General features: G+C 39.5%; 1 long non-coding RNA gene across 1 annotated transcript; it reads right to left on the bottom strand.

Moving 5' to 3' along the window:
* Positions 1-12966: 12966 nt before the first annotated feature.
* Positions 12967-26461, bottom strand: LOC107574952 (uncharacterized). Its single transcript, XR_001607767.1, has 3 exons — positions 26367-26461; positions 24708-24709; positions 12967-12978 (listed from the first exon to the last, which is right to left on the bottom strand). It is a non-coding gene; the product is annotated as an uncharacterized lncRNA (long non-coding RNA).
* Positions 26462-60113: the final 33652 nt, after the last annotated feature.

Here is a 60113-nt window from a genome sequence, read left to right as displayed (position 1 = left end):
TCCTTCAGGGAACGAGGGTTACACAAGTAACCTAGACGTTATATTAATTAACTACATGTACCGTACTTACTATAAGGTTAGGATGAGGGTTTGGCTTAGGGTTAGTTGCATGTAATTATGCATAATTTATTGTTATTATAATAGTGAGTACATGTAACATATGTAACAAGGACACCTTAAAATAAAGTGTTACCCAGCTTTACCTTTGGTCTTCCCTTAAAAGCCAGCAAAACCTTTGCTGATGACTCACTCTCCTTAAGCACAGTAATTTTTCTAAATGACTGTTTTCTAGCCAAAGTTTTAAGCTGATACGTACATCTTATGAAAAAAAAAAGTAAATTTTCCCAGTCACACCTTATTCATTTTTAAAGCTAACACCGTCTGAGCCCAGAGGATTCAGAGAAATAGAAACATGTATCCTCTGACTGCAGCAGAATCATTGGCCTACATTCAAGCTGCTGTGCAATTAACTACATGTACCGTACTTACTATAAGGTTAGGATGAGGGTTTGGCTTAGGGTTAGTTGCATGTAATTATGCATAATTTATTGTTATTATAATAGTGAGTACATGTAACATATGTAACAAGGACACCTTAAAATAAAGTGTTACCCAGCTTTACCTTTGGTCTTCCCTTAAAAGCCAGCAAAACCTTTGCTGATGACTCACTCTCCTTAAGCACAGTAATTTTTCTAAATGACTCTTTTCTAGCCAAAGTTTTAAGCTGATACGTACATCTTATGAAAAAAAAAAGTAAATTTTCCCAGTCACACCTTATTCATTTTTAAAGCTAACACCGTCTGAGCCCAGAGGATTCAGAGAAATAGAAACATGTATCCTCTGACTGCAGCAGAATCATTGGCCTACATTCAAGCTGCTGTGTTACTAATGGGCTTAATTGCTGTCCTCTGTGGCCCTGAGACGAGGCCTCAGTTTGAGTTATAACTCAAGGGATTTCAAGACCAAGACAAAGGTCTGGTATATCCAACCCAGCAGGTCTCGAGAGGCTACGCATGCTGCCCAATGGAGATATCCCTCCACGCTGGAGTATTACTGGCATGCCCTGAAGACACTGGGCCATGGTCCTAATTGAAGTTATCCGTGGCCCTTCATTACCCACTCTTTATGTAATCAATTATTTATAGGTCAAGTCATTGGTTGAAGTGGGCAGCCTGCAGATAACAGAAAGGCTATGCTTTCAGCTGTTTGGCTGTGTTTTAATGTGACATATGAGAAGGAAAGGGATGTGAGGAATATGGTCCATTCCAGAGGGGGCATTTAAGGTGCCAGAAAATCGATAAGTTGTTTTATATCCAATTTCACTCACAAAAGAAAAAGAAGAAGGAAAAGAAGTCTTCTTCAGAGCTCATTACCATCCTCAGCTGGAGCTAAATTTGTTTTTGCACTTACTTTAGTTTAATTGGTTTTTCTATGAGATGCTATGTCACCCACTTCTATTGGCATCGTTTTTTTCTTTCTTGACTTGTTTTGTCAGTTTTATTTTAAACCGTCTCTATTTGTGTGGCTGAAAATGAGTGTCGCTTTTATGGAACCGACGAGGCATTTCTACGTTTAATCGATAGCGCCTGGCAGTGACATGCAATGCTGTTCCTGAATCTAAAGACGTTTACACGTTACACGTTTAGTGTATACATTTAGTAAGCATCACCCACAAGGAAAGCATTTTCTTTCGCCAAACTCAAGTTTTGATACTTTTTGAGTGAAAGCTGGTTGATTGAGACATCCATCAGCATCCGAAAGCCTGTCAGTACAGCACATAAATGAAACATGACAGCCCAGAAACGGCTCTCTCTTACGGCCTCTCAGGTATCATAAAGGAAACGAACGGAACAGAGGACGAGATCTTGCAGATGTTGCTGATTGTTGTTAGTATCATTTATTTGATAAACTTTTTGGTAATAGCTATTTGTGAGCTTGATTTGAATTGTGCTACTTGTGAGCTTTTCTCTGTCAAGCAGTAGAAGAATTCCTCCATCTGCCTGGTATTTTTGCAAATATTTTTGTTTTGTCATTCAGTAACTATCAAAGTGAACTTTTTTCCATTGCTGTTCTATTGCAGAAGTTCAGTAGTCAGTGTGAAATGTCTTTAGAAAATTTCAGATATGGCAAATGGAGAGGAAACTCTACATTCACTAAAATGGATTTTTTGTTATACAGGATCTTGCATAAAAACAGTGGTGAAAATATTCTTATAATAGAAATTAGAATAGAAATGCTTGTCAAGGCCGCTACAGATTTCTACAAGTCTATCAGCCTGGTGAAGTTGGTTTCTTGGCTGATTTTAGAGGAGTTTTGAGCACCTTTTAGCAGGCCAGGCCAGTCCAGTCCAGGCTGGTATCCATCCATCCATTTTCCACCCCTTATCCGGGATCAGGTCACGGTGGCAGCAGGCTGAGTAAGGAAACCCATACATCATTTTCCCTTGCCACCTCCTCCAGCTCATCCTGGGGGATGACAAGGCATTCCCAGGCCAATCGAGAGATACAACCCCTCCAGTGTGTCCTGGGTCTGCCCCCAGGGCTCTTCCCGGTTGGACATGCCTGAAATGCCTCCATTGGAAGGCGTCCGGGAGATGCCATTTGTACCCACAATCTTTTTCTTTCAGTCATCACACCGAAAGAGAAGATCATGGTAGATCAACTTAAAAGTTTCCAAGTCACCCCCCACCCCATAAGAGTTATAAACATACATAATATTTAAAAATGTGCGTTGAATATAAGTAAACATCATGTAAATCAAAAACATACAGTACAATAAAACATTTGTGAATCCTTTGAAAATATGTGGGTTTTTGCATAAATTACCCATAAGTCACAATTATAGACAAAGACAATGTGACTCAGCTATTAACACAAATAGCTGTACTTTCAACATCTAATTGAAGACAATGGGTGTTCATCGACAGGGAGCGCTGGAAAAAGTAAGTGAACCTCTGTGTTATAACGCCTCCAAAAGCTTTTAAGTGTCAATTAAGGAGATGGATTTGAAAGGTATGCAAAGCCTGGTGACTGACAAATATGTTCTTCTCAAGAACGATCGGTTAGAAAAGACATTATCAAGATATTTTCAATGGATTCAAAAAATAGACTTGCCACTGTACATACTTTTATATAGATGCTAGTGTACATAGTCCAGGCCACTTACAATACTGTACATTAACCTCAATAATGGTGACAGTCAAGAAACATCATCTACATTTACTTCATAAAACAACAACAACACACAGTAATATACGTCTGTAAAATTAACTGCATCATTTACACATGCTGGGAGCTCAAGAATCAGCAACACTGATCAGTAAAAAACGGTGCACAGAAAACTTTAAGCTAGTTGTGGCATCTGGAGGAGTGTTGTTGGTCTAATGTATTTTTATACAGACTGAAAATAATCAATATTTCTTAGTTTAATAAAGTGGTATCTTTGTCATGAAACCAGTAGTCTTACTCTAGACAGCAGGATATTGGCTAGTTTCTGAAACTGACACAACACCTCAATGTCTTTGGGTTTGTGGTAAATCCAATGTTGATGTGATCTCAGAAGGATGAGATGTTTTGTGGGTGGCGTAGTGATTGGAGATTAAAGGACTTGGGGATCTAGAGAAACAATCCTGTACAGCATCCAAATACCAAGGCTGAAAAAACAAAACCAAAAAACAAGAGTGACATAGTTTAGTTGGAGAAAAGTGGCATGAAATTGATGTGAATTTGTATGTGTGCACATCATCAAGCATCTTCTACCCTTTCATCATGAGATCATTTTGCAGGATTTGCTTGAGCTTTTATGAACTGATCTTGATAGTCTAACCAGCAAAAATCCAGAAGCTATAGCCTGATGACTCATTCCCTTATCACAAGGTCACTGCCAACCCAGAACCACTGGATATTCAGTGGATATTGGAGAGTCCCTTGTCTGGTGTGGATAATTCTGTGTTTCAGTGTTTTCTGAGGGGAGGGAAATCAAATCATCAGTAATTCCTAACTCTGTATCCAAGGAACCCAAGTTTGTTCCAAAGAAATTATAATATGATATTCTGCTCCGGAGTTTCCAAGTGACCAGGACAAATTAGTCATCCATCACTGGCTGCTGCAGGATCAGAATGCACTATGAGAAAGACACATTACCATGGAGACTAAAGCAGAGGAAATTAGAGGCCACGATCCAACTCATCCCAGCTAACCTGAGTGTTTTTGAGTTATGCACTAAAGATTTTGGTGCATTTATGTGCTATGAAATGTAACGATTGCATAATTAGTTAATTGGCAGCAAAACTTGGTGTTCATTTTCACACTTCTGCTGTTGTCACACAAATATTTTGACCTAGCCATTGTTAATGTGAACATCTAAAACAAATAGAGATATGAATAAATCCCAGTGACAGTGTGTTGGAGAGGTTCACAGCTGCAGAGCTTTGTGTGGGAAGTCAGGGCTTTATGTGTCACTGGCAGAATACCTGAACAGCTGCATTGGCAGTGAAAGCAGTGAGCACTCTTGCTTCCATTTCTCGCCTCTCCTGTTTTCCGTGGTAAGCTGAAGTTCGCCAACTTCTGTTTCCTCCACTGGGCAAAGCAGTTTCAGCTTACAGTATATTTGGAGTGGAACAGGCTGTGTTTTATTTCATTATTTTGTTCCATTTTTGTCCTTCTCAGAATATTGATTGTTCTTTTTTTATGTCTCAGATACAATCATTTGGCCATACATGATTTACATTCTCACAGACGGTGTTCGAGATTGACATCTGTATTTACTGACAGATACAGTATGACACTCAAATGTATCTTTTTTTCTGAAGCCAAGGTTCAAGAGTGTATGTCCTGCTGTGATACACTTACTGTAAATATTTCATGAGCAGAAGACTGTTAGATCTATTAGAACTGACTCAGCAGACAGTAGCATGTTGTCTTCGGGTGGCTGGAAAGGCATTTTTGCCAAAGCTGAAAAACCACCTACAACACAGATGGCGTGGTGATATAATGAGAGAAATATTTGGATATAATCACTTGGCCTTGCCATCTGAGATGTTTTATACTATACAATACATCTGAACATAGTATATTGGGGACAAATTCAGAAACACATGTTGCTGAATGACTATCTACTGAATCATCTCTCTAACAATACTGCAGCCTTCCTTCTGAAGTCTGAAGTTGTCGATGCAGCCACTAGGGGGAAATCTGAGTCTAGGTGGAGTGATCTGAGTGGACAGCATTTCCCCAGCATGACATCATATGACTTGTCAAGCCCCCTGCAGTGGTTGCAGATATCCGCTTCTCATTTATATAAGTGTTTCTAGAATACTGTATACTTTAGTCTCTAGGGCTGTATCAGTACCCGAATTTAGATTTCAGTATAATGCCAACACCCTGGTTCTGGGTGTAGGCTGCATGTTGAATATGCATGATAAATTGGCATAACCTTTACTAAAGCAGCAATTTAAAAACAGTATATGCATGTACATGACAGTACAGTCATCAAATTAGCAACCATGTAACAAATGATCATTAAGAGGCATGTTTCGGGCATTCTGTCCAATTGTGTCTTACAAATAAATTCTAAAAATATTCCTGAATGTAAACATCACTTATGCAAACTGAGCAAAAAACATAACAACTTGTAATAAGCTTTGTTGACTTAAATGGGCCTATATGTAAATATGCACCACAGGCTAATTAGAAAAACATGCATGTGGCATTTTTGCTAAATATTATGTTGTTTCTTGCATGGTTTGCAACACTTTCAAAGTGCAATGCCCAGCTGAACAGATGAACGTGAATCTGGCAATGTTTAATTACTTTGGTTGTTAGCAAAATATTAAAGGGGCGGTTCAGTGTTTTTTTTCTAGGCTTGATTGTGTTTATGGGGTGCAGTCTAACATGTGTTAATGCTTAGTTTTTTTTAAAACGCATTATTTTTCCCATAATTTACCTTTATTCCACACCGCTCTGTCCTTTCTCTAAGAAATGCACTGATCATTTCCTTATTTTATGAAGCCCCTCCCTCAGAAATAGGCTTTGGGCTCTGATTGGTTAGCTAGCCCAGTGTGTTGTGATTGGCTAAACCGCCTCTAGTGCGTGTCTAATCGTCCGGCCCCTCACCTCAGCGGCATGTGCTCCTGTTGTATTGTAAACAATGGCGTTGATAATATCGCTCATCAGTTTGAGCCCGATTGAGAAGCAGAGGATATTATTGAAGAGGATTGTGCAGAAACCTGTGCAAGCACTGCTTTTAATGGTAGGCCTATGTTTTTTTGTTTGTTGTCATCTCATACTTTTAGATACGCTGTTATTTGTAAATGCTACTGCTTATGTTAGCTTTTAATATACGGTTTGATCCTGATTAAAGCTTTAATACAGAACGGCAACTGCACGCGTGTCCATGTTTAACGCTTCTCATAGCTATGTGAAAATAAGTGTATAATTGTAACAGTTCATTGCTGGAGCTGAGCTGAATGAGAGAGAGAGAGAGAGATGCAGAGCATGTGCAGAGCAGGGGGACGTGTGGAACAGTATTAAGAACCGCTGCTTTAGAACATTGATTTTGAATCCATTAGAATCGTTAGAAGACAGAATTGCGATTCATATATGAATAGATTCTTACGTGCACCTCTAGTTTTCTCTTCCTCTTCTCTAAAGCAGCGCGACATGGCCTCACCCCCTTTGCTGCCTTTTCCCGAGGGCGGGGTTTGTCTGGGTTTGTGATTTCACGATCCTGGGAAGTAACTCGTTGTAGTCCCTACCTGCCGTTTTTGTAGGCATTAAACTGCCAGCATTTTAAAAGACGATATCTCCGTTTGCATTGAAGTTTCAGCTTCGTAACTTTGCAGGTATTGTTTATGCTCAAACAGCAACATTACACACTAACTAACGTTAAAAAAGAGAAATCGCAATGAACCACCCCTTTAAGTTCAGCAAAATCGTATGATGTTTCTTGCACGCTTTGCAACACCTTCAAAGTGAAATGTCTCGTTTTATCCAAAACAGATGAACATGAATCTGGCAACACTTTATTACATTAGTTGTTGTATGTATCATGACAGTTCAGAAATGAAATGTCTGGAGGTGAGTGATGCTAAAAGGCTAAAAAACGTTCTATCATGTGAAAATATGTACCACTTACACTAAACCTAACCAATAACTAAAGCAAAAATTAGATAAAAACAAAAATTGCTGACGCAATCAAGCCATTTTAGATTGCTTCTACAAGTGTTGAAGCAAAAGGAAATCTGTCAGCCCTCGAATGACTCTGGAAGTCTTTTTGTAGACACTTTTGTAATTGAGAGATTCTCTGTGCAATCTCTGTTTGATCTGGTTTTAGCAGGATGAGTAGCCTATTATACTTTACAGCTACACTGTTCATACCTCACTGGGAAATCAATGAAATTGAAATTTCTGCCATGACCAAAAGTGTACATGCTGTCTCTCTTTTGTTTTATTTCCTCCTCCCTTTTCCTTTGGCATTCTAGGAAGATATATCTAGCAGATTTACTTCTTGAAAATTGGTTTCTCAGGCCACATACCACTGAGGAAAAAAATAGCCATGAATTCCTCCTCAAAACCAGATACAAGAATACATTTGGGTTGGCTGATTCTTTTGAATACAAGTCACTCAGGCGTCTGAACCGGAGTCATTGTACTGAATCAGGGGAGGACAGCTCTCATACAGGTATAAGTTGCGTTTCACAGGCTGCTCTCCTCCATGACTGTCACAGTGTATCGCTGCACCTCATTCCCAGCATCCCTCTGCTCTAATAAGTCAATGGTTGGGAGGGATCCTGTCAAGGAGTCATCAAATCAGACCACACAGAGAGGGGGAGAAAGCCAGAATCAAAATAAACACAATTTTCTGCTCTTCAGGGATTGGATTAAATGATTCTCTCTATCGCTCAAAAGAGGGTCTTTATAAAATCCCATCCTTGTGTTGGGTGTCAGTGTCACGGTGTGAGGTGGGGAATGAATAGACTGTCAGTGTGTATGTGGAGAGTGAAAGACTGGAGGAGGGGAGACCTGCCAGCGCTGGGAGAAAACACAAAGCCCAGCTGTCCTCGGAGAACAGCAGCAGGTGAGAATGATGATGCAGGCTTTGGGCTGTTTGTGATGCCATGTGACTGTGAATATGGGAGGAGGTGTGATAGAGGAGTGATCACGACAGTGAGAGAAAGAGAGAGATGTTAAGTACTCTCATTAACACACTTCTTTATATGTGTCATTGCCCATTCAAAGATTTTGGTAACACTTTACAATAAGGTCCTCTTAGTAATCGCTACTTAATACATTACAGGGTTAGTTCACCCAGTGGCGTACCGCACATCTTAGAGGCCCCTCTGCAAAGAACGAGATGGGGCCCCACCCACCAGCAGTGATGTCATGTATGAACATTTATTGTGCACCTGCTGCAATTATACTACTGAGTCCGTCTCTGTCATACGCGGAAACCGTTCCGGTGGATGACGTAGGACGTAGGTGTCGCACGCGCGCCTCTGAGAATTGCTCGTGAGTTTGTTTACAGGAGCAAAGGAAGCAAAGATTCCTTACTTTAGCAAAGGAAAACCAGTTTCCTCTTGGCTTATATCGAAATCCTCCAACATTTTTCTTTACAAATCCTCGGTTTGTACTTCTAATTCATGACTGGCGTTTTGTTTTGTTCTCTCTCCGTGTTCGTCACTAATCACGCTATGCATACGTCCAACGTCATCCGCCGGAATGGCTTCCGTGTACCACAGTTAGCTGAAGTGAGAGAGAAGTGTTTATTACATTTGAAATGTGGATATTTTTCTTACAAAAACGCATGAGCCGCTTTTCCAATGTCGGGCCAGTGCGAACCAGTGCTTTAAACGGGCCGGGCGGGGCTAATAGCCTCGGACCTGTAGCACCGTGCCCAAAATCACGATGCGTTTCCACTGTCGAGCCAGAAGCTCCGCTGCGTTTCACTAAAACCTGCCCTTTACATGCTTCTCAGGAACAATGTCATGCTACCCCATCATTTCACCAACAAAGAGAAGATTTATCAGAAAACGAATCAGAAAGTCACTGGAACTAGCACGATCACAAAACATGATAAAAGCGGCCGTTTGTTTGTATGTTTTGTTAAAGATTTAAATCCAAAAGCATTTTACAATAATAGTGATACATTGATCATAGTGAATTAATTTATAAGGATTGAAAATTAGTCACACAGGAATAAAGCGGTATGAACCGTTGTTTCAAAAAAGAAAGGGGACACAGCCTACTTATTCAGTCGAGTTTGTTTCTGTTTATTTGTAGTCACAGTATACATCACATTTAGAAAGAATTATAATTTCTATATTTTTTCCACCACAAATACGACCTGAGTAGCAGAGTGAGAGCTCCCGAAAAGTTATGATATTTTTATGACGTACACAAGACTTATGACACAAGACTTATGACAGATAAAATATGTTACTAAATAAATACACGATTGTGATACAGAATGAGAAGCTGACATCTGATTTCTTCAAGCGGTCGTATTGACCATGTTTACTATGGTAACGTTAATGGCTAGCGTGCATAGTCTTTTTCAACGCTTATAAATTCCTATTTCTGCCTTGTATGGTGATCATAATCCACACTGGATCTCAAACAGAAGTTTCATACATTTGCTGCTGTCTGAAAGTGAGTTTTGAGCTCAACTTATTTTAAAAGTCTTTGATGCTGGTGTTATCTGTTAACTTTATGAAATAATCCGCGGCGCTGTCGCTCTCCAGACATGGAGAAACTCCGCCTTTGTTCATACATAGCCACTCCTCTAGCCCCAGTTGGCCCGCTTTGGCCCAAGGTTTTCGTCGGGCCAAAAAACCCGGGCCTTTGGTCCCGAGGAAGCACCGACGAGGCACGATCAAGCCCCGGAAATGACAGTGGAAACGTGACTGGCCCTGGCACGCACTAGCACGCACGCTTTTGGCCCAACAGTGGAAACGCAGCTATGGATTCACTACAGGAGGTCTTATGGATGCACACACTTTATTTGACGTCTTTTGGACTGTTGAACAAAAACACCCGCCCACTGCAATGATAACGCTTTGAATAGCCAGGACAACTTTTAATATAACTCCGATTGGCTTAGTCTAAAAGAAGTCATATACACCTAGGATGCCTCGAGGGTGAGTCAATCACAGGCTAATTTTCAATTTTGGGTGAACTAACCTTTTAACTAACAGCAAGTGTGTTTACTTGGAGCATTGTATTCTGATTACAATTGGTTTAAAAGTCCAATTTGAATGAAAATGCTCAATGTAAACACCTAATTTGGAATAAAAATGTCCAAACCAACTGAAATTTCAACTTTTCTAATCCATTCAGTAAACACTTGATCGGATTGAAAACTGAAACTGGATAATTTTGTGCATATGCAATGATGTAGAAATAGCGTAATGACATATGACGCATGGAACAGGCTGATGTTGTTGTTGAATATAATACAAGATTGTCGTGTCAATCTAAAATTCTCTTTCCAATCATCTTCTGTGAAGTGATGCACAACACTTTAGATGCTTGTGCTTGTGGTAACACTTTAGATTATGGAACACATATTCACCATTAACTAAGAGATTTCCCTCAATAATTTCCTAATTTGCTGCTTATTGATAGTAAGTAAGGTAGTTGTGTAGCAGTTATATTTAGGTATTTGCTAGAGTTAAGGGTAATATTTTGCCCTTTGCAAAGACCCACCCTCCTTAGTTAACTGTTGCTACGTCTGCTATTAGCCATGATGCTAGCAGCACGTTCTCATGCAGTGAAAAATACATTGCGGAGCAAAGAGGAAACTGACAACATGCTGACAGACAAGACAGAGCAGGTTACTCTTGGTATAAAACAAAGTCTCAGCGTTCAAATTTTAAGAAATTATTTTTTAAGAAGTTTTGTGGCTCTTTAACGTGTTGTGGCAGATCTCTGTAGCGCCTCAGTTCAAGTGGCATGTGAACCGATCATCTCTTTCTCTTTACTAGCACGAAATAAACATGAATGAATCTTCAGAAGGTATCTTGTTTCAACCCCAGAAAGATGTCAATACACATCGTTTTTCAAGTTCAAGTCCACCAGTGTTAATCTACTCTTTTGTCTGGTTTGTTTGTTGGACAAAATGGCAGATTCTATGTTATGATTGGTCAGACTGCCTGTCAATCAAACTCCTGGCAAAGGGTCACTATTAAGTAGCATGCATATTACTAGCATATTGGCTGTTCATTAGTATTTACGTATAAAGCACATATTAATGTCTTATTCAGCATGACCATATTTTAGATCCCTTACACCTACTCCAATTTAACAACTACCTTAACTACTAATATTGAACAAATTAGGAGTTTATTGAGGCAAAATTCATATTTATTCATTAGTTAATAATAAAAATTGGAACTTAAAAAAATAGTGACCGGTTAAAGGATTTATATTATGGTCTTACAGAATAGTAATACACATGCCAATGAGCAACTAGTTAATAGTGAGTAGTGTTTTCTAATCTATAGCATTACCGTGAATTACCTTGTTAAACTAATCTTATTTAAAAGTATTGTAATTTTATGCTAACAAATATTAATAACTGGAACCTCATTGTAAAGTGTTTTATTTTAGTAAAGTGTAAGTAAAGTGTAAATTTTGCGTGAGTATAAGTAGGCAGCAGATGCAGCGCATATTCAGGTTTTCGCTGAGGAGCCGAGCCGGTGACCCGGCCGATCAGCGGTGGTACAGGAGCTGTGGCGACGGGACGTGACGTCTCCGTTCCCTCCTTCAGGGAACGATGGTTACCATACGTAACCGAGACGTTCCCTTTCAGTCGGTCACTCTCGACGTCACGCCGGATGACCGACGAAATTGGGATCCTACCAAAGACCCACAGCTACTGCCCCTTCCAGTGTTCTGTGGAAGCCAATTGCGCCCCTACGATTCAACGAGTGAAGGCCTGGCGCCGGACGCTCCGCCACGTCTGGCTGCCGAGGGGACTGAGGAACTCAACATGGTCTACTATATGGACTCTCTGGAGTGGTTTTGCAAGCTGACCCGAAGCCGGGGCCCCTCAGTGCTTCTAACCATTTGAGGTGAGAACACAGGAGGATACCGGCTATAAAATCTGGCGAACTTGTTAGGGGTCGCCCAGCCCGCAGCTCTACAGATATCCGACAGCGACGCGCCACAAGCCAGCGCCCAGGAGGATGCAACACTTCTAGTTGAGTGAGCCCGCAACCTGAGCGGGCAGGGCACACCCTGTGCCTGATAAGCCAGGGTGATGGCATTCACTATCCAGTGGGCCATCCTCTGCTTAGAGACGGCATTCCCCTTCTGCCGGCCTCCGTTACAGACAAAGAGCTGGTCTGAGGTTCTGAAACTTTGTGTCCAGTCAAAGTAGCCCCTTAAGGCTCGGATGGGACAGAGCAAAGCAAGGGCTGGGTCTGCCTCCTCCGAGGGCAGCGCTTGGAGGTTCACCACCTGATCCCTGAAGGGAGTAGTGGGAACCTTGGACACATAGCCGGGCCAGGGCCTCAGGATCACCTGGGAATCAGCCGGCCCGAACTCTAGGCACGAATAGTGAGAGGTTTCTGGAGTCGCCATTCTCCCGGGAGCACAGCTCGGGATAGCTCGTCGGCTGCCCGGTTGAGCAGCCCAGGAATGGGAACAGCACGAAGCGACCTCAGATGCTTCTGACTCCAGAGGAGGAGGTGGCGGGCGAGTTGCGATAAGCGACGGGAGCGCAGACCACCTTGTCGGTTGACGTACGCAACAGTCGCTGCGTTGTCCGTGCGGACCAGTACATGCTTGCCTCATAAGCGCCCTTTGAGACGGCCCAGGGCAAGGTGCACTGCCAGCAACTCGAGGCAGTTGATGTGCCAGTGCAGTTGGGGCCCCGTCCAAACCCCTGACACTGCAAGCCCGTTGTACGTGGCCCCCCAGCCGGTGGTTGAGGCATCTGTGCAAACCACAGCATGCCTGGAGACCTGCTCCAGGGGCACTCCTGCCCGGAGGAATGCAAGGTCTGACCACGGGGTGAAGGTTTGGTGGCAGGCCGATGTCACTTGGACCCGGGAGGTGCCGCGTTGCCACGCCCACCTCGGGACTCGGCCATGGAGCCAGTGCTGCAGCGGTCTCATATGGAGCAGCCCCAGCGGCGTGACTGCCGCCGTAGCTGCCATATGCCCCAGGAGCCTCTAAAACTGTTTCAGTGGGACCGCCATCCTGCTCTTGAATGTATTCAAGCAGTTCAACACCGACTGAGCACATTCCTGCATGAGGCGTGCTGTCTGTTCGACCGAGTCCAACTCCATACCGAGAAAAGAGATCCTCTGCGTCGGGGAGAGTTTGCTCTTTCCCCAGTTGACCTGAAGGCCCAACAGGCTGAGGTGTGAAAGCACCAAGTACCTGTGCTCGCTTGCCCCGCCAAGTGGTAGCGGCATTTGGACACAATTGCATCGCAACAGACCGCTCCACCTGGGGAACTCCCGTATACAACCCTCGCTGGACCCCCATCAAGGGTGGTGAGGGAGAATGAGCCACCTGGGCGGTTTCTGGCAGTAAAAGGTGCCGTCCATGACCCAGTGATCTCATCATGCACCTCCGGGAAGAAAGGCACTGGGGTGGGGCCCTGAGAACCCAATCGTCCAACCTTGAGGGTTCGGGACGCGGTGGAAGATTCCACTCGAGCCCGACTCTCTCGGTGGCCCGGGAAAGCATAGCCATCATTTCCGGGTCCGTATCTGGCACCACTGGCCGCCCAGAGGGTGGCGACACTGACGGATCTTCATCCCCAGAAAAGTCTGGCTCACCCTCTGATGCTGCGACTGACATCCGATCGTCGGGGGGAGCCTCGGAACAAACAGGTGGTATCCCCCGGGAGGATCCAGCCTGCTCTCTTGCGGGCTCCGCTGGCTTCGAAGTGCCGGCTGGTTCGGGCATCCCCTTCCTTGTAGGAGGGGAATTCCTCATCATGACCGTGAGACCAGTCCGCCCACTGCCAGAAAAAGGGTACCCCTGGCTGCCACCAGAGGGAACCCCAGATCTAGGCAGTGGCACGGGCACTCCGCCCCCTTGCAGGTAACTGAGTCTGGTCCGCAACTCCGAGATGGTCATACCCCCTCAATGGGAGCATGAGTCATCCACGAAAGCCGCCTCAGCGTGCTTCACGCCCAGGCACGAGAGGCAGCGATCGTGACCATCACCCGGCACCAGGTAACGACCGCACCCAGAAACACACGGGTGGTAAGACATCTTTAAAAAGACGCGTCTTCAAAAAGACGTTCCACCCGTGAAGCTCTTTTAGTATGGAAAATTGCTCTTTCAGTGTGCTGAAGCGCACAGGGGAGATGGCCGTCTGCAACACACACAGGGGTAGTGCAGCCTGCTGTGTGCAACCCACTCGACACGGGAAAACCACCGCCACTGAAGCGCCGTACCACCTACACGAGATCCCACAAAGAGCGTGCTTGACTCGTAGTCTTTACTCTCTACTCGTAGAAGGTCAGGAGCAGAACGATAGAACCGCTCGGCTCCGAAGCGAAAAGCTGAATATGCGCTGCATCTGCTGCCTACTTATACTCACGCTGTGATCAGCAGCAGCTGGATGCAATAATCGCATTCCAATGTGCATTGGCTCATTTAGTTTACACTCGAAGTGGATTGGTCTCTCTAAGCGAGATCCCAATTTCGTCGGTCATCCGACGTGACGTAGAGAGTGACCGACTGAAAGGGAACATAACAATTCTAAATGTACAAGATATCGAGAAATACTACATTTGGAGTTAAGCAGGCCCATAATGAAATCTGCATCCACAGACGTGCAGAAAGCTCAGCAAATTTCCACAGAATTGCAATGCACATCATTCATATAAAGATCGACTTCCCCCAACCATTGTCATTTATTAAATATTGTGACAAATTTGATTATGGTTTCAGCTACTTTACTAAGTGTGCAAAAGACTCTCTTCTGTTCTTTGCATGGTAAAATTGAGGCTCCATCTGACCAATCAGGACTGGAAATTGTGTTGACTTCCCAAGTGGAACATGAGAAAAAAAAAGTGCTTTTGTTTTTGATCTTCATTCTCAAAACTGTCAGCATCTTAAGAGAGAGCACACTCAGGTGGTATTTTGCTTTCAGGGTAGCAGAATAAACTCTGAGATGCTGTCATGTTTAATTTTAGGCTGTGCCTCAAAGAGACGTTAATGACATGTTTCTTTTTACTATGCCTTTAGAAACATAAGAAATCTGTAACAGTATGTATTAGAGAATTCTGATGAATTAGATAAAAAGATGCATGCTTGATATCTCCAAACAATCTGACATGTACATTAGACACCTACATATTATATTTCCTGTTTGTTTCAGTTGACATGCTACCTTGCCGCAGGCTTAGGCCGAATATGCTGACTTTTTGTATTGTCTGTGCAGATGTTGTGCAAAGTGATTTAAATATGGTAAAATGTGTCGATCACAGTGACGTGTCCAGCATGCTTATAAGTAGGTGAAAGCATAATCAAATTAGCCACAATATTTAATAAACGAGATTGAGGTTGAGGGAGGTAGATCTTTGACAGGTGTTGCAATTCTGCAGAAATCTGCTGAGCTTTCTACACACGTCTGTGGACGAAGATTCATTGTGGGCCTGCTTGTAAGTCAATCAAACTGTATTTTTTCTCAAACTACAAATATCCTAATCATTATTGTACATGTCATGAATCAGCATTTTTTAAATATATTAGATTCACTAAATTTATGAAGGGGTTCTATGATTTTTTTCTGTTGGGTTTAAACTGAATATTACAATGTACAGTGTTCCTTTGCATCCACATTCCTGCTTCTCTTTCCATATTTTATGAGTAGTTCATATGGTGGCAACTTGCAAGCATATGGCACAATGTATCCCTCAAAATGTTTACAATAACATAAAAAAATCGAAGTTCGGTCGAATTATCATATTTACTGTGATATTTCAGTTATCATATAGCTTTTTTGCAGCCATTATACAGTCTTCAGTGTCATGTGATCCTTCAGATATCATTCTAATATACTGATCTGATCCTCAAGAAAAATTTCATATTTTTATCAATGTTGAAAACAGCTGTGCTGCTTAATATTTTAGTAGAAACTGATACTTTTTCAGGATTCTTTGATGAATATAAAGATCAAAAACAGCATTTGTTTGCAATATAAATCTTTTCCAAAAGATAATGTCTTTACAGTCACTTTTTAATAAACCACTTTTAAGTCATTGCTGAAAGAAAGAAAGAAAGAAAGAAAGAAAGAAAGAAAGAAAGAAAGAAAGAAAGAAAGAAAGAAAGAAAGAAAGAAAGAAAAAAAGAAAGAAAGCTTTTGAATGGTAGTATATTTGAGCAATTTTATATTTTCTGAGCATTATAAAATTGTGTCCTAGTAGGCAGAAGTGAGGCTGTAAGTACAATGATTCATTCCTTCCCTCGACCTTCGCTTGTCATCACTGATAAACACCTGTGCCAGCTCAGAGTCTGGCTCTCCTCCCCTGTTTCCATTCATCCATCTGCCAATCCATCCTGCATCACTCTATCCACTCCTGCTTGATGTATCATCTCTGTTTGCTCTCTCCTGTTAGCGTAAAGTTAATTTTAGAGGCCACTGGCAGTGAATAATGGTGTTCCGTGAATAGACCCGCATGACTCCTCTGCCGTTTGTTAGGTTGTGTTACATTGTTTTAGCATCTGTATCTGCTGATAACGTTATGAAATAAACAAGATTAAAGTCTTGGCTGATGTGTGAGGTGTGACCCGTGACGTTACCCAGAATGCATCAGCACTTTAGACCAGAATATTTGGGTATAGGCACATGCATAACCACACTGACTTTATGAAAAACACAATGTACAATGGATTTATTGAGATTCTCAAACGTTTGTGACACTGCTCGGCGAGTGCTGCTGATTTGTATTTATTTATTCTTTCTTTCTTAGTTTTTATGTTTTGATTTGCCTTGGAAAAACACTCTATGGGAGCAGCCGCCGCTGCCAATACAACTCTGTCTCTCTAGCACTGTGCCTGAAGCCTATAAGGAAAGGCCATCCTTGCCAAAACACACTGGTGTCCCAAAGTCACAGGCAATTATAGGTCATAACAAATTCCACTATTGTTTCTGGAACAGCATCAGGGCATTTGTATGCACACACCTTATTGTTAAATGCTGATATTATTCTGCCTGACAGCTCGACACATGCACAAAGAATAAAAAGAGAAGCCCATGAGATAGGAAAAGGCAAGGGAGCGAGGATGCCTCCTGGCTGTTCTTCTCTTTCGTTACAAATTCCTGTTGTCAAAAGCCTTGTATGCAGTGGGGAAAAACAACCAGAGGGTTCAGGATTTAAAAAAAAAAAAGTTAATTTCAGCAGCATCGTGACGTCACTTTACAGCAGCGTGATGCCGGTGTTTGAAGTACAAAGTCTTTCATACAACGCATTTCTCATTCACATCCCGTAGCGCTGACACAGTCATTCGGTGAGTCAGGTTTACATGCACCTTTCCATCTAATAATAGCCTGATGAATGAATGGCCTATTAAAGTCAACAGAGACATTAAATTATTTAATGTTAATGTCTTAATTTAAATGCAAATCACTGCCTTATGGCCTCATACAGTGGAGCTGTAAAGTTCAAACCTACTGTTTGCGTGTTATGTGGCGTCCTGTTGTGCACATGCTCTTAAGATATAGTTTATACATTCTGCTGTGTTGAATGAAATCGAGATTGTAAATGTGTATGATTTTACATTTGATATCTGTTAGCTGTATATATTTCTATAGCATATTTCATTTTGTAAACACAGCTCAATAAACTGATGCTGACTCACCCACATCCAATGATTATGTGCCTGTAATTCCATCTCAAAAACATGGTTAGTTGATGGCTAAAACTAAAGTATGTAATGTCTAATCTAATGTCTAATGTGTAACTTCTGTTTTAAAATGTTCAAAAGTTTGGCGTTAAGGTTTAAGAAATCATCACTTTTATATACTGTATATATAAAAAATGAATTCAACAGACCAAAAGTGACAGTTAATGACATGTATAATTACACATAAATATAGCTGAATGCAGCAATTATTGAGGTCAAGCTCTAGTTGGTCATTTTTGGCCTATTTGAACGTTGGACTTTTTTTTGCATACTTTTAAACATCGCACAGTTCAAACACTTGCTACACATTGAATTTGTGTAGAATCTTCAAAGCTTTAGCCTTTTGATTTACACAGCATGCCACTAATACACTGTTGTTTGTTTAATTTTACAGAGACTTGAGTTTTTGAAGGTAGAACTGCAGCAATTGGCTCCAAGTGACACACAATTACACACAGTTATATAAAGTTGTACCACACAGGATTAGAACCCACAATCTCTGGGTGATCCATCTCATTGCGCCACTGAGAAGACATGGGCTATTGCAGATGCAGAAGCTCCATAATTCAAGTGACACTCAAGTGATTTTGTATATAAATATATAGTATTTAGATATTATTTACTTAGTATTTACTTAGATGATATCATACTTTGAGAAGCACAACATCTGGAAAAGAAGCAACTTCAGCATAATTTCTTGCCACAATAAATATGCTGCTCTGGACATGCGTGACACCAGGGGCCTCATTTATAAAATGTTGCGTATAAACATTTTAATAATTTCTCAAAAGTGCATAAGTGCGATTCAGAGAAAACGAACGTGCGCACAAAAACACACGCGTACGCCTCTCTTCCAGATGTGCCATTTATAAATCGCAAATGATCTTGAAATTGTGCGCAGCTGACTGGTGTCAGATCTCCGCCTTGTAAACGCCCCCTAATTAATATCATTACCATATAAAAGAGCACAAGCCAAAATCCGAATTTGTATGCTTGAGAATGACGAGCACAATGAAAAAAAAAAACTTTACTGAGTCTGAAATTGAGGTCCTGCTGGCGGAGGTAGAGGTTCGTGCGGGGACGCTTTTTATTTAATAATGTGTAATTATTCTGTGGACAAACAATGTGTGTGTGGTTATATTTTTTCTATTGACTATTATCAAAATTACTACTTCTAGAAACAGTAGTAGTTGTTACGTATCCGGTCCATGAACTTCCGTCTGCTAGCCATCAGAGGTCACCCTTTCCATTTTCATTGACTCTCGCACTACACACTGTTGCACATCACCCCGGACTACATATCCCATCATCATTGCACTGATTGCACACAGCCCTGATTGCGCACAGCACTGATTGCACACAGCTGTTTCATATCACTCATTCACTATTTAACAACCAGTCTCACTCCGTTCTGGCTGCCGAGTATTGTAAGCATTTCTCACTCTCTCAGCGATAGCTACTCTACGGAGCCTGTTTCCTTTCGATAGCCTTAGCCTAGCCTAGCCTAGCCTAGCCTAGCCTAGTCTTGCCTTGTCTGTTTCCTCGTCTTCTGATTATTGCCTGTGTACTTCGGATTACCTCTCTCGTCTTGCCCTGTTCGGATACTGTTTGCCCCTGCCTGGACCTTTGCATTGTTATTGGATAACCCCTCGTGTCAAGCCCTCTGGATATTGTTAGCCCATTTTGGATTACTCTTCTGTCTTGCCCTTATTATACCTGTTTGCCATTGTGCCAGTGTTTCTGACCTCTTCTGCTTTAATAAAAGCTTGCACATGGATCCGCACGTCTCACGTCTTGTCAGCCCCGTTACAGCAGCAGTAGTAGTAGTAGGTTTCCAAAAGTAAGAATAAACTATGAATTCAAGTGAAATTCAGTCATCTTCTAAAAAGTGAGTCATCCTACTTGTAAAATCACTTGCTATGAAAACTAATAAAATGTTTATCACGACATTCTTGCAAAACTTTAAAAAACATTATTGAAAGAAAAATTGGACGTTCATTTTAAGCATTAGGCGACTAATCGCACATTTATTAATAAACCATTTAGATCATTATAATGACTTGAATTGCCTACAAAGTCGTCTAAGCGCACAAGCACACGCATAAAGCTTGCCACAGCGCACCGGCTATGATTATGAATGTGTCGGGGAAAAACAAAAAGGAGGCTGCATTAACATTTTAATAATTCACTGATAAACAAGTGCTTTCTTTGTTTTGGTTTAAGAGATGAACTTGGCGAGTTTTAAAATAGAGGAGGCACACTAATTGTATTGATCTGGGATCCCTGCATGCCGATTATTATTATTATTTGCTTAACCACTTTAAAATGTTTTTTTGGTTGCTTTTATCAGAAAACGTAAAGAAAACAACATACATACAGCAAGATAATATCACTTCACTTACCTTGCCTATCACTTGAAGCAAACATCCATCCCTTCTTAAAAGTCTGTGTTAAAAGAGAGCTGGCTGTTGCGCCATTTAATTAAGCCGACTGCTGTAGCCTATATCCAGTTTAGGCTGTTTTCCCTAAATTTGTATATATACTGTTTGAATGACAGCTTGGTAAATCTGATGGCGATCAAATATTCAATATCGCTACTCATCATAAGTACTTGGTACATTATCAGCGCAGCGGGAGACGTTCAAACTATTATCACGTAATTTACGTCTCTGTGATGATTGGTTGATATCAGAAGGGAGGCTAGCCACCCTTGCGAGGGTTCTTTTCGCAACACTCCTCAGTGCTGAAAGTGAACACTCTATGCTGATTGGTTCATTTTTGTTACCAACGGAGGCACGAGAGCTCACCTCTCCCTCGGCCTACCCCTACCCTTATCTATCATTAGTGGTTGCAATTACATCAGCAGATTCGGCACATTCGTGATAGAAAAGCGGGACTTTCACGTTATTTTATTACAACTGTGAAATTACAAACAAAAAATACACATTCTGAGTCATGAACCGAAATTAATTGTGAATTTTATTAACATTAAATCTTCCTCCTTCCATTTTCACCTCAAAATTATGGGGAAGCTGTGCCTCCCCTGCCTCCCCCGACGAGCCGCCACTGTCGGCGACACCAACTCGTCATCTCCGCAGTAGTGAAGCGCCTGTGTGTATGTTTCACACGGATTACATAATCTGAGAATATGTCACTGTCCTGCAGTGAGCGCTAATGTTCAGCTTCCACACAGACACTTGAATATAGCACACATTTCTCTGGGTTAACATTAGATTGAGTGGCCATGTAAAGTTCCTAATACTTGCATTTCAGATGATAAGCCATATTTGTGGTGGATGATTGATAGGTGAGCGTTTGGATGTCCTGCCGGATGTACTGTATTACCATAGATCAGCCGTTAACGATCTGCGTGACTTTGCCAATGTGGATTTTTTTTCTGTGACTAAGCGACTAAAAGATTTTGGTCGACCAAGCCTCTTCTGGTCGACTAATGATTAGTCGACTATTAGGGGCCAGCCCTAATATATAGTGTATTTTATACAAGTATAACTGATGTAAATGACAAAAACTAAGTTTAAGGCTAAATTAAGACTTCGCAAGTCCTCTTGTAAAATAAAATAAAAAAACAACAACATGGAATAAACTGTGTACAGAAAGCGAGTAAAGAACTCTCAACATTAGGCTACTAAAAAGGTCAGTTTAATCTCACAAAAACTCCCGTTAATAAAAAATCGGACTACACTGCATTAATCTCTAACACTGCATCTTTATTATTTATGATGAATTCGGTGATTGCACGAACACCACTTTTATTATTATTGCAGCTTAGATAGCAGCAGTACTCCGACTTTGCCACAAGGAAAAGTGTGTACGTCTGCTCAGACCCTGACGTGGTGGTAAGTACTTTTCCACGTCAAAGAGCGTTTTTATAAATATGAACGTTGCCATGGATTTTAGCGTATGCACACTCTAAGATCAAATCTGTACGTACGCACATTTTATAAATGAGGCCCCAGATTCGAACCCATGACCTGAAAGATCCAGGCCAGTGGCTTAGCAGAGTGCACCACTCAGTAGACTCACTTTCTACAGGCTGCTGAGGAAAGGTTTAGGTGTGAGAATGAGCTCCCTAATTAACTTCTTTAGCATTTTAACCAGAGTAACATGCGAAGTTAAGTTAATGGTAACACAGTTTATGGTTAACTTGATAGCTAAAGAGTCAAATTAAACAACTTGGTAACTGGTTAGCCCATAACTTATTAGCAGGCTAAGCTTAATAGCAGAAGACAAGAAACACAGGCATGGTCAACTTCCAAGAAATATTTCTTGGGAACAGTAGCAAATATAAAAAAATCTGTTTAGTAATTTTTATGCGGCTCAGTCCAAAGATCATACGATCAGATTTTGGACAAAATTGGCCAAAATTTGTAGGAGGAGTAGCAAAAAAACTCATTTAATTCAATATGGTTGACAGGCACATTCATGGAAAATGACAAATGAGACATAGTCAGAATCAGCATAACCCGGGGAATTAAATTATCATAATTTGGACAATGTAGCAAGTTTTGTTTCGATTGATCAAAGTTTGGCTGAGATTAAACCTCTGAACCAATTTTGGGTCAACCTCGTTAAATTCACGACATCATAACTTTTGAACAAAGATGAATAAAAAAAAGATCTGTTTGGTCAGTTCTGTGCGGCTCAGCCCAAAGATCATCTGAGCCAATTTTGGGAGGAGTAGCGAAAAGACAGAATACTATACTTTTGTACTGTACTGTAAGCTATTGAATGTGATCAGCATGAAGGGAGTAATCAGGTGTACTAAGTTTCATTTTTCTAGAATTAGGGGCTCAGGAGTTATTACCATTTTAATGTTGAATTTTTGAAATAGTGGTGGTGTTATAGAGTTAGTCCTAGAGACCCCAAAGTTGGTCAGAACAGTTTTCATGGTCATCACTACAAGCGTGCCAATTTTCATAATTTTCCTATATTCCCTTCATAGGGCTGCCATAGACTCCCATTGGGGAAAAATAATAATAAAGAAAACATACAGATACAATAGGGGCTACAGCCCTTGGGGCTTGGCCCCTAACTATAATTTAGATTTACAAAAGATGTCTATTACAAATAAGTGTTGTTCTTTTGAACTTTCACTCCATCAAAGAATCTTAAAAAAGAGAGGAAAAATCTAGAAAATCAAGTTCCCTTTCAGTCGGTCACATTCGACATTACGTCTGAACAGACTGACGAATGGGGTCTCACCCGATCTTGGATGGTTCATGTTCTCAATGTGGGGACATGACCATCTCGGCATTAAGATCGAGACTCAATTACCTTAAACGGTATAGAGTCCCCTCTGCCACACCCCAATCTAGTTCCTCTTCCCATAAGAGGGCTACTTTGGCTGGTGGCCAGGGTGATCTGAGGGTTGCGGTGTGGGCTTCCCCGATGAGACAGCCTTCTCAAGCCACACCCCCCTCACAAACACTGCAGCCTGTGCAGCCTCCGGTTAAGCTTGCTTGGCCCTCTCACCAGGATCCCAGCATCTCATTTGGGGCTCAGGAGGATGACCAAATGTGGATCGCCGCATCACAAAGCGGGCTCGAGTCCTCGGGAGATGAGGATTCGACTGCGTTGCCTCCCTCTGGGACGCCAGCGTTGCCCGAGTCTGATCCCGAGCTGATGGCCACTCTTTCCCGGGCAGCTGAGAACATCGGGCTCGAGTGGAATCCTCCACCCTGTCCTGAACGTTCGAGGCTGGACGATTGGTTCCTGGGGGCTGCACGCGCTGATCGTCAGCGCCCCCCCACCGGTTCCTTTCTTCCTGGAGGTGCATCAGGAAGTTACCAGTTCGTGGAAGGCACCTTTAACTGGCTGAAACCGTTCTGGTGCTACCTCTGCCTTCACTGCCCTCGATGGTGGGGTAGCCAAAGTGTATGCGGGGATACCCCCAGTGGAGCACAAGGTTGCGATGCAATTGTGTCCTCAGTGCGCCTTCACCTGGCGTGGTGGTCCCAAGCTCCCGTCCAAAGTCTGTAAGTTGTCATCCACGCAGTTTGAGGCCGTAAAACATATTCTGTCCAAGCGGCCCGCTGCTGCATCCACACTGCTACCATCTCAGCCACCTCAGCCTGCTCGTCGCCGAGGGCGCCCCCCCCTGCAGTCTTCTCCACTCCCGCTCGGTCACAGCAGCAGCCTCCACCCCGGCAGCAGCGAGGAGATGGCCGCAGAAGGGTGGCGCAGCCCGTCTCTGCCCCTAAACCTGCCAAGCTTCCAGCCAAGCAGCATTCCTGAGACGGGCGACCCGGAGATGGTAGCAGGACCACTCCTTCCCCGGAGGAGGGCCGGGGGAGAATCCTTTGTTTTCGTTCTCTTTTTGTTCAGCCACTGGCCCCACGACCAGCTTCCTTTGCCAGTTTCCAGGCAGAGCTGGCTCGAGAACGCATTGCCTTCTCACAACCCTTTTTCCATGTCTCGGACTCAGACGAGTGCTCGCACTCTGCCCTCGCTAAGGGACACTACACCTCCCATGTCGGGGGCCGTCTGTTCCGCCTCGCTGCCCTACTGTAGTTCCATTGACCCCGCTGGCTCGGTTTCTGGGAGCCTGGCTACAGTTCTTCAGTCCATCCCGCTGGCTCATCTGAACGATCATGCTCGGCTACGCGATTCAATTCACCCAGCGTCCCCCCAGGTTTCGGGGTATTCGCGCTATGATGGTGGGCAAGGGTGCTCCTATCATGCTCACGGAGGTCGTGACCAATGTTGGGCAAGTTACTTCCAAAATGTAATACATTATATATTACTAATTACTGTCTTTTGAAAGTAATTACTGACATTACAATATTACTGTCTCTGAATTGTAATGCATTACACTACTTTTGAGTTACTTTTACCAAAATGTCCACATAAGTATTCCAAAATGCCAAAATGTAGTTTATTGCTGCTTATTCTACATCCAGTGGAGGGTAATGTGGTAGGTCTATACAGCATAAAATTATAAAATCATATTTAGATACCAGTATAGGTCTACATTAATGTTACGTTGTAGCCTAGTTTAGGTTAAACACAGATAAGCACAAACCGCATTATTACATTCATAAATAACACCGGTAAATAAAGCGAAATGTTATAATATACAAACAATAAACACAATACCTAGCCTATAGGCTATTTTGAACATTAGTTCAATGCAAAACTGAAAGCAAATGGCATTCTCGTGCAGCCTACCTCTCTCAATCCCCTTACGAAAAATAAGTTTATTCAAGTGTGCTATTAGTATACTTCTTTTAAACAAAAAAAATAGGAAAGTATACTTTTAGTCTACTTTTTCTGTACTTCGCAGAAATGGGCTTTATGTTCTTCTCAGAAAAATACTTAAAATTACATTTAAGTATACTTGAATTATACTTGAAAAAGTCAGCAGCATATCTCTTAATCTTTTCCTTTCGTTTTGTTAATCTGTTAATTAGGCTATTTAAGTCAAATATTTTGCATATTCATTCATTTGATAGACTATGATTTAATAAAAGCAGATTTAGTTATTTTTAGTTTAACTTATTTTTGTTGCTTGTCTGCGCTCGTCCGCCGCCTTTTTTCTCTTCTTCGACCCCGCAGCTCTCTCCGATAGCTTAGTGTTAGTGGCACCAGTCCAGGTATTTCCAGGTTTTACTCGTGCTATTTCTCCATGTTGAGAGTTTGGTGTTGCACATATTGCACCCTGACTATGCATTCTTATGCTTTTCTCTGACGAACTGAAAATAACAGGAGTGTGTCCATCTCACAAATGTAGAATCCATCTCTGCAGTCATCTCAACCATCTAATTCCAGCATCAGGAAATAGACAAACTATTTTACCCAAGGAATTTTTTCTCTGGTGCTGTTGCGGTGTTGGTAATTTCACCACTTAATTTTGAGTTAAAATGTTGTTGTAACTTGCGTTACTGAGATTGTAACGAATAATAATATTACCCAAATTGTATTAGTAATGCGTTATATTACTGCGTTACAGCAAAAAGTAATATACCAATGTAATATTATTACTTTTGTAATGCATTACTCCCAACACTGCGATAGAGCCGATCCCTCCAGCCGACATGAAGTCCGGCTTCTACAGCCCCTACTTCATAGTACCCAAAAAAACAGGTGGGTTACGGCCAATCCTAGACTTGCGTGCCTTGAACCGAGCTCTTCACAGACTTCCGTTCAAGATGTTAACGCCCAAACGCATTTTTGAATGCATTCGTCCCATGGATTGGTTTGCAGCGATCGACCTGAAGGACGTGTACTTTCATGTCTCCATTCTTCCTCAACACAGACCATTTCTTCAGTTTGCTTTCGAGGGGCAGGAATATCAGTACAAAGTTCTACCATTCGGGTTGGCCCTGTCTCCCCGCGTCTTTACTAAGGTCGTAGAGGGAGCTCTGGTCCGTATCCTCAACTACCTTGATGACTGGTACTCACTCTCGTGTACAGTTGTGCAAGCACAGGGATCTGGTACTCAGACACCTCACCCGTCTGGGTCTTCGGGTTAACTGGCATCCGCAGCGGCGGTCATACCGCTCGGGTTGCTTCGTATGAGACCGCTTCAGCACTGACTTCACGGCCGAGTCCCAAGATGGGCATGGCAACAGGGCACGCTCCGAGTGACCATCACCCCGGCCTGCCGCCGAACCTTCACCCCATGGTTGGACTTCTCGTTTCTACGGGCTAGTGTTCTCCTAGAACCGGTGTCCAGGCATGTTGTTGTGTCAACAGATGCCTCTGCCACGGGCTGGTGTGCCATGTGCAACGGACATGCTGCGTCAGGCTCCTGGAGGGGACCCCGACTTCAGTGGCATGTCAATTGCCTCGACTTGCTAGCAGTAGAGCTTGCTCTGCACCGCTTCAAGGCCCTGCTGAAGGACAAGCACATTCTGGTCCGTGCGGACAACACTGCGACCGTAGCGTACATCAACCATCAGGGCGGTCTACGCTCCCGTCGCATGTTGCAACTCGCTCCCCATCTCCTTTTGTGGAGTCAGAAGCATCTGAGGTTGCTTCGTGCCGTTCACATCCCGGGCAGGCTCAATTGTGCAGCCGACAAGCTCTCACAGCAGCAGTCTCGCCCCGGGGAATGGAGACTCCATCCCCAGTCGGTTCAATTGATTTGAGAATGCTTTGGAGATGCTCAGGTAGACTTGTTTGCCTCTCCAGACAATTCCCACTGCCAGTTGTTTTACTCCCTGACCGAGGGCACCCTTGGCATGGACGCTCTGGCACACAGCTGGCCGCAGCGCTTGCGCAAGTATGCGTTTCCCCCAGTGAGCCTTCTTGCACAGACTTTGTGAAAGATCAGGGAGGATGAGGAGCAGGTCCTCATGGTTGCGCCTTATTGGCCCAGCCAGACCTGGTTCTCCGAACTTGTAGTCCTCACGACAGCCCCTCTCTGGCCAGTCCCTCTGAGGAAGCACGGGGCACCCTCTGGCACCCGCATCCTGATCTTTGGAACCTGCATGTATGGGTTCTGGACGGCCGATCCCTCCAGCCGACATGAAGTCCGGCTTCTACAGCCCCTACTTCATAGTACCCAAAAAAACAGGTGGGTTACGGCCAATCCTAGACTTGCGTGCCTTGAACCGAGCTCTTCACAGACTTCCGTTCAAGATGTTAACGCCCAAACGCATTTTTGAATGCATTCGTCCCATGGATTGGTTTGCAGCGATCGACCTGAAGGACGTGTACTTTCATGTCTCCATTCTTCCTCAACACAGACCATTTCTTCAGTTTGCTTTCGAGGGGCAGGAATATCAGTACAAAGTTCTACCATTCGGGTTGGCCCTGTCTCCCCGCGTCTTTACTAAGGTCGTAGAGGGAGCTCTGGTCCGTATCCTCAACTACCTTGATGACTGGTACTCACTCTCGTGTACAGTTGTGCAAGCACAGGGATCTGGTACTCAGACACCTCACCCGTCTGGGTCTTCGGGTTAACTGGCATCCGCAGCGGCGGTCATACCGCTCGGGTTGCTTCGTATGAGACCGCTTCAGCACTGACTTCACGGCCGAGTCCCAAGATGGGCATGGCAACAGGGCACGCTCCGAGTGACCATCACCCCGGCCTGCCGCCGAACCTTCACCCCATGGTTGGACTTCTCGTTTCTACGGGCTAGTGTTCTCCTAGAACCGGTGTCCAGGCATGTTGTTGTGTCAACAGATGCCTCTGCCACGGGCTGGTGTGCCATGTGCAACGGACATGCTGCGTCAGGCTCCTGGAGGGGACCCCGACTTCAGTGGCATGTCAATTGCCTCGACTTGCTAGCAGTAGAGCTTGCTCTGCACCGCTTCAAGGCCCTGCTGAAGGACAAGCACATTCTGGTCCGTGCGGACAACACTGCGACCGTAGCGTACATCAACCATCAGGGCGGTCTACGCTCCCGTCGCATGTTGCAACTCGCTCCCCATCTCCTTTTGTGGAGTCAGAAGCATCTGAGGTTGCTTCGTGCCGTTCACATCCCGGGCAGGCTCAATTGTGCAGCCGACAAGCTCTCACAGCAGCAGTCTCGCCCCGGGGAATGGAGACTCCATCCCCAGTTGGTTCAATTGATTTGAGAATGCTTTGGAGATGCTCAGGTAGACTTGTTTGCCTCTCCAGACAATTCCCACTGCCAGTTGTTTTACTCCCTGACCGAGGGCACCCTTGGCATGGACGCTCTGGCACACAGCTGGCCGCAGCGCTTGCGCAAGTATGCGTTTCCCCCAGTGAGCCTTCTTGCACAGACTTTGTGAAAGATCAGGGAGGATGAGGAGCAGGTCCTCATGGTTGCGCCTTATTGGCCCAGCCAGACCTGGTTCTCCGAACTTGTAGTCCTCACGACAGCCCCTCTCTGGCCAGTCCCTCTGAGGAAGCACGGGGCACCCTCTGGCACCCGCATCCTGATCTTTGGAACCTGCATGTATGGGTTCTGGACGGGTCATGGAAGGTTTAGGTACCTTGCCACCTCAGGTGGTAGCTACTATCATTTCGGCTAGTGCCTCGTCTACCAGACACGCCTATGCTCTGAAGTGGAACCTCTTCGTCAGTTTGTGTTCTTCACGTCGAGAAGACCACTGGAAATGCCCGATCGGGTCAGTGCTTTCCTTTCTTCAGGAAGGGTTGGAACGAAGGCTGTCTCCTTCCACCCTGAAGGTCTAAGTGGCTGCCATTGCGGCTCACCAAGATCCTGTTGACGGTAAGTCCCTTGAGAAACATGACCTGATCATCAGGTTCCTGAGAGGGGCCATGAGGCTCAATCTGCCTCGCCCTCAACAAGTTCCCTCTTGGGTTGTGGATAAAACACAGTTGTTTTATCCACACTGCAGAGAGCTCTTTTCGAACCCCTGCTTTCAGTATAGGTAAAGTTCTTATCATTGAAAACTGCGCTCCTGATGGCTTTGGCTTCAGTTAAGAGGGTCGGGGACTTGCAGGCATTTTCAGTTGACGAAGCGTGCCTGGAATTCGGGCCGACCAACTCTCACGTTATCTTGAGACCCCGGCCTGGATACGTACCCAAAGTTCCCACCACTCCTTTTAGAGATCAGGTGGTGAACTTGCAAGAGCTGTCCCCGGAGGAGGCAGACCCAGCCCTGGCGCTGCTCTGTCCGGTACGTGTGCTCCGCACTTACATAGACAGAACTCAGTGCTTCAGGACCTCAGACCAGCTCTTTGTCTGTTACGGAGGCCAGCAGAAGGGAAAGGATGTCTCCAAGCAGAGGCTATCCCACTGGATAGTGGATGCTATTGTCTTGGCTTATCAGGCTCAAGACCTGCCATGTCCCCTAGGGGTGAGAGCTTACTCAACTAGGAGTGTGGCTTCCTCCTGGGCGCTAGCACATGGCGCCTCGCTAACAGACATCTGTAGAGCTGCGGGCTGGGCGACACCTAACACATTTGCAAGATTCTATAATCTCCATGTAGAGCCCATGTCCTCCCATATACTTGCCCCTTCGGGCCAGTAAACAGGACCTGCTTGGTGTCAATTCGCTTGCTGCGCCATTCCACTCCACGGACTGGATGTGTGCGCTGTTCTCCTCAGGTGAGAGCCACAGTTCAGAACCCTGTGTTCCTCCAGCACTGTTATGTCGAGCACTTGCGTGCATGCCCTGTCTGTCAGCCCGTGTGTTAGACTAGGTGCCTCCATGTGTTGTGGTTCCCCTCTTGGGCAATCCCACGTGTGTATTTCCACAGTAAGTCTCTCTCGGCAGCATGTGTCTTTCCCTTGGCAAGCCATCCTTGCCATCTCTGACGTTGAAACATTGCTTTGCCACAATTGCTGTTCCGCTGAACGGCTGGGTCACATGGCTCGGCTCCTCAGCGAAGACTTGAATGCGAGTTGCTCGCACTTTATATACCCACACAGCGGGGCGGAGCTCGCGATGCAAATCCCGCAGACCAAGGTACTTAGCGTATCATTGGATCGTTCTGTTACCACTCGAAGGTTTGGGCTCTTGGGCGAGACCCCATTTGTCAGTCTGTTCTGACGTAACATCTCCGTTCCCTACTTCAGGGAACGAGGGTTACATACGTAACCTAGATATTTCTCCACAAAAATGTTAAGCTGTACAATGGTTTTCAAAATAGATAATAAGAAACGGTTCTTTGGCACCAAATCAGCTTATTCAAATAATTTCTGAGGGATCATATGAAGATTTGAGAATGGCTGCTAAAAATTCAGCTTTGGCCTCACAGTTTTTAATTTTTTATTAAATAAATGCACCCTTGAAGAACATATAAAATTCTATCAAAAACATAAAAAAATCGACCTGACTAAACTATACCCTACGGTAGAGTACAATATGTAATATGTATATATATACACTGTGTTTCCTCGAACTCGGAGTGAGTGAGAGGGGCCCTGTGGGCTAATATAGGTCAACATCTGCTGTAATAAGTGTAATCAGCAGGTTTGCAAATGTAAATTGCCATGACATTATAAATATTTAAAGATGTGATGTCAAAGACAAAAGGTAGAAGGAAATGCAGGTGAAATTAACCACAAATTCCTGATCATAGTGGAATGATACAATTTAACCCTTGTGTGTAACAGCTCAGATTGAATTGCAGCGTTTTGACATTTATGACTTCCAATATGTTAAGTCTTATGAAACCCAAAACTGATAATTTGTTTCAAACATCCTCCTTGGAAAATTTCACAACAAGAGGGCTAACAAAACATTCAGTCAATCACTAAATAACTGTAATTTTTACAAATGTTTCACAATTTGCTCATCAGCTCTCATACATAAACTATAAACATTTCTTACCCCTTCAGTTTTTTTTTCTTTGGGTGTTGATGACTCAGGCTTGTTTGTTTTATTTTATTTTATTGGAAAATAATTACAAATAAATAAATCAAAGAAAAAAAACTTTTTAATCCTACAATTTATAAGAGAGTCACGGTTTAATTATGATGAGTCTGTGTGCTGATTGGCTGCAGCAGAACTGGGTCAGGGATCAGGATGAGCAGTGGGGTTTTGCCCTAGAATAAAAATTCATAACATTCTTTTATCAGCATTCAAGATGCAAAAAAACACATGCTTTAGTCTCTCCATAGGGCAAAAAGTAATTATTCACTCGCACACGTAGCCCAGACGAGCTGCTGTAAGAATATGATATCTTTAACAGTTACAGATTGACTTCATAATTTAGGTCAATGTGATGCCTATGGCAGGCACAACAAAGCTGCACGCTTCCAACATCTTCTCAACAGCATGTTTTCAGGTTTATTTTAAGACAGTCAGCTATGGCTGACATTTTACTCACTTTTGCTAGTGGAAATAATATTATAGCATAAACAGTAGGATAGTGAGACTTCACACTGGTTGCCTTGTTGCAATGCTAAGGTGAAGTCGTTATGTACAGTAAACCAGGTGCTTAAAAAAATAAAATGTCAAAGATGTCTGTGTATTGAAACAAAATATGGCAGTGAATTTACACAAAACTACTAAAGAAAATAATGGTATAGTCTGTAATGATGTAAAAGAAAAAAAGCTATAAGTATGTGAATTAAATGCATATTAGTTGACAATTTATACATTATTTTATTGTCATTCTCCAGTTTGTTGAGCAAATTCAATAAATCCATTTTTATTTTGTTTTGTTCCATTATTTGTAATTAATTGTGCTGTTTGTTTGTTAATGCATTGGCTTTAGGGAGGTGAGTAACTGAATACAGCACACGTCTTATTGTTGGATTATTTATCTGCAGTTGATGCTGAATAACAGATGATGCAGCACAATCCATAGCAAATCTTAATGCATTAGCATTAGAGCATGAAGGAAGGCTTTGCTTTCACTGTTTGGCAACACAAATGTTTGTTGTGGTTACATAGCTGTATTTAATCACCAGTAAAACGTCATTACATTGGAATAATTTACCTAAACAAATTATTTAACAATCAATATTTTAATAAATATATTTTATTTGGTTATTTTTAAAAGGCTGATTATGAAAATGCAAATGGATAGCAAGCAGTAAATGCCGAAAATGGATTCAATTATACATATTTTTGCATCTATTTTTTTTTATTTCATGAAACTGTTGTCTAAGGGTTTGTATTTCTGCCAAGTTTTAAGGCGTATCAGACGACAAAGTGAGTTTAAGTGAGCTTATTGCTCATCTTTGTGCAACCGCTTCAAAGAAGCACAATAGATGGTAAATGACATTTACTCCTATTCATACAGTGAAAAAGTGTGTGGCTTAAAGAAGCTGTAGAGTCTGTGGAGACAATTTAAGGCTCTGGGCTCGTTTCAGAGGCACAGCTTTCCTGTCAGGGAATTCTGATTGATCTCACAACTGAAGCTGCAGCTTCCATCCCTAACTTAAGTTTTACTTTAAATAATTATTCAATTTTAACAGTGGACCCCATGCTAGTTTACAGGGGGTTCCATGATTACAAAAGTTTTAGACATTCTGTCTCACTTTCAGAATGATTTAGGTTGTTGAAAACCCTTTCATGCATGCCCTAAATTGTGCACAAACATTGAATTAAGATTATTGCTATGACTAAGATCTTTTTCTTTTTTTCTTTCTTTCTTTCTTGTCAATTTTAGGTATTAATAGTGATATACAATATCTGTATTGTTTTAAACGTCATTTGAGTAGCCTAACAATTATTCTGTGATTTAATTTATTGATTTTGATCTCTGTGGGAGTGTCTGTTGTTTGGAAGCAGGTGTAATGGAAAATTGAGTGTGTTTGAGGAAAATGTACAATGAATTGGTCAATATCACTAAATAAAACCTGAAAGGGTGATCAGGATCCTGATGCAGAAAAGAGAGGTCCTAAGTCTTTCTTCACACTGCAGCAATATTACCGCACTGAATTTCTCAGCATTTCCCTGCATGTTTCTATACGTTTTTATTTTCATTATCAGCCTATTTTATTTTAAATAATAATAACATTACAGCTAATATTACAATTAATATCTTTGGTAACACTTTACTTAAAGCCTTCATGTATAATGAATTATAAAGGGGTATTAAAGGGTATAATGCATTACAGTTATTCATAATGTGTGTTGTAATGCATATCTTAATGTAATACATTTGTCATAAATAATTATAACCAAATTTAAAATGCTTAGTGTAACAATGAATTCATAAATGTATTAATGAATTGATAAATGTATTAACTGTGGTTACAATTATTCATGAGATTGTACAATGCATTATAAGTTGCACTGCAAGGCATAATTAATGCATTAAAACTATGTTTATAATGTGTAATACATAAAGGCTTTAAGTGAAGTGTTACCATATTTTTTAATTAATGCGTGCAATAAATGCATAATACATAATGCTTATATAAATAAGAGAAAATAATTACGTATATGAATTTGAAATGTAGATGCCAAGATGTTTTTCTCCTCCTTTACCTTTGTTAACTTTAAGTCCAGCTGTAATATTTCCATTTGAATTCAGTTCATATAATGTATTATTTGTTAGGTATATAAATTCAATTTAATTCAAGTTTATTTGTATGGCGCTTTTCACGATGTAAATCGTTGCAAAGCAGCTTTACAGAAAATTGAAGATTCTACATTATATTTAGTAATAGCTTATCAGTGGTGACTATCTCAAGTTGATGTCCATTATAGCAACATTTGGTAGTTTTGTATGTTGTCTGACGGTTGACATCATCTGAAGTCTTCTGGGGGGTTGGCATCATCTTTTCTCGGGTGTTCGGTCATCTCAGGTCTTTGAAGGGCTGGATCCAGACTGAAGTTTGTGTAATTCCTAGTTACAGAAACAGAGAAGGTAATAGAGAAAAATTAGCAGCTGCTGTTCCAACTAAGCAAAAAATTACATGTTCAACCCAAGCAAAAGAATGAAAATGTGCATTTGATCAGATGTAACTGAAATACAAGGTGATGAGATACATTATGTGAATGCTTGGCTAAAGAGATGTGCCTTTAATCTAGATTTAAACAGAGAGAGTGTGTCTGAACCCCGAACGTTATCAGGAAGGCTATTCCAGAGTTTGGGAGCAAAATATGAAAAAGCTCTACCTCCTTTAGTGGACTTTGCTATCCTAGGAACTACCAAGAGTCCAGAGTTTTGCCACCTTAGATAACGGGATGGATTGTAATGTGATCTAAACCATTTAGGGCCTTAAAAGTAAGTAGTAATATTTTCTGGTTTCACTTTATTTTGATGGTCCCGTTAACACATTCTGTTGACTATAAGTAACGTTGCACCTACATATCTACTGACTCTCATTAGAGATGATTACCCGTTTAAATAGACAAAGTGATAGCGATCGGAAAGGTAGGATCTAAACAATCTTAAAGCCTGCCCTTGAATACCTGTATAGTTTTGAAATCAATCTATGAGTGTCATGATCTATAGTGTCGAACATAGCACTAAGGTCAAGTAAATCTAGCAATGAGATGCAGACTTGGAAGTCATTTGTAATTTTAACAAGTGCAGTTTCTGTGCTATGATGGGGCCTGAAACCTGACTGAAATTCTTCATAGATATTATTTTTTTTGCTGGAAGGAGCACAATTGAGCAGACACAACTTTTTCAAAAATTTTAGACATAAACGGAAGATTTGAAATAGGTGTGTAATTTGACAGTTCACTGGATCTAGTTGTGGTTTCTTAATTAATAAGTGGCTTAATAACCTCCAGCTTGAATGGTTTTGGGACATGACCTAGAAATAACGACAAGTTAATAATATTGAGAAGCGGTTCTTCTGCTACAGGTAACACATCTTTCAGTAATTTAGTGGGTACAGGATCTAATAAACATGTTGTTGGTTTAGATGCAGTGATACGTTTATTTAGATCGTCCTGTCCTATAGTTGTAAAGCCCTGGCGTTTTTCTTTGGGTGCAATGAATGAAGCTGAATTACAAGACGCTGTTGATTCTACGTTTGTTCAGTGGTGGAAAGAGTACTGAAAAAATATACTCAAGTAAAAGTACCATTACCTTCCAAAAAATGTAGTGTGAGTAGAGTAAAAGTACTTGTCCCAAAAAACTACTCGAGTCAGAGTAAAAGAGAAGCCTATTTAAAAATCAAAACAGCACGGAAACAGTATTCAGTTGAAGAAAAGATGAAAGTTATTCTCAGTACAATCATCCCCATTTAAATCATAAAATTTGAAAATCATGTGTAAGGCCACTGAGACAGCATATGCTATTGTTGCACATAAAATATGAATGTTTAGAACAGTGCAAATACAAACACCATTAGAAACTCATAGTTCAGCATCACACACCATGATATGGGTTAAAATGAGAGCCCATTTGTCTCCAAAACAGTGCTTGTTTTAGCATTTTGCAATAAAGAAATAAGAATAACTAAACTTGATAATTTATGTTACAATTTTAACATAAATGCACATTGTTCTAGAAGGATGGCAAATTCATGCCATACCTTTTACACATTTACTCGAATTGTTATGCTGATAATACAATTTGTAAGAAAAAATGCATTAAATAACAAGGTATTTCTAGAGAAACTTTTCAAAGGAAAACACACACACACACACACGCATGTCTCTTTGCTGAGTCGCAGCGGTCTCGGTGAATCAGCAGCATCCACAACTGAATGGAACAAAAAATGTTGAACTTGAAAATTGTTTATGCACGAGTGCACTTGCTAAATGATGGCGGATTGTATAAAATTGATTGTTTTTTTAAACGTTTATTAGCGAGCTGCAGTTGTATTACATCACGCGCTGGCACATATGCAGTATATTAACGCCACGGGCCATCAATAAGATGCAGATTTGGTCCTCAATTTGTGTTTCCAACACACTTTTTCACAGCACTGATCACGCACTCAAACTCATCAAAAGTCAACAAGTTCCACAAGCAACAACGACTTATCCAAGTGACTGCTGCAGAACGCACGCGAGAGAGAGTCAAGGCAGCGCAGATCGCGCGTCTCATAAGTGAGTGGGAATTTACCGAACGTGGCACTATGCGGGAGTTAAAACTGTATGCAATACCCGCAACCTCACACCAAATTTCAGGCCGTGTAGATAGGCAAGCATATATACAAATCATTTAGTAAGCAGAAATCCTAAATTTACCTTAACATATTAAGTTAGAGGAAGATGCGACTGAATTGATGCTTGAAGAATGCACTTCCAGCAGCCATGATAAACAGTTGGCGGTTAAAGTTTTCTATGCACAATTTAATTTGACGAAAGTCACGAGACCTATTACTCTCTATCAAATCACATTGATGGATAAAAATAAAATTAAAATAAGCGAAGTAAAAGTTTAAATATATCACTTAAAATGTACTCAAGTAAAAGTAAAAGTACACAATTTTTAAACTACTCAAAAAAGTACAATTACTGATAAAAAACTACTTAATTACTGTAACATGAGTATTTGTAATCCATTACTTCACACCCCTGCATTTGTTATAGTATTTCTGATGCTATCTATTTTATCAGTGAAGAAATAAAAAAAAAGTCATCACTACTAAACTGTGAGGGAATATTTAGTTGGGGTGATTATTTGTTAATCTAGCCACTGTGCTAAATAAAAACGTTGGATTTGTTTGGTTATTTTCTATGAGTTTGCGGATATGCTCAGCCCTGGCATTTTTTAGATCCTGTCTATAACTGGACATACTGTCCAAGTTAGTTTTTCTCTATTTGCTTTCCAGATTACGAGTTTCTTTCTTGAGAGAATGGGTATTACTGTTGTACAGTACCATGGCACAGTACGTTTTTCTCTAACCTTTTTTAATTTAATGGGGGCAACAGCTTCTAATGTATTAGAGACGATAGTGTACATATTGCTTGTCATTTCATCTAGTTCATGTGTATTTATGGGTACAAAGAGCAGTTGAGATAAATCGGGCAGTTTATTTGTGAATCTATCTTTGGTAGTTGGAACAATAGTTCTACCCGGACGATAACGCGGAGCTATATAGTTCATATCAGTAATAGGCAGCATGCACGATACAAGGTCAGTAATATCGTCACTTTGAGGTACTATCTATATCATTAAAATCAATTCCATGCGATATAATTAAATATAGTGTATATGATTAAAACGATGAGTGGGTCTGGTTATGTTTTGCTTGACTCCAAAAGTTCTTTAAGTCTGTAAACGCATGTCCTAACACATAATTTATATTATCAACATGAATGTTAAAGTCTCCGACAACTAGCGCTTTATCAACATTAACCAATCTGTCTGAGAGGAAATCTGCAAATTCTTTTAGGAAATCTTTATACGGCCCTGGTGGTCTGTAGCAAGAGCAAGATATAGGAGAGATTTATTTAGCATATCTGACAGTGTAACATTAAGTATAAGTATTTCGAATGAGTTAAACCTGTATCCTGTTTTTTGAGTAACATTGAGAATATCACTATATATTGTTGCAACACCTCCGCCACGACCAGTCTGACGGGGTTCATAACAGTAGCTTGGTGGAGTAGACTCATTTAGACCAATATAGTCATTTGGTTTGAGCCAGGTTTCAAAACTATTCTCTGTGATCATTTCATTTACAATAACTGCTTTGGGTGCGAGTGATCTAATGTTTATGAGCCCAAGCTTTAAAAATGTTTTTTGTTCATTTATTTTGCATTTTTCCGGTTTAATCATGATCAGGTTTTTTTCTAGATCCTGCATTCAATTTATATAAAGTACAAGTAAACATTTGAGATCATGCAAGTGTTTTTTCAGGTAAAGTAAGCCATCTCAGATAAAAAAAAAAAAAGATCCTGTATCTTGATTACAAAATATAAAAACACATATTTATAAATCTATTAATATTTTATAGTATATTATATTTATTTGTATATTTATTAACACACAATATCTAAAAAAACATATTTAACAAAGGCCATAACATATAGTCTAGGCTATAAGTCATAAATTCTCTCATTTGTGTAAAATTCAAAACACTTGAAAGAAACACATTAAATCTAACAGAATATTGAAAGTGAACATAGTAAAAATATGTTGTGACTATAACACATGCAACAACAAATAGGCTAAGAAAAAAACAAATAAGATGAAAATTTCAAATGGAATATTGTAGAACTCTTCTGTTTTCTCTAAAGACTTTAAATGAACTTTGCGATCATATTTTAAAGCTTCATACTCTGAATCTACATTTTGCTCCTCTCAACCTTTTTCATTCCAGTTTCAACTTTAAACCTCGCCCGAGGTTCTGCGCTCTCTTTTCTTTCTTCCATCTCCAACTTGAATTTCCTGACAGCGTACTCATTTCCGTTTGTCTAAAAAGTCAATTACACAAGACCATTGTTATGCTCTGAAAGTGTACACCCACTGTGCACAGTACAATCAAGCTTTAACGGCCCACTTTATCTGAATTCACTCTATATTAGTTGAATTGGATACTTGAATCACATGTTATTTTAACCAGAAGGTAGGCAAAAGGTCTAAATTCATAATGAAGGGTCACCAGGTTCACACTTCGTTAACATTTCCATTCATCTCAGAAGCAGGAGCTCAGCTATATCTCATGACCCTCCGTGAGAATGTGACCTGCATGCTTCTATCATTGCGATTGATACCACAAAACTTTTTAAACCAATCACATGAGCTGTAAATGTCATGTGACTGATAAGACTTGAGTACGCTTTATGACAACATTGATGATACCAGACAATGATCCTATGATGTGAAGACCGCACATAGGATAAAAAAACCAGTAATAAATTATATATAGTACCATCAACAGAGACATTCTGTCTGGACAGAATTAGAATTTGCAGAGGCTTGCTTTTACTAGATACAAACTAGTCCTGTCCAAAAAAGGCAAACAGCTTTCACTCAGTTGACACAATCCAATTTTTTCATAAACAATAGCCCACTTGACGACCTGGTCCTTAGTTTTTTATAGGATTTAGACTGTTTTAGTGACATGCCATGTTTAGCTTTAAGTTACAGCACTTACATTTCTTATTTGTTGGCCGAAAATGCTCTGCCCCAGGCAGATTGTCCATTTGTTCATAATGCAATTTTTATTCTCTGTCTCTCAGAAGACACAGTCTAAAAAGATTAAACTGTGAATGTAAGTCCATTTACATTATAAATCCATTTAAACGTTTTGCCAAACAGACTCATAGACTGCTTATATTTGATTATGGTCTAAACTTTTGTTCCATTTCGTCGTTAATGTCTTTTGAAATAAAGCTGTGAGCGTAATTGGACACTAAGCTGTTTTGTGTGAAATTTCATGGGCGAAGGGCAAATGGCTGTTGTCAAGTTGGCTTCTCAATGCCTTTCCACTTTAGTGTGTTTTAAATGACTCCAATGCTGCACTGGCATCTAGCTGACAGTGAAAGGAGGCCAATGTCTGAAACAAATGAGGAAATTAGTTTTTAATAATTCAGGGTTAATCATCCATTCAACAGGCCCCACTTCATTGCATGCCAACTATATTGACATTCATCCTGCCAGTACATTTCTCTTCACTACGAATGTAAGATAAGGGGAAAAAAATTCTTTGGTTTGTCAAAAATACATTTCTGAAATTAATTACAGACAAAAGCTATGAATTCTAATGAAGTTGAATGGGCTCCTTGGATGTGGATTTTTTTTTTTTATGAACAAAAACTCGACAGCTTTGTGAGTCCTTCACTTCTAAAACCAAATAAAAGTTAGGTATCAAATTTAAAAATACCATTATGCGACATGCATTTTTACTGTTCAAATACTCACAGGTCCACTTAACAATAATAAGTTACATTTTAGGCTAATATTTAATTATCAAGACTTTATTCAGTACTTTCAAAATAGATGCAAAGGCTGTTTTACAAGTTTTTGAATGCATATTCCTTCACAAACATGTGCGCTGTATGCGCGGCAAGTAGGCAAAAAGGAGTTACGTTCATCCCATAAGATTCTCATATGGTGGTCTTGTTCATCACATTTGTCTTATTATCTGAGCAGTTGTGTTGTGGAAATAAATATCAACCCAAAAATAGTTTGGAAATTTGTAGCGGTTCAGCCCATTTTGTCAATTTTCAGCTCAATTTGAATGGTACAAATGCTTTTTTCCCAGGGAAGCTGTAAGTGTCGCCGCCGAGCATTTGTTTGTAAACAGTAATTTCATCTATAAACTACATCTGTTTAGTCAGGCTGTTTAGTCCATGCTGATCATACAGCTAGTTTCAGTAGTCCATCATCTGAGGGATGCTCCAGGCCTCTGTCTGGTATTTCTGGATTAAACAGGGCTATTAAAAATTCAAGTGTGAAATGGAAAAATTATCTGCCTCCCGCTCCCTCAACATGCCCTTGGACCTACAGCATGGGTGACGGCTTATCATTAATTTATGGCATATTAGCCAAAGAAATGAGAATCGGCCATGCAAAGCAAAGCGAGCATCATCCTCTTGTGAGAGGGAATGTGGAAACGTCCCAAGACGCTGCTTATAGAGCGAGACAGTACTTTGTGGGTCTTTCCGTTCCACCTGCTCTCATATTTTCTTCATCATTGCTCTCAGAAATCCCTCACTGGTAGGGCTGGATTGGTAATCTGGCATACTGGGCATTTTCCTGGTGGGCCAATGCACATTGGGGCCGATAAAATTTCTTTTCTTTTTTTTTGCCAAGTAATGTCACATCAAGCAGGGACAGCAGCCCATTGGTTTGTATCGTATTGCTTCAACACTGGGAATATATGGAAATACTGCAAAGTCTATAAACAGGACGTTAACAGAGACTGGCAGAGAAAATACTGTTCCAGACAGAGCAAGTTTACTGTTCAAAATGCGTGAAATATCGAATTGGGCCTGGAAGACGCTATGAAGGTATCTCTGGAGGGGACTGAAGTTTTGATGGCATTTTCTTTTCACCTAGCCTCCATATAATGCATAGAAATGTAGTATTAATAAGCGCCAGCTTAGGTGGAGGCAGAAAGATTCCCCTGACCGCTTCACTAACGCTAGTTATGAAGTTTGTTAGCTTGTTTTTTTTAACAATGACTGGAGAAAATCCTATATTACCTGCATATGTAAGGTCACTCACTGTCCTGGACCGCGATTGCTATTTGAAAAGGTTAACTTTAACGGATGAAACCAGATCGGCCGACCCGTACACGCTCACTCAAAGCTTGGGCGATCTGACAGGATTCCCTTCGGTTGAGTGACTCAATCTAACATGTATAGTAAAGACAAACTCACCGTATCTATCTAGTCATGAAGCTGTACATACATTTTAATTTCAGCAGGTAACTATTTTTACAGCTACATTATTATTCCAGGCACAATTAATCACAACAATGTATATACAATTATGAATGATTAAACATATAAATAGTCAGTTTGTTGTTTTACTCACATGCACACAGACATTATTTCATACACGACATAGTCATGAGATGCATAAGAAATCTTTAGACACACCCATAACAACAAAAGACCATACTTTATTGAACCTTTTCTAATAAGAAGTGTGCGCTGCAAATGCGAGCATTTTTGACGATCGTTTCTGACCAGTCCGCTCATTTTATCGCGTTTAACCACAGCTGTCGTCGGTTTTTTTTTTTTGTCTGGCAGTGGCAGTAGGTATGCGATAAAATTTCTAATTTGAGGCTGTATTACGTTGATTCTGGCACCCAACATCATAACAAGATGATATTTTAAGCTCCTTATGTAGCCAAATCTGCGCTGGTCTGAACTGGCCGCCTCCAGTTTTCCCTTTGTTTTGCCTCCAGCTAGCGCTGTAACATATTGTGACGTCGGCTCTAAAAGGGTCTATACACAGTAGGTACAGTATAAACATACACAGTAGGTATAAATTCGACCGACTGGACCATCATAATGGTGGGACGCTTGGTCCAAACATGCCAGGGGTGATTTTTTTGTCCCAGTCCAGCCCTGCTCACAGGTGACAAAGTGTCATTACAGAGAAAAAGCAATGTCTAAGTAGCAGGCACTTTCCACAAATACGGTACGCTTTAGTGCTCATTACTCCATTTAATTGAATTTTAGTGTTCATCATTGTAACATTACAAAATAACACAAATTTGGTAACTGGGTGGCAAAAACTGAAAATCTCATATAAAATGAATGGGGAGTAATATGTTTTTGAAGGTTACGTACATGCTTTCACTAACCATTTGTTGAAAATGAATTGAAAAAAAAAACTTTTTTGTGCCGTAATTTGTATTCTATTTATAGAAAGTAAAAACATTTTTATGGGCAGAAAATACGTTTTTTTAACTGGTTTCACACAATATGCTTGAACCACTATCAAACATCAAACTCTGCAGGGCATTAAATTCAGTTGACACTTGCATAATAGTTATGGTTGAGGAAGCTGATTCATGTTGGTTTTGTTACGGTTCTCTGATTAAAAGTGTGGAAATGATGTAATGTCACTATATCATCGGATGTTGTATTTAACTCATGCTGTCACTCTTTGCTGCCATTGCACCTGTTGTAGAACAGATTTGACATCAATGTTTTGCTTAGTTTTCCTTTGTTTTAGCTGCAGCTTGAAACGGATTGTTTTCTCATCATTTTTCCCAATAATCTAATCTATTCCAGTGGGTGCTCTCTGAGTTCATGTGACAGGCATCCGTGAGGAAGTGGAGTCAGTCATTAGTGAAAGCGAGGCACTTATGAATTATGCTCTTTGTTTGAGTGCTTGCCGGGGGACACACGGCACACAAATTGAACAGCAATAACGGGCAAAGAGCAATTTAAGTTCAGGGGTCAACTAAAAGATTGCTTACATCTTCTGAGTTAAGTTCTCTTGGTCTTGTACTTTTTATGTTCTTCTTTTATTTATATACGTTTATGTACAGTACTATATACAATAGACTTTTACCACATTTTTATCATATTAGCGCACTGAGACAAGAGAGAAAGACAAGTCATCAAACAAAGAGAGAGAGGAGATTGTTGGAGAACATGACATAGACCATACAGTATATTATATTGTAATTATATATTATAAGTATATTGTTAAACCAACAAAAATTGTTTACTTTGATTTTTAAATAGTATTTACATCAGGAGTGATCTACACATGGGGTTGCATAATTAAAAATAAATAAATAAATAAATAAATAAAGTAAACCAGCACACTTACATGGCTATTTGTAATTATTTAAACAGATTTGGCTAAACTAAAATGGGTATGTTTTCCTCATGAGATCGGGTTAAGTAAAGTTAAGAAACTAAAGTTTAGCTAAATATTTTATGGTCACTCCCTCACTAGAAAAAGTGCCTTGTTTTACAAGACACATATCTAAACATTCTTAAAACAAGATACATTTACTTGAAAAGCAAAACAACTTCAGATATTAAACCAGTTTTCAGAAAAATTTATCAAAATTTAGCAAATTTATGCTTAAAACTTATTTTTCTTACCCCAATGGCAGTTTATTGTTTTTTATTTTTATTTTTTGGTTTTAAGCATAATCTCACTTAATTTTTATCCTTTTTTAAATTTCAGTGCTCATTAGAATATATAAAATAAATTAATTTATTTAAATTAAAATAAATTATAATATACAAGTATATGACTTGTCAATAATGATTGTTTTGATAACTCTGGAATGGAAGCATCATGATTGTAACTAAATATGGTACTATATAGATTTTGAGTCAATGCAACATCCAGTTTTAATTTAGGGTCCCTGTTCCATCTCTCTATTCACCAAGGGTTCCTCGGCCTGAACATGACTGAAGACACCCGATTTAAATTACAGTTATATAGCCTAATATTATACAAATGATTCATGTTTTTACTGCTTTGCTTTCACATCTGTTTCTTACACAGACTGTAGCTTTTGTCCCATCTGAAGCTCAGAATAAGGCACCTCTGTGTATGGTGGTGTGCATAATTGTTTTGCTGTAGTTAAGCAGGAGCTTTACTTAAACAGTTAGTGCTACAGTATGCTAAGCTGGTAGGCTACGCTTGTATGGTAGGCTAACGGAACACAAAAAAGTAAAAGATATAATAAGACCACTTGAGCTTAGATAATACAGTAGATTATAATGTGATATGTACTTAAAAGATTCAGTTTTAATTACACATTTTTTTTATCAAGAACAAATACACCATCCAATGATTTTCTATCATTTTTAATCAAGCAGAAATCATGGCTGTCATTCCCAAAACTTTGCACAGAGTACAAGGCCATAATTAGTTAAAGTGCACAATGTTCTGAATGCTCCAAATACTAATTTGTTTTTGCGACTTGCTGGGATACACAGTGGAGTTATGGAGTGTTTGGCTGCTCCATTGATTTAATTTTTTTAACAAATGTCATGCCCCTAATCAATTTGCACATTCAAAATATGTGAATTAATTATGACCATATGAAATGTTCTTAGAAAATGCTCCACAACAGCAGATGATGAGATGCATTTATTAAGCAGCTGCAGAAGTAAGATCATTATCTCAGCACGCTTCTGCTTTCCACAGTTCATTTAGTATTCCAAAGAAATGGCGTCGCTTCTCATCACTGGATCTGTTTGGAATGTGCAAGTGTTGAACACTGCAAACAACAGATTTTAATGTCATACAAAAATTGCAGCCACTTGAATCATGCTGCTCTCGCAACTTCGTGGAAGATGTGATTTTTCCTTTGTTTTGATCAGCCAGATAGGAAAGAAAGAGGAAACTTGGGTGCACAATAACAACCAGGCCTTGGAAAATTGAAGCTTCTGACAAGTTGTAACAGAAAGAGATAAATCTGTCACTTTGAAAGAATAATTTCTGCTCAGATATACACTGTATGTTACTAGCCGGGGAAAAGCAGATGAAGAATCTGGTACACTTTTTCACCGCTGATGCGTAACCCGTAGATATTGTTGAAAGGTACAAGAGCGGTTTATCACTGTTACATGTGATGAAGGGAGTGAAGGATTTGTAAAATACAAAGGCCTTGAGTCTCAGAAAGTAATATATTTTGTGAAAGTTAACTTTAAATGCACACTCTGGCTATTTTTCGAGTTTTCTGAGTAATACTTCTGCTGAGAGAATTGTCGCTTTGGAAGAGTGAGGAAAAACAGGCTTTCAGTAAGTTCTTCAGATGCTTTGTAAATTACAAACAATTTTACAAAATGACTGCAGGTTGTAGAAGAACCTTTGACGACACTCTAAAGAAGTAAAGACAGATAGTTTTGCAAGCCCTGGGACACCAGCCTCTTGTTGCAATAATACAATATTGTCCAAATAATAAGAAATTACATCATAAGTATGAGCAATAAAGTCGCAAATTTGCAATAACGAAAATGAATGCGCCATTTGTGTGAAAGATTTCAAAGAAGTCAACAACACTATGACCAGTACAGCATCAAGGTTTTCAAAGATATTGAAAAGACACTTTTAGTGCTAAAAGGAGCCAGAAACATATGGCTCATTTTAGCTTATTTCACATTATTGCAGTAGTAACTGGCACACATTCAAGTGGTGTTAATCTGTCTGTATGAATTTTACATCTGCAGTGGCTTGTTTCCAAGTGTCAAGGCGCCATGGGAAGCTCATCTGGTGAGAATCAGTGCCACATTGATTAAACTAAAGTATTTAATTTCTCTGACATTAGCGGTTAGACTAAACTGAATTGTAAAAAAAGAAAAAAAAGCTGTTTAACAGGTTTTAAGCACTCCCCAAATCATGCATTATTTGAAGAAACTAGTAGTCCTGCCTCAAAGTAAGGCATTGCCAGAAGTTGACATGTTGGGTGGCTCAAATGAACAGGGTGACGATGAAAGCTCCACAAAGCCACAGTATTACACTCTTCATGGAAATCAACCACTGAATGTCTCTGTGCAGTAAGCTGAGATAGGAAAGTGTTTTAACATTGAAAAAAATCACACACTCACCACCAAAACTAAAATGGTGGAATTTTAACTTTAAGAACATAAAACCTGGGAAGTTCTTTATAAATATTTCCTTTAAACTTAAATACCGTACACACATGAATATATGTACACAACTGGTAAAGTATTTGGATATGAATTTTCACAAATGTTTTTGTGCTCCATTCTGAATAATACTGGCGGTTAAGATTTTAGTGTTGTGTTTCCAAGCCTCTGATGGGTATTTTCATTAGCATAATGAAACAGTTGAAAATATACACAAAAATAGCCTGCATCACAGCGAATGGATAGTCCAAGAGTATTTAAAGTCAATCTAATCTCAGAGGGAATGCTGTTTCCTTTATTAATGCCGGCATGTTTATTCCACAGCTGGGGAGAAGAAAATCTTTCATAGAACTGTTGTTTTAATCGTCTGCCGCAGAACAACGGGAGTTGAATGTGTTCCCAGTATCAGCTCCAACAATAAAGACCAAGTTATGTGTTGAAAATGGGCACTTCTCATTGCAGGGAATTAATTAATGTGCTTGTTCAGTTTTGTGATGTTTTATGACTGTTTTTTCTTAATCAAACTCTGCATACTTTTTTAGATGTTTGATGAGTGCTGCATCCTGTGAAACCCAGAGGTTTCCCAATGGCATCTCAAGCAGGTGTCATGTAATAAGAGTAACTGTAGTAATTGATATGCAATTTTATTCATACATACATGACATTATAGAGACCACTGGTTTATCCAAATTCAATTACAATTCAAGTAAACTACATTACTGGACCATTATGGCTAATTGACCTCATAGAGACCTGTTACTGGAATCCTGCAGAGAATGCCTGCATTCTCTGTAATGCACTTATAAGCTTATCAAAACCAGACAGGGAGGGAGATGGGAAAATGCATGGGATAGATTCAAAACAGGCTTTTCCGTTCCAGATGTGTCTTTGAGTGAATATATTATGCAATATTTTATCTTTCTTTCTAAAGTAGTTTTACCAGTTGAAGACTAAAGCATTGCACAGTGGGGAAGAAAAGTTGCAAAACCAAGGCAATTTAAGTATTTTTATCCACTTAATGATTTAATGGTTGCGTCTATTAATACTACTTTTAGCCTTTCTGGATTTAATTTAAATGTCCTGTTTTGCCAATTATATTTCTTGATTTACTTCTTTATCTGCCAATTGTTTAGCAAAAAGGCTTTCATTTTTCATAATTTCATTATCTTGTATAATTTTAGTTGAACACTGAATAATCATCACCTCTGAGGAAAACAAAATTACAAGCAATATTTTTATATAGATACACATAGACATTAAAACATATGAATCTCAGTAACAGTGAAACAGCAATCCAGTGCGTCTGGTCTTCAGTCAATCCTCAATCTCACTCCACTGGATCCCAGTTTTGAAGCTGGCTTTTAGGACTACAAATTCACTACTGTATGCTCCTTCCCACCAGCACAGGACACTTAATGAGTGATGTTGTGTTGTTCCTTTATAATGAAGCAAAAAGCCTCTCTCCAAAATATTTACCCCCTCTGTTCCTGTCTGATGGAAGAAGCTGCCAACCTCCACACAAACTACTTAGACCATCATCTCATGAGAATTTGTATGTATTTTATGTAAAATGTGGTTCTACAAAACATACATTTACTTACGTTTGTATAAACACCGAAACGTCCAATACTGATGTATTTACAGTGCCTAAACGTATACAATACTAACGTATATTGAGATGCACCTGTACATGTCTTAAATGTTGCTGTGCTACATTGTGTTTGGATTTACCCTTGTTGGATTAAAAACTTATGATATATAACCTTTCATCTTTGTTGTGCGCTCAACATACTTTCCAGAAGGCCAACAATTCACTAAAAATGTTTTTTTATTAGTCTTATGAAGTATTCTAATTTGTTGAGATAGTGAATTGGTGGGTTTTTGTTAAATGTGAGCCAAAATCATCACAATTAAAAGAACCAAAGACTTAAACTACTTCAGTCTGTGTGCATTGAATTTATTTAATACACGAGTTTCACAATTTGAGTTGAATTACTGAAATGAACTTTTCCACGACATTCTAATTTATTGAGATGCACCTGTACTGACAACACATACAATTATGAATACTTATCCTTATGAATACTGCAATCGCTGCATTAAAATTGTGTTCTATTGTATTCAAATACACACACACACACAAAAAGCAACAGAATTACAAAAGGAATACATTTTATTAGTGCCCTGTAATCCAGATCTTCAGAAACCATTCGACTGTGAGGAACAGACCCAAATTAAAATTTGTATTCTCCATCCTCAACTGTGACCTTAAGCATAGATATTTATAGGCATATGCCACATGATTCAACCACTCCAGGCACATCGACGAGTCTTGGAACTGTCAATGTGTCGTCAAAATTCAAAATAATTGTGCAGCATCTGGTTGTAAAGAACAGGAAAATTAAAATTCCTGTAGAAATTGGATCAAATTTCACAGGTAAGAAGGCTTTGGTTTGTGTTTTTAACATGTATTAAAGAGGTTATGAACTGAGAAATGAAAATTCCCTTGATCTTTTGACATTGATTAACAAGAGGTCTTTGTACTATAAAAACATTCTTTAAGTTTCACAACGCAAAACTTTCTTGTTAGTCTAAAAACAGCTTGTATTGAAACCAGTCTGCCAAAACGACAGTTTACATACGACTATTACACTCTATGATGTAATAGTGTGGATAAACAACCCGTAAGAAGATCAACGCCTGCTTCTACATCACTGCCTGTTTAGCCCCGCCCACCGATTCACATATGTACTGTAAATAACAAGGGGGAAGCGCAGGTCTACGTAGAAGCCAAATGATAAAGATGGCTCCGAAGACAACAGGATGCTGTGCAGTGTCTTTGCATTGCCTTCCTTCTGATCCCAACATTGGGAAAGAGTGGATGAACTTTATATTAATGAAGATCCAGATCGCGTCAGTAAGAACTTGATCCTTTGTTCACTTAATTTTACTGCGGATTCATTTACAAACAAGGCACAATTCGATGTAGAATTTCCCAAAAGATTGAAACTAAAAGATGATGCTGTGCCGAATATATTGAATTCGACAGTAATGTCGCACCACACAAGTGTGAGTAACTGTTTTTATTACGTGGTCACTATTGCTTTGTCTGTTAATTATATCGTTTGATATTAGTATGGGGTTTTAACCCAAAATCACAGCAGAGTTCATCTATGCAAGATATAGGCTGTTAATCATACACAACTATTAGCCAATCATATAAGTGGGCGTTTACTTACGAGTCTATAATCTGCCACGTCTATTCAAGCAGAGCGTTCCGATGAGGGGGGTCAAATCAGGACAGGGAATAGCCTATTACTTCTAAATTACTTTTTTAACATTATAAGTGGACCACAGAGAACTGTATAAAATAATAAACAAAGGCAGTTCATGACCCCTTTGACTCAATATTACAGGTTTTTAAACTATAGTACCCTCCCCACACTATTAAACCAATGCACTTACACACACTCACCCTGCTTTGTTCCTCTTTTATAAGTCACTTTGAATAAAAAAGCATTTCTCTCATATATATGTCATAATAGGGAAGAAAATACAATTTCCGCAGTTTCTGTTTCTTGCTGACTTTAAATCAGCATCACTCTCCCATATGAAATAGTATATAGTTAGGATGACATATAACAGATCTAATGTGTTTTCAACCTGTACCTATATTTATTCAGGTTTGTTTTCCTTTGTAATTGTCTTTATTTGATCAGGAAGGTGTGCCTGGGGCAGCTGGTTTAGGGATTGTTATGATGTCTTGATAGATTGAGTCTAAATTTGCTACTCTTATAAAACTGCTATACTCAACTGAAAATGAGGCTGGTTGTGATGACTCACTAATATGTCTGCAGTTGTGATTCACTCATCCGTGATTATGTGAAGCATTGCTAATTGCTACATGTCAATTACAGGACATGTGCCAGATTTGCACTTCTTGTTCCAGTAAGCACATACAGCTTCAGGGCTCTCATAAAGTCTGTTAAACCTGTCTCCTGCAGTAAATAAAAGTAGAAGACTGGTCATTACTTATTAAAAACAAGGAACTGCCTGAAATCATCTCGCCATAGTGTGCACCCACGGCCTCAGGCACTTTCAAATCCTGCCTCATTAATTTCTTATAAGGGCCCCATCAGAACTGTTCTCTCATGTTGACTTGCTGGTAATGGATAGCATACCAGTGATTCCATATTCAATAGAGGACACAGGTTTTTGTTGGGTTAAAGGTTGTGCTGTATTTTGCATTTAATTCAAAACTAATTTTTCACACTCATAGAGCTGCTTTCATTCATGCAGCATTACATTAAGTTCACCAAATGAGTCTTGTGAGTACATTTCTTTTTACGCAGTTCTATTTTATTCCGTTTTATTCCCACTTTCTGGGGTGATTTTACTAAACATTTGAGCCATTTTAGCATCTGCTTATACTTAGATTTTTGTACTTAAGTCCTAATTGGATGGTACTTGTTTATTATGGGGTCATCTGCAAAAAATAAATTTGCATGGGACTTCAGTGATAAACCACATGCATTCAGATGGTGATTTATTCATGGTGGAGGACTAGTTTGGTGATCCAATTTGAACTTGAAATATGTGTCAATCACTTGTTCAACAATTATTTAAATATTCTATTTAATAAAAGGAAAACTGACATGCTATGGAAAATAGCAGAAATAAGTTAACGCAGGCCTGGATAAATCAGACACATAATTGTTTGTTATTTATTTAACAAATAATCCAACTAAACCCTCACCCAACAACTGAACTGGGTGCCAGCACGTCTGTGAAGCCACAACTAACAACCAGAGGCAGAACAGTTACAAGACTGGTTTTATGGCCCAATGGATTTCACTTCACCCTACTGGAAGTCACTTCAAAACAGACACATACAGACACATACTGCCCATTAGAAAGGGCTTATTTCATTAATTCATAGTCAAAGACTAGTTATGTGTTTGCGATTTAGTAAATAAAACTTTGTGCACAAATTATATGAGTTTCTGATTCTGTTTGCAGATCAATGTCACTTAAACGATTCCTGATCTTACTAGTGCTAGTGCACTAGTCTAATGCACTGGTCTAGTGCATTAATACTACAAGAAATTTATTTTATGTCGCCACGAAAATATAATTTCTTAGAGCTGATATGAAATTACACTGAATGTTCTCTGGACAAACAGATTAGTTGATTGTAATATTAAAGGGGTCATGACATGAGAAACAAAATTTCCCTTGATCTTTTGACATAGAAGAGGTCTTTGTATACAGGCACAGGTGTCATCAGATGCCCATTTTCCACAAGTCTATAACGTACTTCGGTAAAAATTTCTCAATGCTAGTGTAAAACAACACCCTTTTTACCTTGTCAAAAACAATTCTGTTCACAGCGTTCTGTTTTGGTGCATGTCCCTTTAAATGCTAATAAGCTCTGCTCACCCCGCCCCTCTCGTCTGTGGGGTGACGAGTCGGAGACTGTTAACTTTAGCTGCATTTAGCTGCGGATCTAGCACATTATTAGGAAAGGTGATTTGCAAAGATTGATAAAAAAAATTATATTAAAACAATAACATATGTATAATAAATATATTATAAGTATATTTTAATGTGCCACTAAAACACTGTTGCACACCCAACAGTTTGACTCGATTATATTAATATATCAGTCTACAAACTAAAAATCACAACCAAATAAATATATTAGTTACATCAAAGATGTTTGACCTTCGGTGTACTTTGAGCATGAGAAGAGAACTGGGACTTCCCATTAACTTCAGGCGCTCTGACAAATGCATCACGTTCCTGTCTTTGACATTTGCTCCTCAAGTTCCATGACCTCTAGAGGATGGCTTGAGGCTGAAGGTACAGCCAGATCTTAGCGACTGCACTTCACAGCGTCCAGGACTCATAGAGCAGATGCACTCATACCTGAAGGGCTTCTTTGGGCATCTGAAGTCTGGCAGTTTGACTCATCCATGCTAGTCTATAATGAGATTAAACTTTTTTTGACTGCTTGCAGCATGTGTCTGTCAGTATGCGATAGCTGAGACTGCTCATTTCCTGAATATTAAAAAGGTTACAGTCGGGTGTGGAGCACTGGGGCCTGATTTGATGTGATGAAACCTGATGTGGCCATTGCTCTTCTGTTGACTGATGAATCGCAGTGGCAGTGGAATGATCCAACAACAGGGTGCATGCCCTTTGGTTGGGCCATTGGCACCAGCAGCGCTCCAGGTGAAGACTCCTCCATGCCATGGAGGACAAACATGGATATCAACTGTGATGCTATCATGCTTCATTATGTGATTGGGCTAGACAAAATGAACAAAGACGATAGTTTTATAACAGCTCCAGTGGCGTAGATGGTAAAGTGTGTGCAGTAGTTGTTTTTGGCACGATCATCCCAGGTTTGAATCCGCCTTTTGCCAAACTTTTCAATTTCAATTCTCATACAACATCAGAAAAGCATTTATTTTCAATAAAAATAAAGGAAATATTAGAAAAGTTGAAAATAAATATTGGGTAGGGTTAGGGTAGGTGTAAGGTGGGCTTATATTGTCCCAATAAGGTAGCATCCATTTAATAATTTGAATTAAAATGATAATTTACACTCAATAAGTCTATTGCATTCTGTTTTATAATGTACTACAATACTGAGGTGCAGATAATTGCCACTATTTGCAATAAGTAATATAAATAGCAGAAAATCCTGCTATTTTAACAGTGTAAATAGAATCTATAGCTATTTGCACTTAGTGTAAATAGCATATTGCTTAGAAAATACTGCTATTTTCACTTAGTGTAAATAGAATCCACTGCTATTTGCACTTAGTTTGAGATCATAACACAGTATTATGCAAGTTACTGCATGAAATCATAATTTGCATGATAAGGAACAAATGTTTTGGGGTTTTACTGCCTCAGCTGTTTATTTCAGCTGAAACTGCAGTGAAATGTATGTAATGGTATATTTTTGCAAGCATTCATAAATGTAGCCAGAGTCCAATGAGCCTGGGTTGGAAAACTAAATCACATCATGTCACAACTTATGTCACAGATGAATTCTGTATTGAATTCAATGCCAAAAAAATAAAAAAATAAAAATATATATATATATATATATATATTTTTTAAGCTGTCCTTGCATGTGCTGTGAAAAAAAAAAAAAAAAACGTGAGCACATGTGTACATACATTAGTTCCAATGGAGAAACCTGCAATTGAATCTGGAAATGCACTGCAAGTTATCATAATTTTCAATGATTCTGGAATATATACAGTATCTCACAGAAGTGAGTACACCCCTCACATTTTTGTAAATATTTTATTATATCTTTTCATGTGACAACACTGAAGAAATGGCACTTTGCTACAATGTAAAGTAGTGAGTGTACAACAGTGTAAATTTGCTGTCCCCTCAAAATAACACTCCAGTGGCAACCTGTGAAGCTCTGTGAACTCCATGCCCAAGAGGGTTAAGGCAGTGCTGGAAAATAATTGTGGCCACACAAAATATAGACACTTTGGGCCCAATTTGGAAATTTTTATCTAGGGGTGTACTCACTTTTGTGGCCAGCGGTTTAGACAATAATGGCTGTGTGTTGAGTTTTTTTGAGGGGAGAGCAAATTTACACTGTTATACAAGCTGTACACTCACTATTTTTCATTGTATCAAAGTGTCATTTCTTCAGTGTTGTCACATGAAAAGATATAATAAAATATTTACAAAAATGTGAGGAGTGTACTCACTTCTGTGAGATACTATATATATATATATATAACAACTTTAGTCATCAGACCTTGAATATTATTAAACCAAAGGAGAACCTTGTAATAATAAAATCAATTGTCCTGGTACATTTTTCTCTATAACAATTTTTTTTTTACCTCATAATCTAATTTTCCTAGTGGTGTTTGACTAAGTGTTATATCTAATGGTAATTTATGTAGAACACTGCCCTCTGGATACTTAATTGTATTAGTCTCCACTCAGTAATTAAGAACAAGCTCGGGCAATATTCATCTTCAGCCTGCATTGCCCGAACTGTCAGGTCTTCATGTTACAGTTGTATATTAGATGTTCTTCTGAGAAGCTGTCCTGATGTTAAAGTAATAACCATGATCAAATGGACCTTTTACAGAGCACTTATTCAAATTTTACTCTCTAGGCCAATTATATAAGAGCCATACATACAGCAAATGCAGCCATTATTGCTTTAGCTAATGACTTAAGAGTACTGCATGAGACCATTTTCACTTCATTGTTCATACATATAATATGAAGAATGTAATGAACGTGCAAAAAAAAGAGAACATTGTGATCTTATAAATCAATCAGTATTTGCCAGCTCTTCAGAAGTACAGTAGGTATTGTAGATAATTGTTTGATTCTCAAGCTTGTGCAGCTAAGACCCAGAGGTAAAGTAAAATATCGCTATTACTCTTCTAAAAACTCATGTGCTGCATGACCCCATGCATAGGGACATGACATGTGCATGTGTTTTCTCCCCCATGGTGCTTCATGGTAGATGATAATTAACCTAAAGGTTAAATGGCTCCTTCATCAGACTAATTCTTATTACATTCTTATTAAAGTTCTCTTTACAGTAGGAATCTAGGATTAAGTGTTCAAACTCTTATCGGGTCTTTGAGTTTCATAATGAGAGAGAGGTCATGTCTCTGATTCTCAGAATAAATCATAATAAACTGAACCGATATTCGATAAATGTTGAAGTGTGATGCCCCACCCTCTAAAAGGTTTCGATTTGCCACTGATGCTACTATTAAACCATCTTTCAGCCAAAATGCAGTGTAATTTATAGTGTACAAAAAGCCCCTCTGCCTATTGCACACCATTGTTCATCTTCATTCTGCATTAGAGACAGTGTGCAGTTGTTTTAGCTGCTCTGAAAGCTATTTTATGGTGGCTATAATGAGTGAAGGCTATAATTGAATAATGCCTCTAAAACCATTAATGCAGTCAGAGGATTACCATAATACTGGGGATTAGTATCTTCACATAAAATTAGAGAAGTTTCTGCTTTGAAAATACACTGATCATTTTTTTCTTTCCAGTGATTTAGTTCCTAATTAAATCGAAAATGAATTTCTGCACTGAGATCATCTAAAATAGTATATCAACAGATTGGACTCAACGATAAGACACATAACAACACGTTATTATGTTATTTGTTTATGTGATATATATATAAGATATATATATATCAGACAGATACTAGTGATATTTATTCCTGTGTTTGTGCAAAGGTGCTCAGCACCTGGTGTTTTCTTTGTTTGGGTTAATATATTTAAATGTTTTGTTACAGGAATGTACATGTGTATTATCTAAGCACTTACCCATTACAACCTCTACATAAAAGCACATTTCTGATAAAAGGTTTGTAAGGAGCACAGCGAGTAATGAACAAAGGAATCATTACCATCAACACTGCAACACTGTTTACTCCATTAATTTACCATATACACAATACACAGCATGATGCTCTCTGAATAAGCAATGAGAATGTGAAGAGTTCAGAAATCAATATTTGGTAGAATGACACTGATTTTCAACCACAGCTTTCACGCATCTTGGCATGTTCTCCATCAGTCTTTCACATTGCCATTGGGTGACTTTATGCCACTTCTGGCACACAAATTCAAGCAGCTTGGCGTGGGTTGATGGCGTGTGACCATCCATCTTCCTCTTGGATCACATTCCAGAGATTTTCAATGGGGTTTAGGTTTGGAAATGGCTATGGCTATGACAGTGTCTTGATCTGGTAGTCCTCCATTCACACCTTGATTGACCTGGCTGTGTGGCATGGAGCATTGTTCTCAGAGTTTGGGAACATTGTCAGAGCTGAAGGAAGCAAGTTTTCTTCCAGAACAACCTTATATTGTATACCTTAACCTGTATATTGTTTTTATTCATGTGCCCTGCACAAAGACGAATGTGCCCGATTCCAACCTTCCTGAAGCACCCCCAGATCCCCAATCCTCCATCAGATTTCACAGTGGATGCGAGAGACTCTCCAGGTTACTTATGTAACACCATGTTTATTTTTCATGAGGTATCCTCAAAGGTGCACCTTTGTAACCACTGTGAAGGGCCACTTATCTACCTTTAAAGCATGCATACTTGTATGGTACTAATATGCTCCCTTTTAGGGGTATAGTTGCACCTTTGAGGTTACGGCCCCAGTAAAGGGCTAAAATACAATTATAGTATATTTTATTTCTGACAGTGTAAACAAAAAAAGCCTATGAAATGTAAAAAAAACATGGCTTTAAAATCTAATATTAAGTGAGTATAATTACTGATTATATTCTTTTAATAATTTAAAAGATCAATTTAGTTTAGAGGTATCGGTATCGACGATACCGGGCTTGAAAATATCGGTATCGGATCGAAAATAAAATAAGAGGTATTGCCCACCCCTAGTCATCTGATGAAATCAAATACAAGATAAAGACAATAGCTGTGCTGAAATTTTGGGTATACTTGCATGTAAAATTAGAGAAGCAACATAATATCTGGTTTGAGCTGCTCCTCTCAGCCGCTCGCTGAACAGAGCAGACGCAAAGCCTACCACATACCACAAACCATATATTGTCGCAATCGCGTGTTTTTGTCCATATTATCTATGAGTCCGTCTTGGACTTTCTGCACAACAGCACCCTCCGGCTACGAGTATGAATGAAACATAAACTGCAATGAGGGTGATGTGAAGCTGTTCACATCACCTGGATACGAATAAAACATCAGGTCATGCACAGACTACCCTGTCTCTTTGAATTTAAATCGATATTTATTCAAACGGCCCTTGAATACCTCTATGTGAACATGCTTGCCCAAAAAAGTGCGGGGGACAAATTTACGTGTTATTAAAAGTGGGGGGACACATCCTCCGCGTATTCTACGCCCATGGGTTTAGGTGTAGGGTTAGAAAGGGCATAGTAATGTTAAAAAAAATATTACATCTATGGAATGTCCCCACCAAAAATGGAAAAGACTGTGTGTGTGTGTGTGTGTGTGTAATTAATGACCATTAATTAATATGTAATTTGTTAATATGAATAATATGAAAAGTGGGCACTATCAAGTTTCATTAAAATTAAGGTAAAAAAAAACTATTCAGAAAACGTGACAGGGATTACAGGGATAAAATTACAGGGATACAGGAACACAACTGAGCAATGACTCAAATGAACAGTAAATCATTTTGGGAAACAGATGATTAAAAATTGTTCAAATGAAGCAACTTACTAAAATAAACTTCCCAGTGCTATTTTAAAGAGATACTAGTCTGTCTTGTAACTACTACTTGTGAGATAACACTGTAATAAATAAATAAAAAATGTCGGCTTTTTTACCCTTGTGAAAAAAGTGTACTTAATTGTACTTAATGTGAATGTATATATGGTATACTTAGGTATACCAATTAGGTATACTTAAAGTAAGTACACTTTTTTAACACACCTACACTTTCGAAAATATTTTCTTTAAAGTCAATTAAAATTTTTAATCATTATATTTTTAAAGGGTTCTGATTATGCTTTTTACACTTTCAATTTCCTTTAGTGTGTAATGTTGCTGTTTGAGCATGAACAAGATCTGAAGTCCACTCCGAAGGGAGTTATTCACTATATCAGTAAGTTCTGTAAGTAACTCCCTCAAATGCCTCAATTGCAGTCCTAAACTTTCTTCCGGGAATGTACAAGTCACAATATCACCAGTTTAAATAATTCCTGCCCAAGGCATGCCCAAGTGGCCGAGGCCTGGCTGAATTGCGTTAGAAGTGTGTTAGTAGTGTTGTCTCCACGTCCAAAAGGCCATGTTTCACAGATCTAATATACAGATGCGATTTCTTTCCCAACGGTTTACATTTTTTTGGACTTGTGTGTTTTTTGTGTGCTTTTGACATAACCTTGCTTGTATTTGACAGGTGACGCAAAAGAGAACTCCAGTATAGCAAAAGTTTAAAATGACAAGGCTTTAAAAGGCATGCAGATGTTTTGTTTGTTGTGGCTGGAGCAGTGTTTCTAACTATTTTCAATGGAAAAACTCGCAAAATGTCACCAGACGACATAATACGCTAATTTGAATATTTATAGAGTCATTGTTGTATTTGCATTCTGCCTCCTGTCAGCTCTTTTCATCTGTTTGCTTGTCTTCTACTCTGTGTTCACATACTGTATGTAACGCAGTTCATAAATTGGGGAAGAAGGAGGCAGGAACTAGCAGACTTTTAACAAAACCTTTATTACTCGTCCTTCACTGTCATCACTACTTTTATCCTTCCAGAGCTTTTGTGTGTTGCAGGTGTCGCTCATTATCATTTACTCCACCGGCCTCGCTCTGTTCCCATGGCTCTCGGCCCCACCCCACCCCATGTTGTTATCATTCCTGAACATACAATATGCAATGCAATACAAAGGGGTTTATTTTAAAAGTTATTTATTTAAAGCTATTTGCTTCTACATTAGCCCATCATGTATCAAACCATAAGAGCACATTCGGCTTAAGAGCTGGAAAGTTTGCCAAAACAACTCCGCAGTGAGTCAATATCATGGACTTAAGGGCAGAGCAAGTTTAAATATCTTTCTAGTCTATATTTCCATCTTGTAATTCCGCTGTTTTGTATGGAAGCCCGTTTCTGCCACTGAATAAAAAAATATAACTCTGTAAGTCATAATAATGAGAAACTTTCTCAAAATTATGGCTTAGTATCTCGTTAAAATGAGAAACTTTCTCGTAATAATTACTTATTTTCTCATAATAATGACTTAGTTTCTCGTAATAATGAGAAACTTTCTCGTAATAATTACTTATTTTCTCATAATAATGACTTAGTTTCTCGTAATAATGAGAAACTTTCTCGTAATAATGACTTATTTTCTCATAATAATGAGAAACTTTCTCAAAATTATGACTTAGTATCTCGTTAAAATGAGAAACTTTCTCGTAATAATTACTTACTTTCTCATAATAATTACTTATTTTCTCATAAGTCATAATGAGAAACTTTCTCAAAATTATGACTTAGTATCTCGTTATAATGAGAAACTTTCTCGTAATAATGATTTAGCCTAATCCACAAAGAAAAAAAAAAAGACTTACTCGACGCATGCGCAACGTAAGATTGACAGCACGCTAGCGCCATCTGTTGGTCAAAGCCATGCAGGAACACCGCAAACATTGCTTTGTTCTGTAATCTAAAGTGTATAATGCTATAGTCTGTCATTAAATAACGATTTCAGATCAATTATCTGTATGTAATCTTTTGTGTAATAGTTACTCTGCCAGATAGGTATGGCTTCAAACATTCCAGGCCAATATTTCAGTTAAGAAATCCAGGCATTTTATGAATAAATTAAAGCCATTACACATATAAACTTAATTTATAGATGTGTATTTCGATGATTTATTAGTTTTATTAGCTGTCCCTTTCATGCTCATGCCTCCCATGCAATGTTAGCGGTGTCCCTGCATGGCTTTGACCAACAGATGGCGCTAGCGTGCTGTCCCTCTTGCCCTGCGCATGCGTCGAGTAAGTTTTTTTTTTTTTTTTTTTGTGGATTAGGCTAAGTCATTATTATGAGAAAGTTTCTCATTATTATGAGTAAATAAGTCATTATTATGAGAAAATACGTCATTATTATAAGAAAGTTTCTCATTATTATGAGAAAGTTTCTCATTATTATGAAAAAATAAGTCACTATTATGAGAAAATAAGTCATTATTATGAGATACTAAGTCATTATTATGAGAAAATAAGTCATTATTATGAGAAAATAAGTCATTATTATGAGAAAATAAGTCATTATTATGAGAAAATAAGTCATTATTATGAGAAAATAAGTCATCATTATGGGAAACTAAGTCATCATTATGGGAAACTAAGTCATTATTATGAGAAAATAAGTCATTATT

Source organism: Sinocyclocheilus grahami, unplaced genomic scaffold (assembly GCF_001515645.1).
Source record: "Sinocyclocheilus grahami isolate Dianchi unplaced genomic scaffold, SAMN03320097.WGS_v1.1 scaffold2408.1, whole genome shotgun sequence".
Classification (NCBI taxonomy): Eukaryota; Metazoa; Chordata; class Actinopteri; order Cypriniformes; family Cyprinidae; genus Sinocyclocheilus; species Sinocyclocheilus grahami.
This window is presented reverse-complemented; position numbering and strand designations above follow the sequence as displayed.